The following is a 72089-nucleotide window of genomic DNA, read 5'->3' as shown; positions in this document are numbered from 1 at the left end:
AGACGTTTTTCTTCGATGAGGTTCAACTGATCATATCGAGCTCGAACCCATTCTGCTTCTTCTAACTTTAATTCTATTAAGACTCGCAGGGAGGGGATCTCAACCTCAATAGGTAGCACAGCTTCCATTCCGTAAGCCAGAGAGAAAGGAGTTGCTTCCGTAGATGTTCGAACAGATGTGCGATATGCAAACAAAGCAAATGGAAGCTTCTCGTGCCAATCTTTATATGTTTCAGTCATTTTCCCAATGATCCTCTTAATATTTTTATTGGCTGCTTCAACAGCCCCGTTCATCTTTGGGCGATAGGGCGAGGAGTTATGATGCTTTATTTAGAATCGCCGCACACTTCTTTCATCATCTTATTGTTCGATTCGTGGCATTATCTCAAATGATTCTTTCAGCAAACCATACCGCAAATGATTTCCTTTTTCAAAACACGCAAACCGCAGTCCTCGTCACATTGGCAAACGAAGCGGCTTCTATCCATTTTGTGAAGTAATCGATGACCACAAAAACGAATCGATGTCTATTTGATGCTTTTGGAGAAATTGGCCCTATGACATCCATGCCCCACATAGAAAAAGGCCAAGGAGAAGTCATGACATGAAGGGGTGAAGGGGCTACATGAATTTTATCATTGTAGATTTGACATTTGTGGCATTTTTCGCAAAATTGATGCAGTTATTTTCCATTGTCAGCCAATAATAACCGAGTCTCATGATCTTTCTCGCCATATTGAAACCATTGGCATGCGTTCCACAAATTCCCTCGTGGACCTCTTCAAGTATTTTTTCGCTTCAACATCACCCACACATCTCAAAAGCATCCGATCCTTTCCTCTTTATACAGATATCCCCATCAAGAACAAATCCACGCCATTCTTCCGATTGTTCTTTTGTCGTTCTCATTCGCTTGTTCGGATAGCTTTGATTCTTGATATATTCTAAGATGTCATGGAACCATGGCCGTCCGTCGCCTCTTTCTCAATGCTACAACAAGATGATGGGGACCTCGTATATGTTCATTTTGAGGGCATTATTTTTGCTTCTTTACTTGCTTTGAACATTGAAGCCAAAGTGGCTGTGGCATCACCAGTTGGTTCTCTTCTCGTGGGAAGTAATGAAAAGTTATTTCTTTGAATTCCTTGATCAATCCAACCACTAAATCGCTGTACTTAATCAATTTTGAGTCCCTCACTTCCCACTCTCCACGGATTTGGTAAATCACTATGGCTGAGTCCCCGTACACCTCCAAGATCTCGATGTTTCGTTCGATAGCTGCACGAAGCCCCATGATACAGGCCTCATATTCTGCGATATTATTGGTACAGAAGAAGTTCAGTCTTGCGGTGAACGGATAATGATTCCCGTCTGGTGATACCAGGATTGCTCCAATTCCATGCCCTAGAGCACCATCAAAGCACATCTTCCGTGACTTCTCTTTTGATGACTCGGATTCTATTTCTGTGATGCACATTAAGTCTTCGTCTGGGAAATCGAATCTTAAAGACTCATATTCCCCTGTCGTTGGAGTTGCTAAGAAGTCAGCTATTGCGCTCCCTTTTATCGACTTCTGACTTACATAGGCAATGTCATATTCTGATAGGAGGATCTGCCATCGTGCCATTCTTCCTGAGAGTGCCGGTGATTCCATCATGTATTTTATTGGGTCTAGCTTTGAAATTAGCCATGTCGTGTGATACAACATATATTGTTTGAGTCTCCGAGCTACCCAAACCAGGGCGCAACAATATTTTTCAATGGACGAATACTTTGCGTCATATTCAATGAACTTTTTACTGAGGTAGTAGATCGCCTTTTCTTTCTTCCCTGACTCGTCGTGTTGCCCTAGTACGCAACCCATTGAATTTTCAAACATGGTCAAATACAATATCAATGGTCTCCCCGGAGTTGCCGGTACTAGCACTGGAGGACTAGACAAATATTGCTTTATCTTATCAAAGGCCACCTGACATTCCTCATTCCAATCTCCCGAGTTATGTTTTCGAAGAAGCCGAAAGATTGGGTCGCATTGGTTGGTAAGTTGAGCAATGAATCGGGAGATGTAGTTTAATCTCCCTAAATATCCTCTGACTTCCTTTTGCGTGCGCGGGGGTGGTAACTCTTGAATGGCTTTTATTTTATCTGGATCAACTTCAATGCCTCTCTCACTGACAATGAAGCCAAGCAATTTTCCTGAGGTAGCCCCAAACGTACATTTGGACGGATTGAGCTTTAGCTGGAACTTTCTCAGTCTGTCGAACAACTTCTTCAGGTTCGCTACATGATCTTCTTCCCCTCGAGATTTAGCAATCATATCATCGACGTAGACCTCTATTTCTTTATGCATCATGTCATGGAATAATGTCACCATAGCCCTCTAATATGTTGCCCTAGCATTCTTTAACCCGAATGGCATCACCTTGTAGCAGAACGTTCTCCACATTGTTATGAAGGTAGTTTTCTCCATATCCTCAAGGGCCATCTTGATCTGATTATACCCCGAGACTCTATCCATGAAAGAAAACAATGAATGTTTTGCTGTGTTGTCCACCAACGTATCAATATGTGGTAAGGGAAAATTATCTTTTGGGCTTGCTCGGTTCAGGTCACGGTAATCCACGCACATTCGTACTTTGCCATCTTTCTTTAGTACTGGGACTATGTTAGCCACCCATTCTGGATATTTGGAGGCTTGTAGGAAGCTAACATCAAATTGCTTCTTGACTTCCTCTTTTATTTTCAACAGCATTTCGAGTCTCATTCGTCTTAATTTTTGCTGGATGGGCTTGCATTCTGGTTTTAATGGGAGCTTATAGACCACTAAATCTTCATCTAGCCCTGGCATGTCCTGGTATGACCATGCGAAAACATCTTTGTATTCGTGGAGTAAAGTGATCAAATTATGCCTGGTACTCTCTGAAATAGAAGTCCCAATCTTCACTTCTTGTTTCCTCTCTTGATGCCCAAATTTATTGTTTCCATGATTCTTCGTGAGGCAAAATCTGTTTATCCTCTTGTTCCACCATTCTTAACAATTCAGAGACGAGACGTAATCTTCAAAGATTTTCTTTGGCTTCAAATTCTCCTAAGCAAACACCTTCTCAAAATCAATTTCAAGATTCGTGACGGGCTTATTCATGTCGTCAATATCCGAGCACCTGAAAGTTGAATGGAAAAGGAAGCTATAGAGGGGCATCCAAGTATTGGAAACAACAAACAAAATGTTATGTCATGGCAATGAGGCAAATGTAAGGATAGGCTATGAAATTAGAAAATGATAATGAAATTAGTGATAATGCGAAAAATCGTGACAAAATGCATCTTCATTGATATTCATTTAAATGATAAAGAGCGAATGCAAGCTCTTACAAAAAAATTCTATTATATCTAAGGACATAATAGAAGGTTAATGTTTAGCATTACTCTAAAGACTTATAAACTACAAGAAGCTCCTCGACAGTCCAATTTTTCATCATGAAACCAGGAGGGCAAGGGCGTTTCCTCGAGACATCTTTACTTGCACCAGCCCCTTTGTCAATGACATTTATACTGACATTCTGAAAACCCCTTTCAATTAACCCCAGCATGTTTCGTGAATCATCTTGTCCAAGGTATATCATTCCCGCAGATGTAAATGTTTTTGACAAATGAGGGTATTCTATGGGCTCCCATTCTGGTTCTCGGCCCAAAGTTCTTGCGATCCTTCTTTCTTGATCTTTCTTCCACTGTCTTCTTCTTTGACGCATGTCTAGCTGGAACCCCAAACCGTATCGGGCTTTGTGGTGCACTGGCTTTAAAGCCCTGACTATTCCTTGCAGATATCTCCCTAAACCTCTTCTCGCTCGAGCTCCCTTTCCTACGGTCAATTTGACACCCATTCTAGTATTTCTCGACAGTTTTGGCACCGGAATTCTGTTTCCCTCAACAACAAAAGTGGCATTGACGAATTCAAGGATCGGAAGGAACATTCCAATGCGTCTTTGTTCACTTCTAAGTACGGTGCATCGGCAGAGACAGATGCGACAATGTTTTCTTCTCCCTCGATAGTGACCAAACAACCGTCCATGATAAATTTCACCTTTTGATGGAGGGATGATGGGACTGCTCCAGCAGAATGGATCTAGGGTCTTCCCAAAAGGCAGTTATAAGAGGGTGTAATGTCCATAACTTGGAACTCGACATCATAAATCTAAGGGCCCACTTCCAAAGGGATTTCAATCTTTTCCGTGACTTTGCGCCTCGTCCCGTCGAATGCCCTTACCGTGGAATAACAGGGCCTTAAGTAGGACAAATCCATCAGTATTCTGGAAAGCGTGGCCAATGACATAACATTTAACGCTGACCCATTATCGATGAGCACGTTCGGTATTATGTAGCCCTTGCAGCGAGTCGTGATATACAGCGCTTTCACCGAGCCTCTACCATTTGGCGGTGTCTCATCATCACTAAAAGAGATGAAATTGTCCGCATTCAGATTGTTTACCCACCTATCAAGCTTCTTAACGGATATGTTGTTAGCTACGTAAGCTTGATTTAACACTTTTAGCAAAGCGTTCCGATGTGGCTCTGAATTTAAGAGTAGAGATAAAACTGAGATTCTTGCTGGCCGCTTGCTTAATTGTTCCACCACACTATACTCACTGTGCTTGATAAATTTCAACAATTCCTGAGCTTCTTCCTCGTTCACAGGCTTTTTAGTTTCTTGCACGGGTGGAATTTCTTGCTCGACTTCAACTTCGTGCATCACTGCTTTCCCTTTTTGCTTCGAGTCACTACTTTTCTTTACCGGTTCAATTTCTTTAGAATAGCACCGTCCACTTCGGGTAAAATGACCTACCTCTCCCACATATTCAGTTATGGCCCTGATTCCCAGCATGGTATGCACAACTAGCGTTTGGATCGTACCATTTTGGGTATGGAGGTTTAAGGGGTGCCATGTAATGGGGGGATATTAACTGTTTCTCCAAAAGTTTTGGGTACAATTCCCCATACGACACAGGGATGGGAGTAAACTGCGGTCTCTCGGGATTAGGCCTTGCTGGTCTTGGTTCATTTCTGGGTTGGCTTTGAGCGGGTATAGTGTTTTGTGGGAATGAGGTGATGGGTCTTTGGTTGTTCGTGGTGTAAACGGGATAGGAAGGAGGTGGTGCTTGGTAGTAAGGGTTTTGAGGGGGATAATAAAAATTTGGAGGTGGATAATTTCGAGGTCAGGGTTGGTTCGGATATAGATTAGAGGCATAACGACTTCTCATTCCCACCATGTGGGCTTTTGGTTCTTTCTTCTTCATAGGTGCTGCCCTTTTTGAACCTTCTGAGCCTTCCATTCTACCGCTCTTGACGGCATTCTCTATGAGCTCACCAGATATTACAATATCTGCAAACTCTTTCGTGGTACTTCCCACTAATTTGTCATAAAATGGCTCCTTTAAGGTGTTGATAAAGAGAACGGTTATCTTCGTTTTTGTTAGTGGGGGTTCCACTTGGGCCGAGACGTCTCTCCATCTCTGCGCATACTGTCTGAAGGTTTTTGATGGCTTTTTCTCCATCATTTGCAAGGTCATCCGATCTGGCACCATATCCGACATATGCTTGTACTACTCGCAAAATGCTGACGCCAAGTCCTTCTAGGATCGAATCTTTTCTCTACTGAGTTGGTTGTACCACCGAAGAGCTGACCCTGTTAGACTATCTTGAAAGCAATTTATAAGTAGCTTATCCTCGTTCACATAACCGGTCATTTTTCGACAGAACATGATGAGATGTGCTTTTGGGCACCTTGTCCCATCATACTTTTCAAAATCAGGCGCCTTGAATTTCGGAGGCAAGATTAGATCAGGTACCAAACTGAGTTCTTTGGCACCTAGTGCGGAGAAGACTTCAGTGTCTTCTATTGCTTTGAGTCTTTCCTCTAGATTTCTATATTTTGCATCAAAATTATCCAATTTCAACTTGCCTACCTCTGCTAGGTCTCCAGATCTGGAACTAGTGGATCAGCAGGGCTTGCCCCTGGGTTCGACACGAATATTCCTTGCCCCAGATTAGTGGGTGGAGTAGGTGGCATAGGTCGTTGTTCCAAGACTGTGGGTTCCCCTTGAGTATACCCTCTTTGTGTTGTATATGCGGGTGGTGGAGTGAATCCCGGGGGATAGAATGGATCCTGATCGTGGTGAATTTTTGACTGAGGTTCCATAACATCGGGGTTCTGCACGGGTCCTTTTCCTTTGACCAAAGTTGTCATCATCTCCATCATTTTGGCCATCTGATCTCTTTGCTCGAGTGATTCCTCTCGAGATCTCACCATTAGGTCTCTCGTTTCTTGTTGTGATTTGGCCAGTTGCTCTTGTAATTTCTTTTGAGCCCTTTCCATCCTTTCAATTCTCTCATTGAATTCAGCCTCCATTACTTTAGCTTGTCGGCGCATTTTACGGATGACGTGGTTCCAGTCTTGTGGTATTACAACTGCGAATTATATATTTTATCTTCAGTGACCGAGTATGGGATATGCAATGTATGAATAAATACATGAATGAATGCATGAATGTCAAATGAATGTCAGTCATGAATGAATATGCAAAAATTTGGTGTTAATTTCAAGATAGCCCCTATTTAGGCATTTCCTTAATCAAAGGAGTATTACACAACGTTTCGGTCACTCGTATAATTGACTCCTCCACCCATTTTTGGCGACCAATCTCTAATCAACACCTTCCTAACAAGATGCCTTCGATGCATGATGAAAAATAGAAATACTGCATAAACGACCTTGGTTAGCGCAACACATATAAACAGAGAAAAGCGTGGAAAATCTAACAAATTAAGCTACTTGGTCCATGGACTCGATTCCCTTACTTAGAAAGCACAAATGTAAAAGAAATAGAAGGTAAGATGTGCTTTTCTGTGTACTTATTTGGTGACTACTAAACGAGCGGAGGTTCGGCATGGCTCTAGTTGGATGGCTCGTATGGTTTACTATATGCGGTTTTGGTTCTAGATGGGTACTCGAATTGTGCATCTTGTCATCTACTAAGATTAGTCTGAGCCTCGGTCATGGCCCATCATAGGCTTATGAGATCAATTCGAGGATTACATTTACTTATGCCTATGCGGAGGACAAGTTAACTCATGAAAGCATAAGTCATATGTAACCCAAAGTATTCACTAGCTTGTCATGGAGGAACGAGTTAACTCACGAAGGCGTAGCGTTTACTTTCACTTAACAGAGACGGAGCCCGGGTATAGAGCTCATGTTATGCAACAAAAATGCACGTGCACAGTGTGTGGAGGAGAAACTTGCAAACCTTTTCTCTTTATTTAAAACTAAAAACTAGAATCGTAAAAACTTAGAGCTGAAAAACGGATGATAAACAAGTTAGGAAAATATTTACAACACGATACAAATGATTCTTCGAAATTTAAAATTTTAAGGATCACGACTAAATATGTTTTTGAACAAGGAATTTTTGCAAATTTTAACTACACATGCTTAACTCGACTGGACTCTCAAAAATAGAGGTCCCCAGCGGAGTCGCCAACTGTAGCGACGTAAAAATTTCTGCTTTCGGTCGCTAATTAAGACGATTATTTGAAAATTTAAACCGACTTTTGATTTTATTAGCAAAGGGAGTCGCCACCGATCCTTTTTTATAGGTGTGATCAGACACCTAATAAAATTATTTTAAAACAAACAGAAGGCCAAATTTAGGTCTACGTGAAAGTCCGAGAAAATTTGGGGTTCGGAGTCGATTCTGTGAGGAAGGTATTAGCACCTCGCGACGCCCAAAATTGGTATCTCATAAACATGTGTTGACTTGATTTTCAAAAATACGAGTTCAATATAATATTTAATCGTGATCCGATTAAAAAATGAGAATTTTTGGAGAGAGAGAGAGAGAATGAGTTGTTGAGTTTGAGGGGGAGATAGTTTAGCTATTTCATTTGGTGGTGGTCTTTTGTTGATTGGATGCATTTTTTGGTTATTTGCTAAAGGTTTTTTTATGGTAGTATGATGATCAAATCAGGGGAGAAGACAAAAAAAATTTTAGGAGGTCGAAATTAAAATGTAATTTTTACTGTAATATCCTAAAAATTAGGGATTAGAATTCTTAAAATTATTAAGAAATAAAACTTAGCATTATTGGTTAGAAGTCTATGAGGAAACCTTGTGAACTTAGGTTCAAGTCTTATAAATGTGATTTCACCTCTTTAATTTTTCACACATATAGAACCTAGGTAATATGGTTTATGTATTTATTTCTGTGGGCATTAGCCCAATGGTTGAGGTCTTCCCAATTTTCCCCTCACAAACTTAGGTTCCATCCACCCCACTCTCTCTTATTTTTGATGATTTTTAGACCAATAGGCTATTTGCCCATAAGCCCTCAAACTCTTCCCCAACTCAACTTTTTAAGTCATTTTATAATGAAATTATAATTCCCTATTTGTTATTCTATCAAATTAAAACCCTAACTCTCTCTATTTATACCTTAGCTTTCTCTCAAAATTCTCTACTTTAAAACTCTTCTAATCCTTAAGCTTTGCGGAAAAATACTCTTAAAATTTTTGGAAATTTCGATCAAGTCCTTATCAACTGTTCTTCTCCAAATTGTTGAAATCCAAGTCATTAGATTGTCGAATCTCTATCAAGATCAATAAGTATCTCCTCCCTTGTCAATTAAGACCTTTCAAATCTGGAAGATATCACGTTTTCATAAATCCTTCAATTCGATTATAATCTTTTTAATGTTTTTATCGAAAACCTCCACAAATATTGAAAATTTTTTATTCTTGAATTTTGTCGATTGAAAAGACCTTTGTAGGTGATTGGATCAAACTTAAAAGTGGAATAGTTGCCTCATGTCTCAAAAAGTTAGGTGTGTGTCTATTTACGAAAAATCAAGTCAAAATTTGAAATCACCCAAGTACACACAATCTACCACACGGGTGTGTAGCCTGCCCATGGGGGACACACGGTCCCTCACACGACCATGTCCCATTGATTTCCTTTGTATTCATGCTTTGCACAAGGCCTGGAGACTCACACATGACTTGGATACACAGTCGTGTGGCTCCTGCACCTCATTCCCTTCGCATCACACATGGCTAGAATCTCGCACATGATCGAACGCACAACTGTGTGAATCCATTGCACATAGCCTGGGGCTTCACATACGGCCTGGACACACAACTATGTATCTCCTACTCCTTTAGTCCTTCACATTGCACATAGCCTAGGGCTTCACACACGGGCTGGTCACACTGCCGTGTGGCCCCTAAAACTTAAAAATTCCAGTTTTGCTTTATCTTTTATTATTTTATACAAATAGGTCCCTAAATAGGTTTTTAATGGAATCTAGAGAACTAGAAGATGCATGAACTAGGATTAGAATGATTGAATATATGAATGAAAGAATTTAAAATTTTAATTATTTTTTATTGATTGCTTGATCTATGAATGATTTTATGTTAGAAATGTCGAATGCACGTCTCGTATGCCTAAATGATTGAACTATTGATTGATGGATAAAATCATGAATATCATTATTTTGCAATGAAATAGGATGTTGAAAGTATTAATGATGGAATGAATGAATGTATTAAAGAACGATTGCATTGCATATGCATGTGGGGGGACGATATCAAAGGACAAAGAATGTAACTCATATTGACTACATATACGAATAATTGACTATGTACCCATAGAACGACAGATTCCAACTGCAATCTCATTGTGTTGCACGATCCCTCTGATAACTATTATCTGCTAGCGGTCGTGACTCCGCAGTTAAACAAATGTTCGCTATGTACTCACAGCCTCAACAGATTCCAACAGTGACGATCTTACTGTGTACCTACATTACGGAAGATTCCAATTGCAATGTTAGTGCTACAGGGCGTCTACGATCCCTCTGACAAGTTTTAACTGTGAACGGTTGTGGATCCTCAGCCAAATGGCAACTTTTATCTGCACCCAATAAATGTTTGTCGTATTTAGTCTACAATTTGGTGTGTTTAGAGGAGGGGTTTTGGGGAACTCACTATTTTGGTGTGATTTAGTGCTCGAGGGTAAGATTATCGATTGTTAAACAAAATGTTAAATGATCATGCATGGCACATTGTGCATACTCATGAAAGGTACATATCGAAACGGTTGAACTGTTAAATGTACATATGGTTATTGCGATAGGCATAATGATTTGATAATTGAATTCATTTGATTGATTATGATTGAATGTTGATGTTTGATTGCTTAAGTAGCAAACCCAAATTACCTTATTGAATTGACTGATATGTAAACTTGGTTGCTATTCGTAATGTTTATACTTGAATATTGAATTGGTTTATTGCAGAGGGACTCATACTAAGCTTTTATAGCTCACTCCCCTTATTTTCCATCTTTCCAAATAACCTAAAGAACTAGGACGCGGACTCGGCATGCTGAGGGTCTCGGCTCGTTCTCGCCAATGATTTGTTATTATTACGATTGTCGATTTTATTTTATTAAAAACTGTGGTATGGGACAATTAATTTTAAATACATTAATTAGGATGCACGTTATTAATGGGTATTTAAATAGATGGAATGGTTCACTTTTTTTAGAATGTTGTTAATTTATTAAGTGTTTTACACAGGTTAATTTATTATACAAAGATTATTGATTTATTTTCCGTTGCTAAGTTAATGTTAGTTTTTAATTGATTAATATGAGATATTCACTATTATAAAACAAGTTTAGAATTGAGAATAGATTTGAAAAAGACAGGATCACTTCGATGATTAATGTGATCTCTTCGATTTGGGTTTACCGTTTAGACCGAGTTGGGGTGGTTACATTTACGATAGTAAAAATGTAATTTTTAAAGGATTAAATTAAAATTTTATCATTTTTAGAGGACCAAAGTGTAATTTTATATTTACTAATTTAAAATTTTAAAAGGACAAAATGAAAAATTTTCCATTTTGGACGGGGGTCGAAGCCCCTACCAACCCCCTAGATTTGCCCCTGGATCGATTACATACTTTCTTTCTTCTTCTTGTTCTTGTTCTTTTTATGATATATTTAAAAGTTCCAACTCGATCTATAATATATATTTGGAGAAATTTTTGAATTGATGATTATTAATTATATTATTAAATTGATATTAGAATAATAATTTATTGGTATTATTATGAGATAATAAAATAACATTAATTAAATATTAATTAATATGATAGTATATTAATGTGAAATTAATTCGGTCATATCTTTTAAAAGTTCTACTTAAAAATAATATAATGTATTATTAATTAATAAATTTATAATTCTATAAAATCATTGAAGGTAAATAGATAAATTAAAATGATAAAATGCAAGTTTTTTAATTAAATAAATATAATTTATATATAAATATGATAATAATTAATAGGAATAAATATCAAACATATACATGAACTTTGATGTAACGTGTAAGGCCATACGTGAGCTGTGACTTTGTGCGATTTTATATATGAAATTTTAATTTAATTCAATTTTAATAAATCACTAACAACATTATCGAATTAGCATAATTTATATTAATATGTCACATGCACAAACAATTATATTAATCTAATATAAAAATAAATGTATGAATTCATTTATTTAAAAGTGTACAATTAAATCAAAACTAAAGTTTCATGTATACGCATGAACCATGTTTCATGTTTCACGTATACTTTCCTAACCTTTAAATAGAAGGATAATACGCTCCAACGCACTTGAATTCACGTCATTCTATAGTAACAATAATATTAATACCAATCGAACTAACTCAAATTACTTAAATAATTAAATTTAAAATTTATTATATAAAGATATAGATTATAAATGATTTAAATTTATTAATTTGACCTTCATCCCTTTTCTTTCGATGCATTCAAAGTCGAGAGAGAAGAGACAACTTCACATACTTAGTTTATTCTACATAATGCTTCACAATAAAGTTTAATGCTTTACAACAACAACAAAGAAATTGCCACACTAGCCGTTCTTATTTGTTTTATTCGTTGTAATTCACCATGAAATAATGTACTATCAACTATTTTCCTGCTATTTTTCATGTTGGAAACACTGTGTTGGAAAAGTATGGATGATGAGTTCATGAGCTTTCACATTTTCAACCAACATAAAAATCTAATGGAAGAGTCACACTATCTATTAAAGGTGTTTTTGTTTTATTGAAAATATTTTCTACATTTTTTGTGTTTGTCTTGTAAAATTTAATTTAGTGAACTTACTACTGAATAAAAAATAAAAACGACTTTCCTCTTTTTTTTTTTTTAAGGAATAAGTCATTTTTCAAAAACAATTTTTTATAAGTAACTCAATTTATATTCAGGGGCGAAGCCAGAATAATTTTTTAGGGGGGTCTAGATGAAATTTTAATTTTTATAGTTTATATATTTATTATTTTAACTGATTAAATCAAATTTTTATAATTTGAGGGATCAAAGTGTAATTTTACTTTTACTAATTTAAAATTTAAAAATTTTAAAGGGCCTAAATAGCATTTTTCCATTTTAGAGGGGCCGAGCCTGCCAAATTTCTTTAGATTCGCCTCTATTTATATTATTATATTAATAATAAAATCTTATTTTAAATTTTAAAAATATTTAAAACATTAACTATTAATCTAAAATATTATAATTTTTAATATTATTGAATATGCATATTTATTTTAATCATTTAATAAATTTTAATATAATTATCTAATAGTAAATTTATATTTTAATAATAACTTTTAACATTAATAGTATTTTTAAAATTTAAGTAATATTCTTAATAATTTATTGAAAAACTATATTGTTATTTTTATCATAAGTATATTACAATTTATTAATATTTTATAATTTAAAATATAAATATTTTAATAATATAAATATGAATATTTATTTAAATTCTTCATAATTTCATATATCACTTCCAACTAATTAGATATTAATTATTATTAAGTACGTATAAGATATTATTTATTATAAAATATTATCTTCCTATAAAAAAATTTGATTGACAAAAGAAAAATGCTTCTATAATATTTTCTAATAAATATAATTTATGTTGTATTTGTTTTATTGAAATTAAGTTTAAAACTTATTTTTAAAAATTTTGAACAATGAGAAAATAGTTTACAAAAATCATTCAAACACTAAAAAATCAATTTTTTAAAAATTAATCTACTTTCTAAAAATATTTTTTTCAAAAAGCTATTTTATAAAATAAAGATAACTTAAAATATGTTGCATATTTTAAGTTGCTTTTAAATTTAAAATTGTTGATGGTGAAAGTGCCATAGGTGGCATACATGCTAATGGCCAAAGGAAATTCCAATCCTCAACCAATAACCTTTTTATCATTTTTAAAAATCATCCCAACATAAATTAAATTATTATAGGTTATCGTATCTGTTCTTTTTATTACAATGCTTAAGATTACTCATAATCTTTAACTCATAAATAGATTTTAATCTTAACACACTCTAATTCGCGTCCTCTTATATTGACAACACAATACATATACTAAATCGGTCTAATTCTAAATATATTTTGATTATCAATTCAATCACGTTAAAATAACAATTTTAGATTAATTAATTGATTAAGCTTATAAATTAAAGCCAACATTTGATTTATTGACGATGGACAGTTAAGTTGAGTGGGTTGGGATCAAATCATAGTATGTGTGCGGCAGTTATTTACCCAACGACTAACTCTAATCCTTACTTGATGCCACAACACAAGAAAACAAAACAAAGAAGCAACCTTTTAGTACTTTATGACTTAATCCTTGTATTTCACTCCTCATCTCTTCTTTCTCTTCCATGCCACACTAACCCCCCTTTCTGTTTTCTCTTTTGAGGGTTTGAAGAAACTGCTAAAGAGATCATCCATTAATGGAGATTTCAAGTTCAACAACAAGATCATTTCAAGAACACATCAACTTCCCATCGTCTCCTTTAAACTCCCCACTCCACAACAACAATGGGGCTGCTCAAATTCACACCCCACCATTAACGCCACACCCCACCAGATCTGAAACCAACCCTTACCCAACAACCTTTGTCCAAGCTGACACAACAACTTTCAAACAAGTTGTCCAAATGCTCACTGGTTCCTCAGAAACTGCTAAACAAGCTTCCTCAAAAGCCCCATCACCACCCCAACAACAACAAGATCCACCACCACCATTGCTTTCAAAATCATCTTTCCCTATACCTCCCATCAAAACAAACTCTCCCAGAAAACAAAGTTTCAAACTTTATGAGAGGAGAAACAGTAACCTCAAGAACAGCCTCATGATGATCAACACCTTTGTGCCTTCCAGGAGTGCAGAGATGCTGTCCCCAAGCTTGCTTGACTTCCCAAAGCTAACACTTAGCCCAGTTACACCATTAAATGAAGATCCTTTCAACAAGTCTTCACCTTCTTTAGGGAATTCATCAGAAGAAGAGAAAGCTATAGCTGAGAAAGGCTTTTATTTGCACCCATCACCTATGTCGACTCCTAGAGACACCGAGCCTCAGCTTTTGCCATTGTTTCCACTCACATCACCAAGAGTTTCAGGTCCTTCTTAATGAATTGCTTTTTGTAATTTTTGAGTGATTTGTGACGATGGGTTTTGGCTAAAATTGAAGAAGAAAAAACAGAAGGTAAAACATCTTTCTTCAGTTGTATGATCTGATCTATGGTAAACCAAGTTTCTTGGATTATATCAATTTCCCTTTATTTTTTTGTGGTTTGTGATGATATTTCTTTTCCTTTGCATGCCATATTTTGATTGTCCTAACATTTCTGCTAAAAGGGTTTCAGATAAGTACCTGTTTGAGTCTAATAAATATCTTTTTTTACTTTTAAGTCCCTAAAATTAGTACAGCCATTAAAGTTTTTCTTTGATAGCAGCCCTTAAAGTAGTTGTAAGAATGTTGATTTCTTTCTTTGATAATTGAATTAATTTGGACAGCAAAACAGAAAGGAAAGACTTTTCAATATTTTAAGAAAAAAGTGAGGAAGTGTTGTTCACCTTTCACCATGAGGACTTTTGGCCGCATTTAATAATTTATCCTCATAGGTTTTAAGAATGATATTTCCATTTGAGTCCAATTTACTGAAAATTTTTGCTACATTTTCACACCCAGAAATTTTGGGCAGTTTTCTTTTGTTTAATTATGCTCTCCATCCCTCTATTCTTTACACTTTCCCTATTTTTGTTTCACATTTAAAATTTATTTTGGAATATAGGGATTTAGCCTCTCTACCCTATTGATTTAATTGATAATATCCTCAAAAGAAAATCTATTAAATTGGATTAAGTGAAAGCCATTCAGAGTAAAAATTAAAAAAATTCAATCAAAGAAAATTAAATTGAATTATAAAAAATAATAATTAAACCCTTTTATTAATGAATACCATCTGGCGTGACAGTTAACGTATACTAATGTAATTGATAAAAGCAACGTGACAGTTAACGTATACTAATGTAATTGATAAAAGCAACGAAAAGCTAGCAAGTGGCATGTCAAGTGGATAAATATATTGATTTGCATGACACGTTAATATATATTTAAAATTTTAAATTTTTAAAAATTAATTAAAATTTATTGAAAATACATATTTAAAATGTACATGGATAAAATGATGTTTAAATATATTTAAATTTGAACAATTATTTATCTAGATTTGTTTTATATAGTTTTTGAATAGAAGGACTAAAATTAATATATCTAGGGATTAAACTTATGTTTAATGGATTTATAAATAAAATTTTATCACTACACAAATAATAATTCTTAAATAAACTTTAAAAAATAACTTTTAACATAAAATATTTTCTCTTACCGGAGTTCATTTAATATTGTTAATATTTATCTATTTTAAATTTTTTTACTCACAAGTAGAGTTGCATAGCCTAACAAAACTTTAGGCCTCATTGATAAGTTCGGGCCCATAAAATAAGCCTAAATTTTTTTCTTAGCCCAACTCAGATGAATATATTAAAATTTAGGTTCAGCCCACCTGTATTGTTTTTTATATAAAAAATTTAAAAATATAATATACAAAATATACTAAAAATATTAAAATAAATATTTCCCAACAAATTAAAAATAAATTTAAAAAGTCTTCATACTTGAATAACATAAAGATAAGTGTAATTTAACAAGCAAATAATTTTAAAATAGTAGCAAAATTAACAATAAGACAAGTATTATACACATCCAAATCTTATCAACAAAATAATAGTAACTTAATAGTGAAATGATAGCAAAACAGTGGGAAAATAACAACAAAACATGGAAAAACAACAACAAACCCAAGGCTCGACCCATTTGCTAAACGGGTTTCATTTTTTGTCTAATCCCATTTTCAGACCTATATTTTTACTCAAACTCCCTAATTTTTCAAGCAGTCCATAGACAACTCTACTAACAAGTTAAAATTTTTTTTATTTTAATTTCATACATATTACATATTAGTTATAATTATTAGTTTCAAACCTTGCTCGATTGTTATTTTTAATATTTTATAAAAAATTGTTAATATTAATTAAAAATAATATTTAAAAATAAAAAAAAAATATTTCGCTCCCCCACCCCTATGTCTTCTCCCCCTCTCCGCTCCCTCCCCCAACACCGCTCTCCCTCTCCATTTACCGAATTTTTTTTGGTAATACAAACAGTATAATATTTATTGTTCTTGGGTAAAAGGTCCAACTTTAACATCAATGTAACTAAACTTACTGCAAACTGGTTTATGGCTGGTAAAAGAGAGAAACTAGTTAAATATAAATGAATTTTTATGAGAATTTAGAGTAAACATTATACGACCGACACCTCGGAAGTCCTGCAGAGGATCAATAAGTCAATAGCCACCGTTTAAAATGGAGAGGAAGAGGGTCGGAGTGGGCGGGTGGAGGGACGGTGGGGGAGGAAGGAGGAGATAGGAGTGGAGGAGGGAAATGTTCTTTTATTTTTTTAATATTATTTTTAATTAATATTAATACTAATATTTTTAATTAACCATTATTTTTATTTTTCCCACTTTTTTTATAAAACAAAATTAAATATTAAAAATAACAGCTGGCCGGTGATTGTTAAGTTCTGATTGGGCGAAATTGTTTTTGACCAATGATGTTAGGTGGTGGAGTGAAATAGTTAACAGCAACATTGTTTGAGTACACAAATTCAAAAAAAAGAAGAAATTATCTATTTGATAATTTTTAATTATTATTTTTAAATTTCTTTCTAATTATTAATCCTTTTTATATTTTTATTCCTTATAAAATTATTATTTTAATAAAAAGTTACAATTATTAATATCTTTTACAATGTTTAATCATTTTAGAATATACTTTAACGTATTTAGAATGAATTTAGACAAATGTATGTCTATATTAAAATGAATTTGGACGTTTAATTAGTCTATATACGTTTTAGGCATGCATTTTAGTAATTTTAAATATTTTTAGTTTTTAAATATAAATGATTTGGCATGCCATGTCAGTATATTTATCCATGAGTCATGTCACATGTCCACTTATTGTTGCTACTATTAGTCATGTAAGTGTCAGTTAATTGTCAAATTTATCACACAGCATATGCGTGTGGGAATCACGTATTTAGAACTAGATTTATATTTAAAATAATATACAATAAATAATAAAATATATTATTTGAAACTAATTAATAATAACATATGAAATATATATGATATTAAAATAAAAATATTAGATTAAATTGTAAGTAAAACAAAATTTAAACACATGAATACATCGAAGTTAAGATATGTATAAAAATATCAAAATAAAAATTTGGTTCAACGGTAAATTTAAGGTTTTACTAACTCAATTAGCATGTGTTCAAATCTCATAATATGCATATTTTATTGGTTTTTTAAATAAAAATATCAAAATATCAAATAATTTAATTTATTTTAAATACAAAAGACATTAAATTGGTTTTCCTAACTGAATTGAGTCTTGAATGATTTTTTGGACTTATAAAAAGTAGAATTTGCGCTTGTGGAAATTATCGAGTAATTGAAAATCAAAAGGAAGACCCTAAATTTTGTGAACAATGCAGAGCTGGATTTATTGATTCTCAGGTACGAAGATATCAAATAGGATATATAAGCCTGGCATGTCCAGTAACTAATGTATGGTATTTGAAACGTCTTCCTAGTTATATCACCAATCTTTTAGACAAAATTTGTGATTTGATTAAAATTATTATTTTATAGATTAAGAATGAAAAACTATTATCCCATTCAATCGAATTGACATATTCCCAATTTGACATGTCTATGATTGAGTCAGTAAAAATAAATAACTAAAATGTAAGTGACTGAAGTCGGCAAAAATGTAAGTAACTGAAGTCGGCAAAGCTTTACATTTATAAACCAAAGTGGAAAAAAAAAACCGTTTCTTCTTTAATAAAAATTTGCTTTTAGGTATCATTGGTAGGCAAGGTTGGTGAGGAACAGTGAAGATAAAGAAATAAATGACCCACATGTATTGAACTTCCATGCATTTTCTTCTATATTTCTTTTTGTTTTTTTTTTCGTGTCTTTTTGTTGTCTTTAAATACTTCAGTTTATCAAGAGGGTTTTATTATTATTATTATAAAAAGGGAACATAGAAAGTAGGCTAAAGTGGAAATGTAAGACTTTTGGTGTGATTATGATTGAAAATGAAGTTCAAAAAAGAACAAAAAAAGGGGGCAGAGAAAATGTGAAGGTGTTTAAAAGAAGTACATTGTCATTGGTCTGAATTCCCAACAGTTTTTGCAGCAGACAAAGAGCTGCCAACCAGTTCCATCTTTTGTTCTACCAGTTTGAGATGCAAATGGGGGATAGTTGTTGGTTACCTGTTTTGTTCCACTTGGTTCACAAAAGCTAGGCTTCTTATTTAAGTTTTACAATTTTGAAGTTTGGGTAATTTTGATTTGATTCATAGTAAGATACTTGAAGTACTTAGATAATTTTAAGTTTGAAATATTTGGTTTTATTATTCAAGTTTGATACTCTAATATGTATTATTTCATATTTTTGTTCGAGATATATAATTAAGAAAATAAGATAAAAAATTAAATAGAAGATCTAATAGAATGATTTGAGGTGATTATTTAATTGATCTACATTATCGAATTAAGAGATGTTCTTTTGGAGTGAGAGATTTAATCTATTTGTTTAAGTGAGTAGCTATTTATTGAGGTGATCATCTTTGAACGACTTCGTAATAATATCAAGTGATCAAGTTTACATTTTACTCCTATTTACTTAAAAAATAAGTAAATTAATTCTTGTACATTAGATCAAATAGTAGATTTGTCTTTTTCTTAACAGTTCATTCATTTCTACTGTTAAAAATTGATATATGTACGTCGACATGAGGTACGCGTGGTACATCAATTTTAACTATCTGATGATTTTGTTAACCACGTCAGTTTTTAATAATAGAAATAAACGAAAATTTGAAATTAATTAACATATAAAAGTTATTGTAGTTATACTATACACATCTCTCTATGTGTGTGCATATATATATATATATATATATATATATAGTAAGTGCATGCATGCGATTCAACTACCTCATTAGTCGTTAACAGACAACCATTTATTGCTTTATATTTTCAAAGTTGAAACTGAATGCTTGTGGAAACGTATGCCATTCAAAGCCGTATTAGATGTTAGTTGACCTATTTAATGTTTTGAAATTACTCTCTTTCTCATTTTTCTTACTATTTAATATATTTCCTAAAAAATACAAATATATGAATTAAATGTCTCATACAATATAAAAGCCATCAAGGTCATAAACCCAACCCAGTTCATACAGGAGTCCAGAAAGGCTAGTAACACTTACCACTATATTAAGAGAAAAACAAGCCACCATTACTTGAATCAGGCTTCTTTGTCGATAATTGGGAGCCAGAATAGACTTCTGCAAGTTTCGTCGGCATACTCAGCCATCAAGGTGACCAGAACCTTGATGCGTGAAGTCTCTGTTTAGATCGTTGCCACCATGGTAGTGGAAGCATCTTTGAACTTGAAACGACAATTGTAGTGGAATCTCAACCAAAACTGAGTTACAAAACTCGATAAACTAAGTCACTAAAGACAGATAAAATCAAGTCACCACAGTACTCGAAGACCACAAGTCAACAACATGATGTGCTGTAAAAAATGCCCAACTCATGGAAACAATCTTATTATTCTTAACGAAACAAGCCTCTTCAAACCAAAAAGTTGGTCGATGGCTGGTGAAGTAAGTATAGATAGGGGTGGTGAGTCGGTGTGGAAACTGACTACCATACGACCATGCTGTCAGCCGCCATAGGCCTCTAAAAAACTCGAGAGCTTTCTCCCTCTTTAATCGTTGTGGAGATCTGAACGCTCAAGATTCTCACCCAGATGGGGAGGTCATATGGTGGTGGTCCCATGCCAATCAACCGATGGAGACTTGAGATAGGAGAGGGTCTCCTTCTTGGCTTAGATGTGGATCTGGGCGGTACAGGTTGTTGGGTCCAAATTGATATTTGAAAGAAAAATCAAGTAGTGCTAAGACTAGTTCCAATTACTTTAGGCACAAGAAATGTAAAGTGCAAAAAAGTAAACAAGAAAAGATATTTATCCAATTCAATTTCCCTACATTTGCAAGGCCTTGTTTAAAGAGAATATTCACTATCTACCACTCTACCCTCTGTACCTATGGAGTAGAGTGCTTGATAGCTAGAACCCATGCCCAACCGACCTCTCTCCATAAATACCTCCTCTATGCACCAAAAGCAAAGGATATGAGAACTCTCTCCCAACTTTTATATACAACCTAAACACTAAAAGATGCATGAGCCTTGTAGGAAGAAAGCCCAAAGTAGCTTGGTCCATTTTCTTCTTAAGACAAAGGGAGAATGCTTTGCCAACAATAAGTAAAGAAGAGACAAATAAGACACATGAAGAAACCAAGGCACATAGAGGAAACATACGCTACGTCGAATCTCCTCAAATGTTCTTACTAGAACAAAACGCATAACAACGTCTTGGAAAGTGGTTTGACGGGAGAATAAGATAACTACAAGCAAAGCCAACATTCTAGGCATGCCAAGGTGAGTTCCTCCAGTCAATGGGAGGCAATGAATGTATCTCTAGATGATTTCCTTCATTTAAACATGGTGGCTTCTAGGGTCTCCTTACTGTTGGGAAATCAATGTAGTAATATCACAATGTACTTGTAATTTTTCAAACAAATTACTCTAATAAAAACTTCATCATTATCATTAATATCTCTTGTATCATGTCCTCAATGGTTTTTGCATGCAAAGCAAAATGAAAGAAAATACTAGCTCGTTGATCATCTAACATTTAAATAATACGAAGTTGTATTATGTGGTCATAATGCAAGAAGACAATTTGTATTAGTAGATAATCTAAAATGACTCGTAGATTAATCAAATTTGAGCAAGATGGTTAAGAGATTCTTATTCCATCTATCAAATCCAATTAGAGAGATACCTTGTCTTAGGTATCGGAGTGTATGTCTATCAGAAGATAAAGTCCCAGTTGTGACTATCTAGGGTTGACAATACATTGGATAAGATCTAAGTAGAATAAATCGTAAATTCATTTATGATTTTATTCACTTTTATCTCAATCTTGAATAAGCGACGAATTATGTCTATGTGATTTGTATATTTTGATGTATTAAAATCCTAGACTCAATTGGTAATAGAATCGAAAGTTGGTACATTGGGCATATGACTTTTGCATGACAAAGCTTCACTTACAATAGTAGACTTCATAGCGTAATAAAGGAAAAATGATATCTTCTCATTGGCATTACATGATACATGGAAAAGTAACGTGGTCTTGAGTCATTTGTCTTAAGATGAGTGATTTAACTATTATGTATCAGTAATTGACTTTTTCTTGGAGGAATATGTAATTGTTACCATGAGATAAATCAGATTATATTGGGAGCACAAATTTTATTCCAAAGATATTAAGGATGTTCTATGAGGGTAACACACATATGATAAGATCATTGGATGAGCACTTGATAAGTAGCTTTTGTAATGGTATATAATGAAGAGAACTCAGTCATGGTACTTTCGTGGAATGTCTCCATGACTAAAGAATATTGTAATTAAAATACGAAGAGTCAAAATTTAATTATAAATTATTTGAGCCCTAATTATATATGTCAAATCGGTCCCTCTGCTAGCTTGATATAACCTAGATGGTTTGCCTTTGAATCGATAATAGGAAAAGTGAAAACGATGAGTTAGAGAAATATATTGCATGTATTACTATCCGCAATGAATGTGTTTTCTTACAATATACAAAAGAGAATTTAGAAATTAAAATTAATTCCTTCAAATTATTAGTAATTATAATTAAATAATTGCAATTCAAAAGTGAAAACCAAATTAATTAGTCATTAAACTAAACAAGTTAATTAAAATTAATTAGTGATATGATTTATCAATCTCAGTTTTTTTTTGTTGAATTGAAATGTTTAATTATCTAATTAATAAAAATATAAACTAATAATAATTGTATAAAACTTTAAAATGAATATATATATATATATTTGTAAAAGCTAAAAATAAATATCATAATTGTTTAAATAGGATTGGACCATTTGATTAGATGGATAAAACCTAGAATTGACCAATATTCTGATCAAGAAAATGATTAAATCAATTGATTCATGAACTGTTTTAAACCATAATTGAATTTAAATTACGAATTGATTAAAAAGAAAATTAGTTTTACTAATTTTTTTGCCTAAATTTCTTGGCCTTAAACCCAAGCCTATTTTCTAAATCAACCGGCCAACACTGAATCCAACTCAAATAGAAAATGAGAAAAGAAAAACTAAATTAAAGTTAATTAAAGTCTTAAAATTTTAATTGAATTTATAATGTAAAAATGATGTTTGTGTCATTATGATTATTTAAGTGTGTTTAATAAATTTTCTAAATATATTTTCTTTTCTAAATTTTCTTATTTTTCATATTTTTAATTTTTAAAATTCCTCTTAATTTTTTAGCAATAATTTTATTATTCAATATTACGTAGTTAGACAATCGAATCAATTATTTTTGACTTAACCAGTTGTATTTATCAAATCAATTTAAAATTTACAAATATGACTCTAAGTGTCCACAACATTAATTGCGGTAAATAAAATAGTCAAAAATATTAGAAAGTACTGATCTAATCTTTTGAGAAAGGAAGAAAGATAAAAGAGATTTAACCATAAAGGTTAAAAATCATGTAAACCCATGATTTGTTAGTAGATAAATATTTCACTTTACAAAGATATTTATCACCTTGTTTCAAATTTTAATTTTTTTCAAAATTATTTGTGTTATTGTTTATATTTGAGATATAAATATTAACATATACTCATGTTAAACCGCATTTATATTCCAATCCAAGTAAAAGTAAAAATACATGCCCTTTGATTGAATTGATTATTTTCAGAGCTTTATTATTAAATTTTGAGTGATTATTATTAAAAAATAGTAGCTAATATTGAATAATTTCCTTTGACAATTTTGAAAAATTAGTTATCTAAATACCCTAAACAATAAGTTGATCATATGTTTAAAAGAAAATAAAATTTTTATTGTGAAGCAAATTTAGCACATGCAAAGCTCAACCACAAATACGATCACTAAAACATTATAAATTAATAAAAGAATAGTGTAATTAATCTAAAAAAAATGAAATAATAGTAACTATCTCTAAACCTCAATTAAATCAATCAACATTCCTAAAAGCCACCCCAAAAGCTACCGGGTCGCACACCCAATAAGATACTGGCAACTAATAGCAAAAGGCTTGAAGAAGTTGCATTGCCAAATGACCTGGAAGGTGTTGAAGCTGACAACAACACATTGGCAGAAGCGCCTATTGGTGATTGAGAACCAGCTGGAGAAGGTGAAGTGGCTGGTGGCTGAGCTAGTGGAGTTGAAGTTGTGGCTGGTGTTGTTGCCGAAGAAGCTCCATGAGAATGGGACGGAGTTGAAGCTTTGGGTGATGTTGAAGATGGTGTTTGGGGTCTTGGAGATAATCCTAGTGATGGTGATTCTGCTTTGGGAGGATATCCAATAGGGAGATGTGCCCTTGAAGTGGGTGATGGTGCTGTTTCAGGTTTTGGAGATGATACTTGAGGAGGATTTGCAACAGGGAGATGAGGCATGGGAGAGTGTGTTGCTGGTAATGGAAATGATTCTTTAGGAGATTGGACAACAACGGATGAAGCTATGGGAGCCAAAGCTGGCCCCGGAGATGATGCTTTGGGCGGTTTTCCAACAGGGCCATGAATGTAATGCTCGGAAGAGTGTGCTGGCTCTGGAGATGATGCTTTGGGCATTACTGCTACAGGGCCATGATGCTCTGGAGAGAAATTTGGCTCTAGATTTGAGGTTTCAGGTGGTTGTACGACAGGGCCATGATGCTTGGGTGAGTATGCTAATCCAAGAGATGATGCTTTGGGTGGTTTTGGAACATGATCATTGAGCTTGGAAGAGTGAGCTGGCACTGGGGATGGGGCTTTGGCAGGCTCTGCAACAGGGTCATGATGCTCGGGAGAGTATGCTGGCTCTGCAGATAATGCTTTGGGAGGTTCTTCAACGGAAATATGATGCTCAGGACAGTGTGCTGGTCCTAGAGATGATGCTTTAAGTGGTTCTAGAAGAGGTCCATCGTGCTTGAGAGAATTTTTTGTCTCTGGAATTGATATTTCTGGTGGTTTTACAACAGAGCCATGATGCTTGGGTGAGTGTGCTGGCCCCTGAGATGAGGTTTTGGCTGGTTCTGCAACAGGGCCATGATGCTCGGGAGAGTGGGCTGGCCCAAGAGATGATACTTTCAGAGGTTCTAGAACAGGTCCATAGTGCTTGGGAGAATTTTTTGTCTCTAGATTCGATGTTTCTGGGGCCTCTACAATGGAGCCATGATACTTGGGTAAGTGTGCTGGCCATGGAGATGAGGCTTTGGCTGGTTCTGCAACAGGGCCATGGTGCTTGGGAGAGGGGGCTGGCTCTGGTGATGACGCTTTGGGAGGTTCTGCAATAGTGCCATGATGATCGGGAGACTGTGCTTGCTCTGGACATGAGGCTTCGGGAGGTTCCACAACAGGGCTATGATGTTTGGGTGAGTATGCTGGCCCCGGAGATGATGCTTTGAGAGATTCTAGAACGGGGCCATGATGCTTGAGAGAGTGTTCTGGCTCTAGAATTGATGTTTGAGGGAGTTCAGAAACAGGGCCATGATGCTTGGGTGAGTATGCTGGTCCTGGAGATGATGCTTCAGGAATTTCTCCAACAGGGTGATCATTCTTGGGAGAGTGTGCAGGCACCAGAGATGAGGCTTTAGGTGATTCTGCAACATGGCTATGATGTTTGAGTGAGTATGCTGGCCCCGGAGATGATGCCTTGAGATATTCTGGAACAGGGCCGTGATGATTGAGAGAGTGTTCTGGCTCTAGAATTGATGTTTCAGGGGGTTCAAAAACAGGGCCATGATGCCTGGGTGAGTATGCTGGTCCCGGAGATGATACTTCAGGAGTTTCTCTAACAGGGTGATGATTCTTGGGAGAGTGTGCGGGCACCAGAGATGAGGCTTCAGGTGATTCTGCAACATGGCTATGATGCTCGGGAGAGTGCGCTGGCTCTGGAGATGATGCTTCATGATTCTTGGGAGAGTGCACAGGCACCAGAGATAAGGCTTTAGGTGGTTCTGCAATATGGCCAGGATGCTCGGGAGAGTGACCTAGCTCGGGAGGTGATGCAATGGGAGGTTCTACAACAGTGGTATGATGCTTGGGAGAGTATGCTGGCCCTGGAGACGATGCTTTAAGAGATTCTAGAACAGGACCATGACTCCTCAAATGGTGTTTCAGCTCTAGAATTGATGTTTCAAGAGGTTCAAAAAGAGGGCCATGATGCTCAGGTGACTGCGCTGGCCACAAAAATGATGCTTCGGGAGCTTCTACAGCCAGACCATGAGGTGAGATCAGAGGCTCTGGTTTTGGTGGATGAGCAAATGGGGCTCTATTTCTCTCAGCCATAACAACAGTAATCAATTTCTGACCCTTTTGACAATGACCATCTTTCCCACTGATGAAAAAGAAGGCACCCGATTGAGGAAACCGAAACTCAGAACTCCCACTAATCATTTTCTTTAAAGGATTTTCCATGTTGCACTTGAAGAAATCATATTTGTGTACTAACAAAACCGAGTCTAATCCTTTCTCATACTTGAAAACTGCCCAACAAACAATTGAATCATAAGAACGATCATGAAAAAGAAAACGTAAAAGGCCAAAATGAATGATTCAAAGCAATGAGAACAGTTACCAAGAGTGTCATTAACATGGAACTTTTGTCTACTAGCCCAATCATTGTACATCTCCTTCGGCTTCAAAACCCATCCATCACTGCCACCAACATGAAAGTTTTTGTGAGCATAAGAGAAAGATATAAGACAAGCAAACAAAACCAAGAAAAAACAGAGAGATTTCTGAGATTTCATATTGATATGAACAGATAATGGTTTTAGAATATAATTTTTATATATAGGTAAAAGAAAGGGGTTCAAAGATAGTTCTGAAAAACCAAAATTCTATAGTTTTGCAGTTAAAGATTATCAAAGATTGGGAAAAGTCGAAGATAAATTGATAATTATCCTTTGAATAAAGAAAGATAAAAATTGGGTTCAACTTCAAATGTTTCCTATAAAAATTGGGTTCAACTTCAAATGTTTCCTACTTTGTTCCACTACTGCATATGAATCAAACAAGGATGGTTCAGGCAAAAAACCAAACATCTGGAGAACAGATTCAAGAAATTCAAACCATTGATAAAATTCAATGCCGAGTTCAAGGAGAAAGATATTTAATGGCTCCTCATTAGAAATCCCATCAATGTAAAGCTTGATATTATCATAAGTAACAATGGGTACATTCTCTTTCAAGAGTTGAACGTCAGTTTGGCCATGGAGGAATCGACTTAGCTTCATGCTCCTCATTTGTTGCCATTAATTAACAATAATTTCAAGGCTATGGTCTGGATGCTAAATTCACCTCTCGGGGCTTCGAGAAAAACCGTCTTCCACTTTGAGCAAAGGAAGATTAAATGCTCAAATATAAATGGAGTAATATCAAAATAGTCTCTAAAAGTTTATCAAAATTTCAATATAGTCTATCCACTTTAAAATTTATCAAAATTTTGATATGGTCCCTTCTTTTATAAATTTTATTTTAAAATAGTATGTTATTTACTAAACTCTAAAAATTAAATTAAAATTATTATAAGAATTTAAAAATTAAAAAATTGAAATTCAATTACTTCTAAAATATGGGAATTTAAAATTACTAATTAAAGAAATTGTATTTACACATTTATATTGGAACTTATATGTTACTTTTAAACTTACATAATGGTTTTCATATTGGTATTTTTACTAATAATAAAAAATACAAAAACATAATTTTAAATTGGATGGACTATATTGAAAATTTTATATACATTCAAGGGCCATTTAGTAAAATCATAAATGATGAAAAATGATGTTATATCATAAATGGCCCTTGAATGCATATCAAATTTTCAATATAGCCCATCCAATTCTTTAATTTTCAATATAGGGCAAAGCAATGAAAGCATAGAAACAAGCGGTTCTTTGGTGGTTGCGCTGTCTATGCTTTGGGCGTAAAATGGAAAATATCACAAATGGCCCCTCAAAATTTTATTAAAATTTCAAAAGATAAAATTTTTAAAAGAAGAAATTAAAAAATTCAAAGCCATATTTACTTGTAGTTCCCACCAAAATCTTAGATTGAAATGTATTAATATTTAATTGAAACTGGGGGAAAAGACAATTGAAAAAGAAACTAAAATTTGTAATCATGAAATTTTGATAAATATGGGGACTATTAATGATATTTTACCATTATATTTTATAATAAAAACTTATTTTATTTCTAAATTTATCAGAAAAGATATTACAGAAGGTTGAAGAGAGCAGCAAAGAGGGGGCAGATTGAATTCTGAAAAGAAGAATGTTCAAAAATTTGAGCAATTGCGACATACATTCCTTTCTGGCAAGCCTTCCTCTTATTCATCCTCCCTCCCCAAATCAAGTTGCAAAACTAATGAAAGGAAATGTGCTTCATACCCATTCAACCCACTCTTAACCTTATCAACCAAGTAACCAGTTGTTTCCTTTCTAACCCTCCCATCAATAAGTGGCATCCCAAGGTAGATACTAATAACCCTCAGTCTTTGTCCCCTTAGAGTTTTTAATTCCACATCTCCTTCTGTAAGTGACAGTATATTCCTCTTCTTCATCTACTTATTATTGATTATTTTCTTTTAATTTTATTAACATTTTAGTGCCTTTAATATATTTGAAATTTTTGCAGGTTTAGGCTTTGGGGATTCCGAATTATCTTCGACGGTAACCTTAAATCTTCAGCTATGCTAAATAAATCTGAACCCTGTTTTTTATGTTTCTTTTCCTTTCTTTGAAGTTGTTTTGCTTTATTGATTTTTGTATTAAAAATTCCACTGGTTTATTACTAATACTAAAATTTTCCGGGGTTTATTGTCATCCACTCCTGCGGTGGTCTTCCAAACATTCCAACCGTCAAATTAAATGACCACTCTATTCCATCCGCTCCCTATCAAATTCCCTCTCAACTCGCCAACTTCCACTCACTCCACTACCTCCAAATCCCTTATCCTTTGCAAGAAACGCAATAACGACACCGCGTTTGAGGAACATAAATCCGGGTTCGTCGACTACGACAAGGGCCAGCACGAGGTTTCCACTCGGGTGAGTGGACTCAGGAAGGCCCATATCCCTAAACGGTACCGTTTGCGTGTAGAAGGCGACCGCTTCCAGAAGGACTGGACCATATCTGAGGTGGTCGACCGAGTGCTGGAGCTCAATCATTGGGAAAATGTCGAACCGGTACTGAACCGGTGGGTTGGCCGTTTTGCTAGGAAAAATTTCCCCTTCCTCATTAAGGTATGCTGCGTTCTTATGCTTCTATAAAGCTATAAAATACATAGCTGTTACTCTTTGCATTTTTTTTTCTTAAAAAAATTCCAAGCATAAATGCACATGTTGAATAAGTAAATGTTAAAATTTTCAAATAATGAAAAATGCTTCCCCGCCTCACATTTCTTCATTTACTCGTTTTTAATAAGAAAAAAGAAAAGGCAGATACGAAAGTAAGAGCCAAACAAAGCCTAAGAATAATTAGTGATTAGCGGTTGAAATTGTGCCCGTTGAGTGATTTTGATGCTGGATTTGCAGGAACTGACACAAAGGGGTGCAATTGAACATAGTATAAAAGTATTTGAGTGGATGAAAAAGCAGAAGAACTACTGTGCACGAACTGATATCTACAATATGATGATAAGATTACATGGTAGACATAAACGGACAGATCAGGCTAGGGGGTTGTTCTTTGAAATGCAAAAGTGGAGGTAATGCTTTCTGTTTGTTTGATGTTATATGGAATTTAGTGTGTCATTTCCAACTGACATAAACTACGTTTAACCGTATGCAAAACTTTACTCGTGTGGATCTCACGATGTTTATAAAATGGTTAGAAGTCAAGAATAAATTTGCTGTTTGTAGACAAGTACATGTCTGTCTAACAAAAGTGTAGCTTTTTGGAGTCTTCTTATGCTGGGCAAGAAGTAGCCTTTTGTAGTTTTTCTATCAAGATCTTTGAAGTCATTATCCTAGTTTAATTATTTCTAATAGAGCTACAGCTACAGACTGCATCAATACAATTGCTCAATTGGCATGAGATCTCAATTAATTATAAACTTTTATAGAATATTCTGAACTCATACATTTTGGTGGGGAGCCTTCATACTAATGACCAAGGAACTATAAGTGATAGAACCTGGAAAAGTTCTGAGCCCCATGTTAATTATATCCTAAATAATGACTATTTGGCTGTAGAACTATGATACGGCCATGATTGATTATCCTTAAGTAACTTTAGGGCACTGTGGATTGCTAGAATATTTCATCATGTTGTTTAAAGCTTTACAAGTATATGGCTGTCTGAATCAGAAATTGATCAGTAAAGTTGTAAATTGTAATAAAATCCCCAAATATCAGAAACTGAAATCCCTAAAAATCAGTCTATGGAGTTTAAAAAGGTGTATAAAGAGTTTAATGTTCTACTGTCGTTTAGCCCAAATGTTAAAGATCAGCAGACTTAACGGGGACAAATGACAATTATGAGTTTCCTCGTTGACCTTCCTTCGATGTTTGAGACGACCAAATCACATATTCTTTCTGGATCTAAAATTTCATCTCTTCAAGATACTTTTACGAGAATGTTGTGTATTGAAAACACTCATTCAGCTCAGACTAATAATAGTGCTCTTCTTAGAAAACAGAAAACTATCCTTGTACTATAACAACAAGGCTGCCATCAACATAGCTCAAAATCCATTTAAACATGATGGAACAAAATACATTAAGATTGATCATCACTTTATCAAACAGAAATTGACTATAGGTGCTTTTAGTTCATGTGACATTTGACAGGCAATTAGTTGACATACTTCTTAATCATGAGAAATATTTTCTTTACCTAAATACCAAAAAAAAAAAAAAAAACCTAGTAATTCATTAGCTCCTTAACAAAGTTACTGTGGTAATTAGGGAAATTATCTCACTATCAATAGAATTTCGAATATGCAAAAACAATTGAGCATCTTCTCTCAGCCACACTTGTCTAGTATCATCAGTAGGAGGTTCGTTATTCAAGTGATCATCTTTATCAATGCTTTGTCTGTAAATTCTAACCATCTTGCTCCAATCTAGATAATTGGTCTCATTTAGTTTGTGCTCTGTAATTTTCAACATTATCAAAATCATCTCGCTTGTAAGGACTTTAGGTTTTATTGCCATCCTTTAAATCCAAGTAACAATGGATAAAACAAGTAAAGAAAATTTAAAGAACCAAATTTCAAGCAAAATATCCCAAAATAACCCAAGGAAAGCCACCAACTTCAAACCGAAGAGGGGAATCATCTGAATTTCCTAAAACTTATTAGCTACAAAATGCCCAAACAATCGCATAAATCCAAACCGATACAAATTCCCTAAAACCCAGCTCTGATCAGGCACCCAAAGGCTGCGTTATGGTCAAACAGACTAGTCGGCACCGGAGGAAGAATTCGGTGAAAAGAAGGCCTCCCAGGCTTCCCCATGCACCGCCATGTGACAAAGGTTTGCTCAGCTTTGGATGGTGCGTGAGCTTCACACACTTGCTTTCCAGTTGTCAGAAGTTGCAAATCTGCTGATGGCACTCCTTTTGCTGGCAGTGCACACTATAAAATCACTTTAAAAGTGACTCATTAAAATACCCCAAAAAACAATGAAACACAAACCAAAAAAGAAAAAATTGAGCTGAAAGGCACTGATTCCATGTAACCAAAGTAGGAATCGAGAAGGGTGTAAGAAGAAAATTATGAGAAGAGCATCTCATTTATACAAGTTACTATAGTCAACTTAAGGAAATTGTTATGATCCTATTAGAATCTTTAGATTTATTGTACATAATTCTAGGGATTAATTAGCATTAAATTAGGTATCTTTCCTTCTTTGCATATCTAGGAACTAGTATAAATATGTTATGTAGCATAATGTATAGGCACAAGAAATTATTTTAGAATACCCCTTTCTCTCAACTCTCTACCTTTCTTCTTCTTTTTCACAGCTCTTTACAGCCTAAACAGTGACTGCAAGGCTGTTTTCTTTCTCTTCTTTCTTCCTCTTTTTCTCTCTCACTCGATTTCACAGAAATAAATCAAAGTAAATAAAACCCATACACAGTAATATCAGATTTAGCCTAAATAATATCTTATTTACAACAAAGATTATAATGTAATTTACATGAAATGACATAAATAGTGTAATACAAGCAGGTGACAGATTGACATGCATGGCTGACACTAAAATGATATGTGCATATATTGTTAGCTTTGGAGTTTTATAACTTTCCAAGCAATAGGCTTCTTGTATCCTCAAATGTTATAAATATTAACTTTTGAAGATTTTGACGGTTTCTCATTCAAAAATCTTATTTAACTTTGTGGTGACATAATAATTCCATAATATCTCTGCTGTAGGTGCAAGCCTGATGTTGAGACATACAATGCTCTTATCCATGCACATGGTCAAGTTGGTCAATGGCGATGGGCTATGAATATCATGGAAGACATGCTCAGTGCAGCTGTGTGTATTTGTATTTTTGTTCCCTAATGACTCTTTGTGGGTATAACTTGAGTGAGCTTCTTTTTGTTATTTTCACATTTAAATGATACTGCATATAAAATATATGTTCACAATACTACATGGTGCGTTCATTTTCTTGCAATGGTTTCTGTTATTATTGTTAAGGTCAAACAAGACCCACAAAGTGCTTCTATTATTATCTAGTTGTCACTATAATTATTGTTATGGTTGATACAAATTTGGTGTCTGCAGGCTGTACTATTCATATAATCTTCCCCTGGTTGATTGAGCAGATTGCTTTGCATGATTTTTATTGGTCACATGCTTCAAGTCCCACTTTTAAGTTTGTAAATTCATTCAGAGTTGCACATAGTGAGATAAATTATATGATTTAGAATTATGGAAGTTTAGATGGGATTTAAGAGTTTTGTCAGGGGTTTCCCCTTCAAACTAGACTAAGCAATCAAAATTGATGTGCCATAAAGGGTGCTTCTTTCTTTTCCAGTTCTCTGATAAATATTTGGAGGAAAATAGATAGAGGAAGAAACCAAATAAAACTTTCATACATGCAGTGTACATGATAACATAACGGTTGCTAAATAAATCCAATCGAAGTTAGCACATATATTTTTTTTATATAGATAGATAGCATCAATGCTTTGATGTTTTCTTGTTTTATAAAAAATAAATCAACCTAGCTTTTTCTATTAAGCAACTGTTCTTTCCCTAATTTCTTTTTCCATCTCTTCAGAAATTTTATGTCTTTTCAACAAGAGATGTTTGTAACCTTAATGTATATGGGCAGATCCCTCCAAGTCGATCAACTTATAACAACTTGATAAACGCTTGTGGATCTAGTGGAAACTGGAGAGAAGCTCTGAAGGTTTGCAAGAAAATGACGGAAAATGGAGTTGGACCAGATCTGGTGACACATAACATTGTATTGTCAGCATATAAGAGTGGGGCCCAGTATTCAAAAGCTTTATCTTATTTTGAATTGATGAAAGGGACACATATTCGTCCTGATACAACTACACTGAATATTGTGATAAATTGCCTAGTGAAGCTCGGACAATATGGAAAAGCTATGGATATATTTAATTCCATGAGAGATGAGAGAGCAGATTCCCGACCTGACATCGTTACATTCACTAGCATCATTCACCTATATTCTGTTTGCGGACAGATAGAAAACTGTAAGGCTGTGTTCAATGCAATGCTTGCAGAAGGTATACAACCCAATATTGTTTCATATAACACACTAATGGCTGCATATGCTTCACATGGAATGAGTAAAGAGGCAGTTGCTGTTTTTGACCAGATAAAACAAAATGGATTTCGTCCAGATGTTGTTTCTTATACTTCTTTACTTAATGCTTATGGAAGATCGCAGCTACCTGAAAAAGCTAGAGAAATTTTTGATATGATGAAGAGAAACAATTGTAAACCTAATCTTGTAAGTTATAATGCATTGATTGATGCCTATGGATCCAATGGTTTATTAGCTGAGGCTGTAGAAGTCTTGCGTCAAATGGAGCAAGATGGGATTAAGCCAAACATTGTCTCAATTTGCACCCTTTTAGCTGCCTGTGGGCGCTGTCGGCAGAAAGTGAATATTGATGCTATACTCTCAGCAGCTGAGCTGCGATGTATCAAACTGAATACAGTTGCCTACAATTCAGCAATTGGAAGCTATATGAATTTCGGAGAGTTTGAGAAGGCGATAGCTTTGTACAAATCCATGAGGAAAAGGAAAGTCTTAGCAGATTCTGTTACTTATACAGTATTAATAAGTGGTTCCTATAAACTGTCCAGATATAGTGAGGCACTTGGGTTTCTTGATGACATGGTTGGTTTAAAAATTCCCTTAACGAAGGAGGTGTACTCATCTCTTATTTGTGTCTACAGTAAACAGGCAGGTGCTTCTGCACGGTGTGCTTCTTAATTGCTGATATACAACTTGAGGGAAATGTTTTCGTATTTATTTTATTCTTCCTTTTAACACCCATTTCAGGGCCAAGTTGCTGAAGCTGAATCAATGTTCAACATGATGAAGGTTTCTGGTTGTTGTCCTGATGTTGTTGCATATACTGCGATGCTGCATGCTTATAGTTCTGCAGGTAAGTTGCACGATACACTTCTGAACTAACTCACTGTGGAGACCAATTCTGGATACATGTACAAGCTATATGGGGAAGTGATCTTTTTGTCGAAGAAATTTTATTATCATAGCTGATCTTTTCTTAAAATGTTTTTTTTATTCTATACCCGGAAGTTTACTGATTAACTTCATGGTATGGTGTGAGCTTAGTTCTGTGTTTTTTATTGGTTGAACTTGTCTAAAGAACATTTTCCACTTTGTCTTGGGCATTTATTTAAAGCTGCATCAGAACTGGCTATTTCTCATGCTAATATGTTCAATTTGTTTGAAAGTATGTCTTCTTTAGCTGGAAAAACTACTACTTTGGGAACTAAAAACTTGGTGCTTATTAACTACAGAAAATTGGGCAAAAGCTTCTGCAATCTTCCTAGAGATGGAAGAAAATGGTATCCAACCAGACTCTATAGCATGTTCTGCTCTACTGCGAGCTTTTAACAAGGGAGGACAACCATCCAAAGTTCTTGTTTTGGCAAAGTATATGAGAGAGAAAGCAATTCCTTTAAATGATGCTGTTTTCTTTGAAATGGTATCAGCTTGTAGCATGTAAGTTTCATGTCTTTATTTTCTGAAAAGAAATCATGTTTCATTAGCTTTTTCCCCTTTTGTCAAAAATATTGCTTATTGTTTATTATTTTTTAGAGTGCTTGATACCTGATGCAGATCTTTCCATTTTACTTTTATATCAGAGGAAAATTAACTTTTGAAAGAGTTCCATTTTACTTTTATGGCAGAGGAAAATTAACTTTTTCCAGAATTTGAGGATAATGAATCTAATTTAACCAATTCTATTGACACCCAATTGTATCCTTTTCGCATTTTTAAGGGAAGAACATGTATAGAAGAAATTAATTTTGGTGGGGCCACATCCAACATTGCTTGCCTGTACACTATTTCACGATATATCCTACATGACAAAATAGATCCTTTTTTCATTGAACATTTAGTATGCTTTATCTGCTTACTAGAAACTAACATTGGGGGATTCAAATGAAGTTTACAAGATTGGAAGACTACAATTGACCTGATCGAACTAATGGAGCCTTGGTTCCCTTTGGTTTCCATTGGGCTTTTGAATCAGCTTCTTCATCTGCTTGGGAAGAGTGGAAAGACTGAATCCATGATGAAGGTACTTGATTTCCTTAATGTTTATACATGCAATAGAAGTCCTTGCTGTTGCTTTGTCTTTCAAAAACTCCAAAGTTCTCAAGTTCTATCTTACCACTAAGGTTAAAGGTTGGTTCGGTGTTTGATTATTCTTATTCTCCACTTCCTATTTTTTTTTTCTTTCTTTGGAAAACATGCAGCTGTTTTACAAGATAATAGCATCAGGTGTTCCAGTCAGTTTCAACACCTACTCAATCTTGTTGAAAAATCTGTTGGCAGCTGAAAATTGGCGGAAATATATCGAGGTTATACTCTGTATTATCTGTTAACCATTTTAGCGTCTATCTTCAATCCACACACCATAGAGTTTCTTAGATAAATGATGTAAATGGTGTTGGATTCATCTGTTTTTCTAGTTTTAACATCTGGCATGATGGCTAATTGTTTGAAATCTGAATGGCCTTTGAATTAGGAGACGCAGGTCCTCAAACATCTTACTTTTCCGCAATGGCATTATGGTACAAAATGCGTTATAAGACTCAAATCTCCTTGACAAATCTCTGTGCAGGTTCTTCAGTGGATGGAGGATTCCGGAATTCAACCTTCGAAAGGGATGTTTGTTGATATTGTCTCCTTTTCACAGAAAAGATGTGGGGTTGAATATGCAGATAAAATAAAAGAAAAAGTAGGTAAGCTGAAGTTATTTCTGCCATGATAAATATTACTTTAGTGTTATTTTATTTTATTTAAGGAGAAAATATAGTTTTATTATTTATTTCACCTTTTATAATATGGTTTTAAACTTAAAAGAGACTATCACATGTTTCTTCATTAAACCAAGTAAAGGCTTACTAAAAACAAAAACTAATAGATGAGACAAATTTCCTTTTTCAATCTAAAGGTTCAATTATTCTATGTTAATAAATTTGTTTCAAGCATACTCGTCGTTATAACTTTGTTTAGAAAATTATGTTTTAGGAATCGGTTCTAAAAATTTATCGAAATAAAATATGTAAAAATAATTTATTTTAGTTTTGAAGAAACTTAGAAAAAGATTGTTCTTCATTCTGCTAATTAGTTTACACCTATAAAGAGAGGAATTAACACAAACAAGGAAAACAATCCTTAAAAAACAGAAACTCCCTAAGAATCAGTGACTGAGATTAGTTTCTATTTACAAGGGAACTCCTAGTAATAAGGTAAGTTTTCTGTCCTTAATCTTAGGAATTCCAACAAGTTTTTATATAATTGTTGGTTTAATTATTGGAATAAGATATGTAAAAATTATTTTCTAGCTATATATGTTTGATTACTACTAAATTTATCTGCCACGTTGGGCGGTAGCTATTGGCAAATTAGCCTTCAATTCTTTGAGTTCACTAAACTTGTAGTGATTGCAACGATTGATTCATCTATTGATAAATCGAGTTGTAATACCACAACTTTGAGTGTAATGGTGCACTCATCTCACGGTAGATGGAATGTGTGAGTTTCATGTCTCTCTCTCTAGCAAAGCATTGAAAAATGGAAGCTTCAATTCACATCCACGAAACATATGAGACGAATGCAAGAATTTTCTCTATAATACGTGGTGCTTTGACACTTAAATTGTGTATATGTATCTGAATTATAGTCTTTGTCCTATTTATATTAATACAAGCACACTCAAAATATTATATATTTATTTCAAAAAATTAATAATGATATTAACAAAATAAAAATATACCAAGATTTTTTAATTTTTTAAATAGCATATATGGATAATTTTGCCCCTAAATAGAGAGAACATATATTCTGTCCCTGAAGAAAACCCATTTTACAAAAATGGGGTATGTCCAATGGAAAAAATCGTTGAGGAATAAAAGAACAACAACAGATATGATGGATTCATTGAAATAGAAAAAGAGATCAATCATACAGTGAAACTAAAGAGAAAAATAATAGGGAAAACAACAACAACGATAACGATAGTTTACAATCTAGGAAGGAGTAGTAGGAGGGGTCAGTCCATTATTTTAGTGGATAAAAACACAATGAAACGCAAAACAATAAATGACCATTCCACTCCTGCGGTGGTCTTCCAAACATTCCAACCGTCAAAACCTCCGTATCAAATTAAATGACCACTCTGTCCCATCTGCTCCCTATCAAATTCCCTCTCAACTCGCCAACTTCCACTCACTCCACTACCTCCAAATCCCTTATCCTTTGCAAGAAACGCAATAGCGACACTGCGTTTGAGGAACATAAATCCGGGTTCGTCGACTACGACAAGGTTTCCACTCAGGTGAGTGGACTTAGGAAGGCCCATATCCCTAAACGGTATCGTTTGCGTGTAGAAGGCGACCGCTTCCAGAAGGACTGGACCATATCTGCGGTGGTCGACCGAGTTATGGAGCTCAGTCATTGGGAAAATGTCGAACCGGTACTGAACCGGTGGGTTGGCCGTTCTGCTAGGAAAAATTTCCCCTTCCTCATTAAGGTATGCCGCGTTCTTATGCTTCTATAAAGCTATAAAATACATAGCTGTTACTCTTTGCAATTTTTAATATGTAATTCACGTATAATACAAATTACAGAACAATAAAGGAAAAAAAATTATATTATAAACTCGAAAAATGATTGAGATTAATTTTATTTCTCAAGCTCATTTTTAAAGTTAATATTTATGTTAAAACTTTCTCAAATATTAAGTGGATCTTTGAGCATAATATGATAATTTGAGTTAAGCTACCGATGAACTGAAATATTATTATTAAAAAGTCATTTTTAAAAAAATTAACTATAATAGAAAGTAGAATAAAATTATCGCTGACTACATTATATATAGTGTTAATGTTTCATTTTATTACTAGTATAATAAAATAAGGAAAAAATTTAATTAATACATGTATTAAAATAATTAGACATAAAATAAAAAATAATTAATACAAATTTAAACTTGAAATTAAAATGATGAGTAAAAAATTATTATAAAAATAAAATATTTTCAAAAAATAAAAAAAATAACGTATAACACAAATCACAGAACAATAAAGGTTTTTTTATATTTTGAGGAGGAATTCAAATTGAGGAAAATTCATGTATTTGTTGTAAAATAAAATATTAATATATGTTTTATAAGTTAAGTAATATCTAAAAGTATCCAACAATGTTAATTTTAGATTTTGTTAACCAAAAACAACATTTTATCTGGTTAATTAGTTTGTGATGCTAATTATACGTTTCTTTAACCGTAAAGATGACTTTTGAAATTTACAAGTCTCTTCGCAAGTGGTTTTTTTTTTATAAATTATATTTATGTTAAAGCATAATTAAATATTTTTAAGAATATTTTTATATTGAAAATAAAATAAATAAACAAATGAAATAATAATTATAGAGGAGCTAAAGGAGTAATTTGTCCCTTTACTAGGGTTCCAGTCCATCCACTGGAGCTTTATTGGTGAAACCATGGAGATTGAAATACGTGGTAGCTCATAGTTTAAATATAATTTTTGGAAAACAGTTAGCGAACATTTTTTTAAAACAATAAATTATTTATGTTAGAAAGAACAATAAGTTAGGTGCAATGATAATGTATATTATATTTTAAAAAGTAATATTGGTTTGAATTTTGGAATAGGACAACCCCAAATCCTAAATATAAACCGTAGAACGAATGATAAAAATTATTTAATTTACAATTATTTTTTAGTTATATCTCTCCTATATTTTTATAAATTTTAAATTATTTATTAATATAATATATAAAAATATCATATTGCATCAAAGAAGGTTAAATTTATTATTATGTCTTATATTTTAAATTTAAAAAAATCATTTAATGTATAGGTTTCTTAATAAAAGATTAAAATATAATCTATATCATACTACAAAGATATACGGGAAGTAAGTGATACCGCATAAGTGACGCACTCAGGTGGTGTATAGTTTAACTTTTGGAGAACTCATTTGATTGACTCTAACAAGTTCTCAATTGAAGAAGGGTTGACACCTTTCACCCCCTTTAAATTCAGTTTGCTCCATAACTTCGTAACTCTTTTATCAGGGCTCATCAGGCTGTAGCTATTGGTGCAGCTCGCGAAGCAGCTCCCGCTATCCTCTGAAGTACCTCCGCTATTGTACGAAGTAAATCTTCATCACCTCGACCCTCTCGATGAGGTCTATTGGCTTTATTTCCTCGAGCACCAACTTTATCAACACCGTGTGCCTCGATCTCAACCTGATTTTCACCCTCAAAGGAGTGATCACTGCTATTGATTCCATCTTCAACAACATTTCTTGATTCTTCAGACATTTCATCTATAAAACAGAGGAATTCATAATCAGCATCCAAACCTCGACTTTGACTCGACTCGACCTTGGCATGTACCTTTAGACTCAATTTTAAGATTGATTTAGTTAAGAGAATTGACTATACCTATAGTTCTGATACCACTAAATATAACACCCCATACTTGATCCGATCGACGAGTCCGAGTTATAGGATGTCACATTCATTGCTAGTGTCGTATACGAGTCATATACGAGTTCATATACGAGTCATTGACTATACCTTGGATATTACATGTGTATAACACGATATATAATCATTTTCGGGTCATATACGAGTTCAGGAAAACTTATTTACTATCCTAGGGTTGAATTTGGACTAATCTTTAAGGTATTCAAAACATTTTAGGCTAGTGTTGTGGCATCAAGGTTGTGGTGTCGTGACCCCTAAAACAGTGAGCTAGCTTTCCAACATGAGGGCCAAATTGTAAAGTTTTTAAAATTTCATGAAGTTGACGTCGCAACATCAAACAGAGGACATCACGAGGATGATGGCTGGCGTCTCGACATTCCTCAACAATATACCAAAATTGTAATTCCTCTTAATTTCAACCTAACTTATAACAACAATTAGTAAGTCTTAAGTCCCCAAAAGACCATTTCACACGCATGACAAGTTTAATATAGAACTTCAAATCAACAAAACCTTTTTCATGCATGAACCATTATCATTTTCTTTTGTCCACAACTCAAATACATGAATTTGACCATTTTCAACTTAGAACTAAGTAATACTAGGTATATACCATATGACAAAATTAAAAAAGCTATACAAACTTTATTGAGTCGATGGCTATAGTCTAGATGCTGAATTCACCTCTGGGCCTTTGAGAATTACCTATACCTACAGTAACCGTCTTCCACTTTGGGCAAAGGAAGATTAAATGCTCAAATATAAATGGAGTAATATCAAAATAGTCTCTAAAAGTTTATCAAAATTTCAATATAGTCTATCCACTTTAAAATTTATCAAAATTTTGATATGGTCCCTCCTTTTATAAATTTTATTTTAAAATAGTATGTTATTTTCTAAACTAAAAATTAAATTAAAATTATTATAAGAATTTAAAAATTAAAAAAATTGAAATTCAGTTACTTCTAAAATATGGGAATTTAAAATTTACTAATTAAAGAAATTGTATTTATACTTTTATATTGGAATTTATATGTTACTTTTAAACTTACAAAATGGTTTTCATATTGGTATTTTTACTAATAATAAAAATTACAAAAAAACTTTTAAATTGGATGGACTATATTGAAAATTTTTATACATTCAAGGGCCATTTAGTAAAATCATAAATGATGAAAAATGACGTTATATAAAAAATGACCCTTGAATGCATATCAAAATTTCAATATAGCCCATCCAATTCTTTAATTTTCAATATAGGGCAAAGCAATGAAAGCATAGAAACAAGCGGTTCTTCGGGTGGTTGCGCTTTCTATGCTTTGGGCTTAAAATGGAAAATATCACAAATGGTCCCTCAAAATTTTATTAAAATTTCAAAAGATAATTTTTTGAAAGAAGAAATTAAAAAATTCAACGCTATATTTACTTGTAGTTCCCACCAAAGTCTTAGATTGAAATATATTAATATTGAATTGAAACTGGGGGAAAAGGCAATTGAAAAAGAAACTAAAATTTGTAATCATGAAATTTTGATAAAATATGGGGACTATTAATGATATTTTACCATTCATATTTTATAATAAAAACTTATTTTATTTCTAAATTTATCAGAAAAGATATTACAGAAGGTTGAAGAGAGCAGCAAAGAGGGGGCAGATTGAATTCTGAAAAGAAGAATGTTCAAAATTTTGAGCAATTGGGACATACATTCCTTTCTGGCAAGCCTTCCTCTTATTCATCCTCCCTCCCCAAACCAAGTTGCAAAACTACTGAAAGGAAATGTGCTTCATACCCATTCAACCCACTCTTAACCTTATCAACCAAATAACCAAATGTTTCCTTTCTAACCCTCCCATCAATAAGTGGCATCCCAAGGTAGATACCAAGATTTTCAACTCTTTGGAATCCAAACAAACTGTAAACATCATTTGCCACTCTCTCTATAGAATTATTAGAGAACAAGATGTTAGTTTTTTGAGAATTTACTTTATATATTTTTTTAATCTAAAATGTTGGATGGTAATTAATCTTTTTAATATGTTTAGGTTTTCTAATTTTAATTATATATATATAATTTACAATGTTGCATTTGCTGTTAACCTTGTGAGAAAACTTGTGGGGAGATCTCATTAAGAATGAAGTGCAATTTTAATGATGAGCAATTTCTTTAAAACACTATCATTATTTTTATTAAATACATTTATTTAATCATAAATAAAAAGATAAACTTTATATTTAAATTATTATGCTTCCTTAATCAAAAAAAGTAAAAAGAAAAGAATTATATTTTTTAGTTTTAAATAGTAAAATTTAGTTATTTATATAATAAGTAATTTTATATTTATATATAATATTTTTAAATAATAAATTTATATAATCTGATCTAATATATTTATATTAATTAAATGAAATTTGAATCATGAAGAATTTAATTTACAATATACTAATTTTATATATAGATTGTATAAATTAAAAATAATTACAATAATTAAAATACATTATTCAGAAACTGATTTTATCAATTATATTACTTCATTTTATTAGCATTATATTTGAATTATCAAGTAATTGATATATTTTAATTATGGATATTAGTTATTATTTTGAATAATGTTTTTGTATTAAGTAAATTTATTTTTTTCATTGAATATGATAGTGCTTTAATTAAAATTTAAATTTTTTTATTATGATTGAATTATTAAATAATATATTTTAATTATGTTTAAAAATTGAATAATGAATTAAAATTAATAAAATATTATTTAAAAATTAATTAATAATTAAATGCGTAAAATTATTTTTACATAAATAAAACATAAAATATTAATAATTTAAAAATATGTAAATCTACTATTTTGAATAATCTACCAACCGGCTAGGTCGGCTGAGTTAGGTGACCATTTTCAAGCTAGAGGCTTGAGCCGGCGGATTTAATATTTTAGCATCTTAGAACTAATATTAGTTACTATGTTCTTTAATGACCTTGCAAATAGGGTGTAACCAATGTATTTTGGATTGGATTGGATTAGTCGATTAGATCAGTTAAATTCAAAATTAATTGAGATATTGGTTTACCGATTTATGAATCAATCAATTTTTTAAAATCAAGATTGATTGATACAATGTATAAATTTGAGGGTTAAAGTTGCTATTATGTCAATTTTAAAAGCTGTCAAGTTATCTTTCCATTAGTGTTTAACGGCTAGTGACCAAAAAAGAAAAAGTCGAATAGTTAGGTAACCATTTTGTAACTTTTCATGGTTAAGTAACTACTAGTGTAGTTTACCCTTTGAAATAAAAACATATTATTTCTGTAAAAAAATAAATAGTATTTTTTAAGTCATAATTATCAATTTTTATTTGTAATTTACTTAATTGAGATGATGTTTTAACTTGTCACAACAAATTAATTCAAAATAGTTATATTAGTATAGATAATAAAATGGTTGACCTTGAAAACTACATTCAACATAAAATAAATCTTTAGTAAAGTGTAATTTAACTGGAGTTGTTTAAGAGAAACAATTAATATTTCGTATCTATATTATTATTTAAATATTTGATTGAATTAATGTAATCATCAATTAAATTTTAATTAATTGGAAATTGAAAAACTCGTTTTAGTTTTTGAAAATATTTTCATTATCTATTTTATTTCTAAAAAATGATTTTTATTTTCTACATTTTTACAAAAATGTAAAACAATTTTTTTTTTGTGAAACAAAATAAAAGCAAACAAAAGAAATTCAGCTGGTCCTTCAAGCAGAGATCTCCCAAAAGGCGCAATCATGTTCTCTTATCACGAACCATATTAACCAAACTATCTACAAACTTGTTCTCATCTCGAAGGATGTTGAATGCTCCAATGAAGGACTTTTGATAAGAGCTGATGGATTATCCTAATCTGGCGTTAACAGCTTCACAACTATCCGTTTGAATTAAGATATACATGAAACCCCGATCTAGTGACATATTCAACACATCCAAGATGCCCCATAGTTCACGCTCCAACACACTACAACCCAGATATCTGTAGAAACCGAAAATCCATTCACCATTGCAGTCTCGTACCAAGCCTCCAGCTGCTGCAAAATCATCCTCAATTTTGATTGACCCATCTATGGTCAAATGCACCTAATTATGTGCCAATTACGAACTAGTAGAGGAACTATGTGTCCTTTGTGAAGGCAGCCTCAAAACGGACGCATACTGTCTTACCCAACTATAAGAGACCTTGATGATTTCCTCCATGCTCCAAGTGATATCCTAAAAACAAAACTATTACGATTTTTTCATATACACTAAGAAATCATCCTAAAAAGACAAGACCAATCAATCCCATTCGAACTAAAAGATAACATTGTTTGGAGGTTCTCTGTCATCCATTTGAGAAAGGATCTGAAGTAAAAAGAAACTTGTTTTTCAATAGGAATAAGCTTGTTCCAAATATCCTTAGCCATAGGACAATCTCTAAGGACATGCAGTAACTCTTCTAGGTCATGCCCACAAATTTTACAAGTGTTGTCACTTCCTATTCCTCGCATTACCCTTTCCATATTCGTGAGTAATCGACATTTTAGAATGAGCCAAATGAATAATCTAACCCGTTGAGGTCCTTGAAACTTCCAAGGAAACTGCCCAAACAAATTCTTTCAAAATCTAATCTTCCTCCTGAAGTTTACCATAATCGTTTTTCAATTAGAAAGAACCTGTCGAAGAACTCCCCCATATGACCCTATCCGGGCCAGTAGATGGATGATGAGGTGGAATTCCTACAAGCCTAGCAATGATATCCTCAATGCACCAAAAGGGAAAGAAGTCAAGATTCCAAGAACTATCACCCGTAACCATGTCCTTAAGAGAATAGTCCATGTCAAAAGTTTGAAACATATGGGATCTGCTTGATCAGAAAGCCAATATTTGGAATCCAAAGATGTTTCCAGCAATTAATATCTTCCTCGTTACCAACTGACCAAATCAATTAATAAGAGGCCATACTTTGACGAGAGAACGCCATAAAAAGTAGCCATGCCAGCTCGAAAGGGATTCTGGTAAACGACTTTGCACTCTGTATTTTGATCTGAAAACCTGAACCCAAAGAGCATTGGAATTTGTTACGATATTAAAACCAATCTTCATCATAAAAGAAGTATTATGGTCCCTCAAATGTCTCAGCCCAAGACCGCCATAATCCCTAGGTTGACACACCAAATCCTAGCTCACCAAAGCTATCTTTTTAACCTCATTATAGGATCCCCATATGAATTGTCTAACTATTTTTTCAATTTCATCACACAGACCTTTAGGGATCATCATAGACTGCTTGAAATAGCTTAGGATTGCAAGCAACACAGACCGGGCCAAAGTGACCCTATTGGCTAAAGAGAGTTTTCTAGCATGCCAACTTGAAAGCTTATTGCTCACCCTATTAGCGACGAATCGTAGGGTATTGTTTGTTACCTTGTTGTGAAAGAGAGACACTCCTAAATAAGTCCCCCAGTTTTGTACTTCCTGATAGCTGAAAATGTTACTTAAACATCTCCCTGAGGTACCGCCCACACCTTTTGAAATGAAAATGTTGGTTTTCTACATATTAATCTTGTGATATGAGAAATCAAAAAAATTATCCAGGATGTATTTAATGATCTACGCTTTGTGCTTATCCACATAGCCAAAGAGAATCAGGTTGTTTGCGAAAAAAAGATGAGACAATGGTAGGCCTGTGCATGATAGACATATAGGTGACCAATCACCAGAATCAATGACTGAATGGATAGTATGGCCCAACCACTCCATACACAGAATAAATAGATAAGGGGATAGAGGGTAGCCCTACCGAACACCCCTCGTTGGCATCAATTTTTTAGTTAGATCTCAATTCCAAAGAATCTGCAAAAAAGAACTAAAAATAAAAGACATAATAAAATTACGAAGGAAGTTGGGGATACTTGCAGCCTAGAGTGAGGCGTCTATAAAATCCCATCACACATAGACTTACGCTTTCTCTAGATTAATTTTGATAGACATTCATCTATTGTTCTTTTATTTACTTCTCATAGAGTGAACAGCCTCTTGAGTAATAATGATATTGTCTGTGATATTTTTACCCGCTACAAACCCAACCTTCTTAGGAGCGATGTTCTTCGGAAAGATAACTTTAAAGCGATTTGCTATGACCTTCATAACTAATTTATAAAGGACGAAGCAAAGGATGATAAAGTGGTACTGAGAAAAAAGTATCCGAGTTTTGAATCTTGGGGATAATTATAATGAGTGTATTGCTTAAACCCAGATCAATCTACTCACCTAAAAGGACCTTTTTGACCCACTCGCAAACCGAAACACCAACATGTTCCCGCTAACTCTGATAGAACAAGGCATGGAGCCCATCACTGATTGGAGCCTTTAAAAGTGCCATACCAAAAAATGTAACCTTGATTTTCTCATCAGAAATTGGTTTACTTAAGAGTTGAACTTCATCCTCATTAAGACATGGGAAAGAGCTTAAAGTTAGGCCTCTCATAGGGCCTGGGTGTTCACCATATAACTTAATGTAGAATTTGACGGTCTCTCATTTCAATTTCTCCTCATCAAAGATCCATTCGCCAACCTCATCCTTTAAAGTGCCAATTCGATTCTGCTTTTTTCTTTGCAAGATACATGTATGAAAACATTTTGTGTTACGATCTCCTAGAGACAACCAGTCACATCTCGCCTTTTGACACCATAAGAGCTCCTTATGGAACAAGACATTCTCTAACTCTTCTCTGACCTCTATTTCAACCTGGCTAGGATAAACAAAATTTGCACCATCCAATGCTTTCTGTACATCATTAAGCTTTCTAATCAACTGTCTTTTGTGAAAAAAATGTGCCTATACACTTCCTTATTCCAATGTCGAACTTGATTTATAAAGTTTTAGTGGGTCTTCGAAATGCTTTTAGGGACATTCTAATTTTGTTTGACAAAATCTAAAAAACTTGGATGCTCAACCTAGCCAGCAAGAAAACGAAAAGGACGTCCCCTAGAAGAGAGAATTTTAGGCTAGAGAGATAAGCACAAAGGTTTGTGATCTTATTTGAGTCTCGACAAATGAGACACCATGTTGTAAGGGAAAACAACGCTCCAAGCATGATTGCAGATGACCCTATCCAATCTCTTGAACACCCCACCTCTTTGTTAAGTAAACTATGGCCCTCGAAAACCTAAATCATGTAATTGATTAGAATCCATAAAGTCACTGAAAAGAGAACATCGTTTTCCCAAAGTCCACCCCTTTTCTTTTTATTAGAAGCAATGATGGTATTAAAATCTCCGATTGCCAACCACGGGGTCCCATCCATCGGAATAATGCTTCCTAAAGCTCCTTAGAGAAGTATTCATTTATGACTATTAGGATTGCCATAGAATATGATGATCAGAAAGAGTCACCCATGAATACTATATAAAACTCTTATTAAAATAAATTAAGGGTGATTTTTGAGGACCTCAACATAAACTGTATCTCTCCAACCAATCTAAATTCCACCCGAAAAATCCACTACTTCTACTTGATGGGAATATTGAAAACCAATTTTAGTGATAATTGAGTCTGCTTTGTCACCACCGACCCTTGTTTCCAACAACCCAACCAAATTTGGTTTGTGTTCTCTGTTCTACTCACAAAACAAATGTGGGAACTTGGAACTGGCCCACCCCTAACAATTCCAATAAAAGATATTAAAATTCATAAAAAATAATGAGAAGAGAACCAACCCCTATTAAGCCACAGAAGGGCCTACACCATTATCTTGGCTTCTCAGTCGACGTGCAGTCTTATCGACCTCAAGTACAACTTCGAAGCTAATGAGCCTTGCCATGAAGACATGGAGTCAAATAAAGAAACGCGAGCACTAGCAATTGATTTAAATTGGCCTCCATGACCATATATGGTTTTATTGAGGGCCTTCCGCAAATATCCATTGCCACTTTCCCTACCCCCCGCCCCACACTTTGCCCATTGTGACTCAAATTAGATTTCACAATTTTAATCTGTCCCTTACTGGCGAAATTCTTTAATGATTTTTGATCCAAATTCTCTTTAAAGGTCACTACTATATGTCGATTAGCATCAAGTAATTTAGAATTTAAATCCACTATTGATTCAAAAGGACCCTTGAAGGTGGGGTTAAAATGTACAAAATTACCCGCATTTTTTTTATTTTTGTAGCACTAGTTTAAGCGTTAATGTGATGTGATTTATGAAATTGAGACTCTATTTAATGATAGAATTTAAGTTAATTTGATACTAAGCATGTGCAATTGAATATGTGTATTTTTGTTTCCGTAATCTATTTCTATATGCTTGTCTGCAAATAGTGTGCATTTTGCATTTGCATATAAATTTTGGGATTTTGGTTGTAAAGATAAGGGAGTCTGTTTGGGCAGTTTAACTGCAATACTTCTGTACAGCGGTACGTCTGCAAGAGACATATGTCAGCTGAGCTGCATATTGTTATCAGAGTGACTTAGTTCCACCATTTGTGGTGTGTAAGGTGGATGGACCTAACATGGTCCTATGTGGTGTGCAGGGTGGTCAAAGTAGTGTTCAGATGGTTGAGTGGGTTTTGACTTATGCATACATTCTGCATTAGAATACATGATTGTTTGTCTGAACGTTGGGGTACTTATGAAATGAATTGTATCCGCTAATAAGCTTAATCTTATGAGATAAAAAAAATGGGTGTATTTGGAATATTGTGTTTGCGTTTTGTAAGACTAATGGGAAGTTTTCGTATATTTGATCGTTTGTTTGAATTTTTCTTAGTTGCCTGTATATTGGTTTGGTTCTTCTTCACTTGCTACTCACTATTAGTTTCAGACTCACACTGAGCTCACGTGGCTCACCTTGTAGTTTTTTTCCTTTTAGGTACTCTCGTGTTCTGGAGCTGGACTCAGCATACCGGAGGTCTTGGGATGATAAGTTTTGACCTAAGCTAATAAATTTTTTCTTCAATTCTTAATTTATTAAACTGTTTTGGTCTGTAAGTAATTATGGGAGCTGTGGTATAAATTTTACGTTGGATTTTCGTAAGTGTTATTTGAACTGAGTTTTAGAAACTGTGATTTTTATTTTTGAATTTTTTAGCATCACTTATTACAGTTTTGAACCATAAATTGTTAAACGATTTAGTTCGGTTTTAGCAAACTGTATTCAAAACAAGTTTAAATAATTCTTCTGCAAATTGCTTTTAGATCACTTCGGTGGTCAATGTGACCTCCGAGATCCGATCAAAACTTCTGGGTTGAGTGTTGGGGTGTTACAAAACATTTTTGGTGTGAATTTTTATATAATAGAAACAAGATAAATAAATAAAAACATTTGTATAGATTTGAATCAAGTTACCGGATTTGATATTAAAAAAAGTATCAGAGTGTTTAAATGGATTTGAATTAGAGGTGCTCATGAGCCGAGATGGGTCGGATTCAGGTCGGGCTCAACTAAAAATTTGGGCCCATTCATTGGGCTCGGGTTGGGCCCAAAAAATGGGCCTAAAATTTTGCCCAAGCCCGACCCAAATAAAAATGTTAAAACCGGGCCCGACACGGCCCATACTGCCCGTATTAAATTTTTATATTATTTTATATAATTTTAAATATATATAATACATCAAAATACTAAAAAATCAAAATAAATATTTTCCAACAAATTAAAAATAAAATTTAAAAATATGTAGACTTAAATAGCACTAAGATAGATGCAGACTTAACAAGTAAATACACCTAAAATAATGACAAAATTAATAATAAAATAAGTTTTATACAATATCCAAACAATAACAACAAAATAGTAGTAACATAATAGTAATATGGTAGCAAAATAGGGAGAAAACAACAATAAAATAACATTCAAAAATAAAAACAAAAATAGCAGATTTTTTTTGTCATTTAGTGAATTCGGGCCGGGCTCGGGCCAAAAATACCTTACCCGAGGCCCGGTCCGTTTTTTAAACGTGCCTTATTTTTTTTCTAAGCTCATTTTTCGGGCCTATATTTTTACTCAAACCCTCCCACATTTCGGGCGGACCTTTGGGCTGGCCCGGGTAGCCCGACCCATGAATAGGCCTAATTTGAATCGAAATCAATTCTTTTAAAGTTAAAAACTACTATTTTCATCATTTTCAATTTTACAAAGCATTTATAGTGAAAAATAAAAATTATTATATTTTAATTTCTGCATATTTTCATCTTCCAAAAATAAATTTTAAAAATTCTAACCAAACACTTTTTACAAAGTAGGTTATATTATTGGAGGATGTTTTTATCTGTTTATATTTTGATATAAATTTAATAAAAATTCACATTATGAGATTTGAACTTTAATATCATACTTCTTAAACTTTCAACTTTATTATTTCAACTAAAGTATTTGATTCTTTTATAATATTTTAATAAATATAAATTTTTACATAATTTCTTTTACTCATATTGTAGATGCACTATAGTCTAATTTTATTTAAAATATATATTTTAAAAAGAAATTACCTTGTATTTGTATAAAAGTGATATAATTAATTTTAACTTAAGAAAATAAAATAATTCATTAAGAGTAGTGGATAATTATTACTTTTATTTAATTTCTTCTTGGAAAAAAATGCTATTTTCTCTTTAAAAGATGTTCAATTTTTATAAAGTAAAAGGCCCTACCATTTTAAGTAAAAATGTGGGTAAGGGAATGTGAATAATCGAGGAGTTTGTTGATTGGGTTTAAATATGATATTAATATATTTTATATTTGTTCGAGTTAGACCCATATTTCAAATAAGCCTAACTTTTTTTGCTATTTTTAGGCCTAATATTTTTATCCAAATTTCGAACAGACCTTTGGAACTTAGGCAAGTAACTTAGCTTATGATCAGGCCTAGTAAATAACATTTTAAAATAAATTATTAATTATTATTTTAAGTGAAACAAATATTATTATATTTATTAATATAAATTTATTTAATTTTAATTAATTTTAAATTGAAGTAACGTCATTTTTATGAAATTGAATTAGCGTTAATTGATTGGTAACGTTAACTCATGCTTAAATGCAAAATATACTTTTAAAATAATTAAAATTATTTAAGGTACTAATTGAAAATATATCATAACCCTCCGAATCATGTATTACTTTAAACTAAACTTCTTAAATATAGTTTTTCGTTAAAGCCTTTGATAGGTTGTTAAGTGGTGACACGGCAACTGATGTAGCGACTGAAGTAAAATATTGATAATCTAACCTTTGAAATGGAAAAATTTGAAAGTTATAAAAATAGAAAAATACTAAAAAGTTATTATAAATAATTAAAATATTATAAAAATTATTAAAATTATGAACGATTATAGAAAATTATAGAAAAATTTAAAATTATTAAAATTTATTAAAGTTATTAGAACTTAATAAATGTTATAAAAATTAGAAAAATATTAAAGTATTATAATTTTTTAGAAAATTATAAGAAATATAAAAATTATGAATTTTTTTAAAATTTTAAAACTATAATATATATAATTTTAGAAAATTTGTTTAAAAATTATAAATATTTTTAAAAATAAAAATTACTACTATTTTTATTTCCTTTTTAGGCACTACCTACATCACAATTTATTCTTATAAACTTTTCTCCGAGTCAAAACAATTAAAAATTGATTAAATCATTATAAAATAATTAAAAACAATTAAGGCATCACGTCAACTACTATGTTATCAATTTTCAATTCAAACGTCATGTCAATTAGACCTGTTAATGGGTCGAGCTACCTATTCAAGTTCAAAGGTTCATTCGAAATTTGAGAGAGTTTAGGCAAAAATATTAGGCTCGAAAAATTGGCTTAGGTAAAAAAAAAATTAGGCCATTTAAAATATGGGTCGGGCTCGATCTTGAACATTCAAGGCTCGAGCCCAACCCGAGCTGGCCCATTTTAAAGTTTATAATACTTTATATTATGTTATTTTTATATATTATGTAATTTAGAACATATTAAAAATAAACTTATACTAAATATATAATACTACTCTAATATGAATATTAAAATAATGTTAAGATAACTATATAAAACTTTCAATAAATAAAAGATATATAAAATTTTATTAAATATTAAAATAATATAATCTAATATTTTTAAAAAAAATTAAAATAATAAAAGACGGGTCTAAAATGAGTTGAGTTAATCTTTTGCAAATATGGACGAATTTGGGTAAAATTTTAAGACCATATTTCGGACCTGGCCGAGCTTGAGCAAACATAAATTATACTAATTAATATCATGCTTAGACTCGGCCTAACCCGACTCATTAGCACCTCTAATGTTAGCCATCACACTATAATCTAATAGTCTTTTAGGAAAAAAAACTATATTTTGTAAGCTTAATTTAGTGCAATTCATAATTCAAAGAATTCAATTGAGTGTTGTTTTCAATTAGAAGCTTATTTATTTTAATTATTTTATGAGGATATTTTTTTATATACAGCATAAGTTTATTTTACTATTATTTAAATGTTAAAAAGTGAGTTAATATCACTCATTAATTAGATTGTGAAATTATCAAAAACCCGTTTATAAAATTTGAAACTAATACAATAATCTTCAATTATATCGATTTTTTATAAATATATTTATTTTATTTTTCACTCAAATAATGTGTCCTAATATAATAATGTTAGATGAATAAATTAATTGTTCTCTACTGTACATATCGTGCCATCACCTAACTTTGATAATTGCTTATCTTCAATTTATTGACGACCTAACAAATAGCAATCCAAATTCTTGGCTAAATTATACCCTAAAAGGACGCATTTTTATTTTGTTTATTCTATTTCATAAACTTATTTCATAAACTTTAATATATCAATATTTTCTGATTGAGTCTTGCCGTAACCATTTTTTTTGGTGAAATGGTAGTCGACTTGGATTTTTGAAAATGAAAAAAAACGAATAGAGGAGTTGCCACCAATCTTTTTGATGAGGTGTGATCGGATCACTTTTAATTAATCATTTTAATAAAAGTGAAGATTTACTAAAATGATAATTTTTGGTCTCGAAAATCGAGAAAATGAGTTAAAAGTCGGTTACATACGAGGAAGGATTAGCACCCTCGTCGCCCAAAATTGGTACCTAGTTGATTAATTAGTGTCTTAGTGTCGAAAAATAAAAAACTTGAAAGACTTTGAAATACAATCCTTCTTTGTAAAACAATAAAATGTTAAAGACATTCTCGTCTCGAGGCAACGATACGTCATATCCAGTGAGTTAGGATACGGCATCTCGAACTTTTGAGAATGAGCTCGCCTTTTATTTAAAATCGATGTATTTTAACCTCTTTTAAAAAGATATTCGGCCAGTTAGGGCGGACGAGGAAAATCGAAACCCAGTAAGTTAGGGCACGTTTCCTCGAATTTTCGAACCCCGAACATTGCCTTTATTTGGAAAAGATCTTATTTCGAGATATCAAAATGTCATACCCGGTAAGTTAGGGCACCACACCTCGAAGCTCCGAAAATAAGCATTTTTGACTCATGTTGTGATTTAAAAGAATATTTTGCATTTAGATTGAATGAGAAAAGTCGAGGCCCAGTAAGTTAGGGCACGATTATCTCGAATTTTTAGAGCGAGCTTGCCTTTTGTATAAAATTTACGTCTTTTAATTTGTTAAAAGGGTATTCGGTTATTTAGAGTAAACAGGAAAAAGCGAAACCCAGTAAGTTAGGGTACGTTTTTTGAGTTCTCAAACACCGAATATTGCCTTTGTTTTAAAACAAATTCATATTTCTAGGTGACGAAATATCATACCCGGTAAGTTAGGGCACAACACTTCGTATTTCCGAGAGTGAGCATTTTCAAAATTCGTATAGCAATTTAAAAGAGCATTTCATTATTTAAGTTAAATGAGAAAAATCGAAACCCAGTAAGTTAGGGCACGATTATCTCAAATTACCAAATACGGAATATCACTTTTATGAAAGAATTATTTTAAAGTATTGAGTAAAAACATAATGTGATTCATAGTAATATATATAAAAACAGATCATGATATTAATAATAACGGTTAATAATGAATGACAATAACAAGCAATTATAAAAAGATGACATAAGAGCAAGGTTAGTAATACGTAAATATAGACTAATGCATGAGGGAAGTGAAATGGTCGAATACGCAAGCAAATAGATAAATAAATAAATAATGGCAAAATGAAATGACAATTATGGCGATGATAACGATATAAAAGTATATACATAATAAAAAATATGTATAATATGTTAAAAGTATAGACAGGATATAAATATATATATATATATATATATATATACATATAAAATGTACGTAAAATAATATTAAGATATATGCGTAATAGGGAATATAATGTATATATATATATTTAAAGAAAACATATGTGACATGCAAATACATAAAACAATAATATTAAGCTATTAATAATGCTATATAACATATGTATATATATACGTATATAATGAAAATACGTACTACTATAAAAATATAGAAATGCAAAAAAGGGGAAGTATAATAAAATGTTAAACTAAAGTAATAATATATAAAAATACTATATATATAAATATGTATATGTATGTATATTTGCATAAAAGATACACTAATATATAATGATAATAGTAATAATAATATTTTAAAATGCAAAAAGTAATAGGATATAATAGAAATATTAAAGTAAAGTAATTAATATAGTGCTATATAAAAATGTATATACATACATATGTAACAAAACATACATTAATATATATATTAATATGAATAATAAAAATAATGATAATATGTTAATAAATATAATAGTAATAATAATAATAATAATAATAATAGTAAATATAATAATAAATAATGTTACAAGTAAAAATATAAAAATCAAATTAAATCTAAAAAGGGGACCAAATCCGAAACAAAAATAAAGTTTTGGGGCCAATTCAAAAGGAAATATAAAAAGGGGACCCATTTGAATACGCGCGCAACTTCAGAGGGCCAAAAAGGCAATTTCCCCTAACCCTTAAAACGTATCACTTAAGGGTGGACCAAATCGCAAAACGCGACAAACTTCTGGGTTAATTTAAAATAAATAAAAACTTGATTGCAAAATGTGTAAAAAGCGGAAGGACCGCGCGCGCAATTAGACCCTTATACAAAAACACGCGGATCTTGAGACGAGTCGGGTTGGCCGGATTGGGTCATGCTCAAAACGACGTCGTTTTGGGGTTAATAAGCGACCCCAAAAGCAGCGTCGTTTGGGGACTATAAAAGGTGAGTTCCTTAAAAAATTCATTTGTGCTGGTGAGAAAAAAAAAAGGAGAGAAAGAGAGAGGGCGATTCCTGGCCAGGGGACCGGTCATCGGTCGGTCGCCGGATCGCCGTGCGCCGCGGTCGCCGGCCACCGTGCACGATGGCCGGAGTTTAGAAAAGGTAATTTTTTTATTATTTTTTTACTGTTTTTAATATATATGTACACATACATGTAAACAAAGAAAAAAAAGAGTAAAGAAAAAGAAAAGAAAAAAAGAAAACCGATTCGAAACTTAGAGGATTTTAGAAAACCTTTTGATTTCTGGTTATGATCTCCTCCTTGAATTTCGTTTTCTGCTCTTGATATATTGCTGATATTTGTTCTTTGCTTTGTATTTTTTGATAATAATGTTGTTTTTATTTTCTTTTCCAAAAAACCATCCGTACAATAGTTTCGGGGGTGGCCTTTTATAGGCATTTCCCTTACAACTTGCTCTGCTTTCTATCTTGTCTCGTTTATTGTTTGCAGGTACCAGTGGTGAAGCGAGTCCACTTGCGGCGTCGGTGGTGGGGAGCGGTCTTTGAGCGGCTAGGGTTTATTTCTTTTTCGTATGTTAAGGTATTTAGTGGGCTTTTAGGGTTTAATTTATTTGGGCCAAAATTGAGCTTCTACAGCTGCCCCTCTTTGCTTGTTGTCGTGTAACGAGAACAGAGCAAAGACTTAAGAAAGACCAATTTTGCCCTATCTCACTGTGTCTGGACTTGTTTAGCGCTCATTTTCTCCAGGTAGCTTTATTCCACTCTTGTTGCTTCGCTTCACTTCACTGCTTTACTGCAGCTTCAAGAAGGTAAGGTTTGTTTTGATCTGCTCCATTGCAACTCCATGGAGATAAGACACGTAACTTCCATTAATTCCACTGAAACTTCAATGAGACTTGCTGTAGCTTCGCTTAATCCACTGAAACTTCAAGGAGATCTGCTGTGGCTTTTAGCTGCTCCAACGCCATTTCAGGGAGAAGATATTTGATTTTTAACCTGTTACCCTACTGCTTAGGGGGTTAAGGCTTGTCATCATTGATCTGTTTCCCTACTGCTTAGGGGTTTAAGATCTGTAAATTTAGCCCGTTACCCTACTGCTTAGGGGTTTAAGATCTGAAAATTTAGCCTGTTACCCTACTGCTTAAGGGTTTAAGGCTCATCACCTTTGATCTGTTTCCTTACTGCTTAGGAGGTTAAGATCTGTAAATTTAGCCTGTTACCCTACTGCTTAGGGGTTTAAGACTCGTCATCTTCAATCTGTTTCCCTATTGCTTAGGGGGTTAAGATCTGTAAATCTTCAATCTGCTTCACTGCAACTTCAGGAAGACAAGATTCGCTGGATTCGATCTGCTCCACTGCAACTTCAGGGAGACAAGATCTGTAATTTTCAGCCTATTACCCTACTACTTAGGGGGTTAAGGTCTGTAAATTTGGCTTGTTACCCTACTGCTTAGGGGGTTAAAGCTCATTATCTTCGATCCGTTTCCATACTGCTTAGGGGGTTAAGATCTGTAAATCTTCAATCTGCTTCACTGCAACTTCAGGAAGACAAGACTCGCTGGATTCGATCTGTTCCACTGCAACTTCAGGGAGACAAGATCTATAATTTTCAACCTATTACCCTACTACTTAGGGGGTTAAGGTCTGTAAATTTGGCTTGTTACCCTACTGCTTAGGGGGTTAAAGCTCATTATCTTCGATCCGTTTCCCTACTGCTTAGGGTGATAAGATCTATGAACTTCAGCTTGTTACCCTACTACTTAGGGGGTTAAAGTTCGTTGCCTTCGATTTATTCCCCTACTGCTTATGGGGTAAGATCTATGAATTCACTGATTCTAGAGACATGACCTGTAGAATCAGTTCCATGTATTTATGCTTATGTCAAAGAATTAGGATGTTATGATCAAATATTCCTAATTAGATGCACTTATGAATGATCTATGAATGTATGAGTGCAGCATGTTGTGAGCGTGAATCCCTGTTTAGGTTGCCATTGCTCTTTGTTCATCAAGGTTCCTTCACTGAAATGGTACCCTGTCTTCTTGTTCAGCTCAAATTTTGAATAGAAAACCCGAAGAGGTAGCTTCAATTTAAACTCTTTCTTCTCAGATGCTTCCAATCTTTGAGTTTGGTTAGTTCTAAAAAATAGTTCTGTTTTAGGTTCCTGTACTGTTTAGAATCTTTCAAAGTAATATGCAGAACTCTTTTTGTGAAAACGGCTTTAGTCCATTAATAATCATTTCAATATAAAATGCTTGAAAAAGATCACAACAATGATAAAACTGAAATTTATCAGAAACAAAATTTGAAGGGAATAGATTAATCACAGTCAACAAACATTGCTGGAATTCAAAATGAATAAAAGGGAATAGGTGCTTCAGATATCGCAGCGTGAGTTTCTCTGTACTGACTTCTTGAGGACTCCCTTTTTGCCCAATATGTGTTCAAGGGATCTAGAGTACTCTTGCAGATGCCCCAAGATATAGCATCTCTCCTCCTTGTTAATTTAGGTACCATAAGACCATCGCATGCCCCACCTTTGATCAAAATTTGAATCGCCCTTTACGGGTTTTCAATTCAAGAGCTCTTTGCGAGTTTTCACCCTGGCCTCTCCTTTTTTTTTAGGCGAAGTATTTCTTAACCGAATCCGAATTCACGGGATTGGATAAGGTTCTGCCATCCATTTCAGCCAATATCAATGCTCCGCCAGAAAAGGCTTTCTTCACCACATAAGGCCCTTCCCAATTCGGCATCCATTTTCCTCTGAAGTCTTTTTGTATGGGCAGGATCTTTTTCAGTACCAAGTCTCCCTCGCGGAACTCTCTGGGACGAACCTTTTTGTTGTAAGCTCGCATCATTCGCTTTTGGTACATCTGACCATGGCGAATGGCCCGTAGCCTCTTTTCTTCAATCAAATTCAATTGATCGTATCGGGACTGGATCCATTCTGCTTCATCCAACTTTACTTTTGACAAAACTCTGAGGGAAGGATCTCAACCTCGATAGGTAAAACTGCCTCCATTCCATAGACTAATGAGAAAGGCGTTGCCCCAGTAGAAGTTCTGATGGACGTTCGATAAGCATAGAGGGCGAATGGTAGCTTCTCATGCCAATCTTTATAAGTTTCTGTCATCTTTCCTACAATCTTCTTGATGTTCTTATTGGCTGCTCGACTGCACCGTTCATCTTCGGGCGATACGGTGACGAGTTGTGGTGTCTGATCTTAAACTGACTGCAGACATCCGCTATCGTGTTATTGTTCAAATTCAATGCGTTGTCAGATATGATCCTTTCTGGCATTCCATATCGACAGATGACTTCCTTTTTCAAGAACTTGCTAACTGCTGATTTAGTGACATTGGCATATGAAGCGGCCTCCACCCATTTAGTGAAATAATCGATGACCACAAAGATGAAACGATGCCCATTTGAAGCTTTTGGCGAAATTGGCCCAATCACATCCATGCCCCACATCGAGAAAGGCCATGGCGAAGTCATGACATGCAGAGGTGAGAGAGGTACATTAATCTTGTCTCTATAGATCTGGCACTTATGACATCTTTTGGCGTAGTTAATACAGTCTCCTTCCATGGTGGACCAATAATAACCGAACCTCATAATTTGCCTGGCCATTGTAAAACCATTAGCGTATGTCTCGCAGACACCCTCGTGGACTTCTTCCAAGATTTTCTTAGCCTCAATGGCGTCTACACATCTTAATAGTACCTGATCCTTCCTTCTTTTGTATAGGATCTCCCCGTCTAAGACATAGTCGCTGGCCAGTCTTCTCAACATTCTTTTGTCGTTCTCAGTAGCTTGGTCGGGGTACTCGCGATTCTTCACATATCGTAGGATATCGTGGTACCAAGGGCGATCATTATTTTCCTCTTCTTCTTCGAGGTTGTAACAATGAGCCGGGGCCTCGTAAATGCTCATTTGGATTAGTTTCACATCCTCTGGTTGGTTCACCTTAATCATAGAAGCTAAAGTTGCTAGGGCGTCAGCCATCTGATTTTCTTCTCGTGGGAGGTAGTAGAAGACAATATCATCAAACTCTTTAATTAACTCAAGGATCAATCTCCGGTAATTGATCAATTTGGGGTCTCTTGTCTCCCATTCTCCTTTGAGTTGATAAATTACTAGGGCAGAATCTCCATATACCTCTAACACCTTGATTTTACGTTCCATGGCCGCACGTATTCCCATGATGCATGCTTCATATTCTGCCATATTGTTCGTGCAGTCAAAATTCAATTTACTAGTGAATGGATAATGATCTCCGTTCGGGGACACCAAAACTGCACCGATTCCGTTACCCACGGCATTTGATGCTCCGTCAAAGTTTAGCTTCCAAAGGTGACCTTCTTGAGGGTCTTCTTCAGTGGTTGCTATGCAGATTAGATCTTCATTTGGGAAATCAAAGTTCAGAGGCTCGTAGTCCTCTAGGGCTCTGCTGGCTAAGAAATCTGCTATTGCACTCCCTTTTACGGCCTTCTGGTTCACATAGACTATATCGAATTCAGAAAGTAGAATTTGCCATCGGGCCATTCTCCCGTTCAAGGCAGTCGACTCCATTAAGTATTTCAGAGGATCCATTTTAGAGATCAGCCAAGTTGTATGGTACAACATGTATTGTCTCAGTCTTTGGGTTGTCCAGATCAAGGCACAGCACAACTCTTCAATGAACGAGTATCTCATCTCACACTCAGTAAACTTCTTACTGAGGTAATATATCGCTTTTTCTTTCTTTCCCGATTCATCGTGCTGGCCAAGCACGCATCCCATAGAATTTTCAAATACCGTCAAATACAGTATCAGTGGCTTATCTGGATTGGGTGGTGTCAACACTGGGGCATTAGACAAATATTGGTTAACTTTATCGAAAGTCTTCTGGCATTCCTCGTCCCAACCACCAGGGTTGTGTTTCTTAAGGAGACAGAATATGGGGTCACATTTTTCGGTTAGTTGTGAAATAAACCGAGCGATGTAATTTAGTCTTCCTAGGAATCCTCGAACTTCCTTCTGAGTACGTGGTGGAAGTAACTCTTGTATGGCTTTGACTTTATCTGGGTCAATCTCAATCCCTTTTCCACTGACCACGAATCCTAGCAGTTTTCCAGACCTGGCTCCGATGGTACATTTTGCGAGGTTGAGTTTCAACTAGAATTTTCTCAACCTCAAAAATAATTTCCTCAAGACTTGCACATGCTCTTCTTCAGTCCGAGATTTGGCGATCATGTCATCGACATAGACTTCAATTTCTTTATGCATCATATCATGAAATAGGGTTACCATGGCTCTCTGATATGTTGCTCCCGCATTTTTCAATCCGAACGGCATTACTTTATAGCAAAAGGTCCCCACATGGTCACAAATGTGGTTTTATTCATGTCTTGAATGCATCTTGATCGATTGTACCAGAAACCATCCATGAAGGAGAAGAGTGAGTAACTGCCGTGTTGTCCACTAAGGTGTCGATATGAGGCAACGGAAATTATCTTTCGGGTGGCCTTGTTTAAGTCTCGTAGTCTACACACATCCGTACCTTTCCATCTTTTTAGGGACAGGGACGATGTTGGCTACCCATTCCGAGTACTTAACTACTTGTAAGAAACCAGCATCAAATTGCCTCTTGACTTCCTCTTTTATCTTCAACAGAACATCGGGCCGCATCCTTCGAAGCTTTTGCTGAACTGGCTTGCATTCTTCTTTGATGGGGAGCCTGTGTACCACAATGTCAGTACTTAGCCAGGCATATCCTGGTATGACCATGCAAAGACATCCTTGAACTCTTGGAGTAACTCAATAAGGTCCCGCTTTGTCTCTGTGGTGATGTAAGTTCCGATCTTTACTTCTTTCTTTTCCAGTTCATCTCCCAAGTTCACGACTTCTACGGTCTCTTTGTGGGGTAAGATCTATTTCTCCTCGTGTTCCACCATCCTTAACAAATCAGGGGATAAGTTACAATCTCTGTCATCCTCAAAGTCTTGGGATCCCTCTAGACACATATCCCGCTCAAAAGGAGACTCTGAATTAGTAGCAACGTCACTCGCATCATTGATATCTGGAGACCTGTTGTAGGTGTCAAGGAAGATGCAAAGAACAAGAGAATCTAAGAATAATGATATGTGTGGTATGATCATGAATGAAAGAATAAAAGAATATTTGCACGAAATAAGTCAAAAAGATGCATTTCATTGAAATAACAATTTCGAACATAAGCCTATTTCACAAAATGACACTTGTTACTCCTAGGCCTAGAGCAATAAGTGTGTTTTGGACATTACTCTGAGTTAGTTCTAAAGACCACAGGAATCTCTTCCGCAGTCCAATTATTCAGAACACTTCCTGGCTCATAGGGGCGAATGCCTGACAAATTCTCTACCCCCGTCCCTTCTTCATATGTAGCATTAATGTCCAAACTCTCCATCATTCCTTCCAATATTTCCTTTCCCGACGTCTTCCGCTCGGAGTGAATGACCCCTCCAGACACAAAAGTCTTCGATATATGGGGGAAGATCATTGGTTCCCATTCGATTTCTCCCCCGTTCAATCGCGCTCTCCTTCTTTCTTGCCTCTTCTCAAGTTCCTTCTTTCTTTGTTTCATGTCCGGCTTAAACCCTAACCCAAAACGATCTTGTTTGTCCTTCATCATTGGTACATTAATCCTTCCCTGGAGGTATCTCCCGAGTCCTCTTTCGGGTAGAGCCCCTTTTCCAATAGTTAGCCGTAGTCATATTCTTGTAATCTCAGATAACCTGGGCATTGGAATCTTATTTCCTTCGATGATGAACGTCGTGTTCACAAACTCCAAAGATCGAAAAGAGTACTCGATCACTTCATCATTTGTCTCCAGATATGGGGCATCACTGGTTATTGTCGCGATGATGTCTTCTTCAGCATTGGTCGTTACTAACTGACCTTCAGTCACTAATTTCAACTTTTGGTGCAGCGACGAAGGGACTGCCCCCGCTGAGTGTATCCATGGCCTCTCCAATAGGCAATTATACGAAGGCTTAATGTCCATGACCAAGAAATCTACCTCGTATGTACTCGGCCCGATTAAGAGGGGTACTTCAATTCTCCCCATTACCTTCCTTTTCGTGCCATCAAATGCTCTCACTACACTTTGGCATGTCTTTATATGGGATCTATCTACTGGCAACCTACTCAGCGTAGATAGGGGTAGGACATTCAGTGCAGACCCATTGTCAATCAATACCCTCAGTAACGTGTACCCTTTACAGCGAGCCGTGATGTGCAAAGCTTTAGTTGATCCTCAGCCCCCTGGTGGTACCTCATCGTCATTGAAGAATATGAAGTTGTCGGCACTTATATTGTTGACTAAGCGGTCCAGTTTGTTTACAGAGATATCGTTAGCAACATAAGTTTCATTCATCACCTTCATCAACGCGCTGCGATGGGTTTCGGAGCTTAAGAGTAAGGCCAGTACCGATATACGAGCTTACTGTTTGTGCAACTGTTTTACGACACTATATTCGCTGTGCTTTAGAAATTTTAAGAATTCCTTAGCTTCTTTTTTAATCACTGATTCATTAACAGTTGGTTCAGGCCCCGCCAGCTTCTCTTTCTTTTGCTCAATTGCTAATGATTTTTCTTTAACCTGCTCAGCTTTTGTATTTGGGGTATAATGCCTTCCGCTGCGCGTATAAAAACCTTCATCTTGAACTTCCTCTGATGCATTAATCGGGGTCTCCTCTCCCGGGAATGTCACATTGCAGCTATAGTTCCACGGTACCCTTTTGCTATCTATAAGGAAAAGCAACGGGCTTTCGGATCACGACATTTGGCGTAACTCGTGCCCCGGCTTCATTCATTCTCGGACGTGATATGATAACCACTGGGTGGTTGACTTTGTGAACATCCTTCATCGACCCCTCTTCAAAGGCACACACATCTGTTCCTTCTGGGTTCCTAACATACTCGAAGAATTCCAGCTCCTTATTATCCATTAACCCTTGTACTAGAGCCCTGAATTCGCTACATTTCTGAATCTCATGGTTCTCTTGATTATGGAACTCGCAATAACTTTTTGCTCCTTGGTATCTGTCCCCTGAATTCTGTGTTACCAACCATTTTTCCACCATTTTCTTCCATACTTCTTTTAGTGAAGTATTCACTTCTGCAACATTCATCTTAATTTCCTTCCCTGAACTCTCGATTATGGCATTTATACCCTTATCCCCATGATTAGGTAACAGGTCTTCTGCACTAGGTGTATCATCAAATTTCACGATGCCCATGTTGATGAGTCTTTCAACCAGCTTCTTGAAAGTGGTGCAGTTTTCTATTGAGTGCCCTGTGGCTCCTGCATGGTATTCGCATTGGGCGTTTGTATCATACCATTTGGGGAATGGGGGTTGCATTGGCTTTAGATAGAAGGGTGACACTACATGGGCATCGAATAAGCTCTGGTACAATTCCTTGTAGGACATCGGGATAGGAGTAAACTGGACTCTTTCCGTGTTAGGCCTTGGGTTAAAGTCTCGTCTTGCGAAGCCCTGATGGCTGGTAGTCACCACCTTTGGTTGGCTCATAGTGACTGGCTTATTATACATACTCGTGTTGTTTACATCATTCTCTTTCCTTCTCAGGGTTGATCTCTTAGCACTTTCCCTTGCTTCAATCCTTCCACATCTTATCGCGTTCTCTATCATTTCTCCTGACATTACTATGTCTGAGAAGCTTTTAGTAGCGCTCCCTAGCATGTGGTTAATGAACGGAGCCTTCAGCGTATTGATAAAGAGCATAGTCGTTTCTTTCTCCAAAAGAGGTGGTTGAACTTGCGTTGCTACCTCTCCCCATCTTTGGGCGTATTGCCTGAAACTCTCATTTTGTTTCTTCTCCATGTTCTGTAACATGACTCTATCAGGAGCCATGTCTGTCACGTGACTGTACTGCTTTATGAAAGCCTGTGCTAAATCCCTCTATGAACTAATCTGGTTACGACTTAGTTGGTTGTACCACCTAGAAGCGACCCCAACCAGACTTTCCTAGAAGCAGTGGATCAATAGTTGGTCATTATTGACATAGCCTGCCATTCGTCTGCAGAACATAGTGATGTGAGCTTCGGAACAGCTAGTCCGGTTGTATTTCTCAAATTCCGGAGTTTTGAACTTGGGAGGGAGTACCAGGTCTGGAACCAAACTTAATTCCTTAGCATCGATTCCACCACGATAGTCGGTGTTTTCCATTTCTTTAAATTTTTCTTCCAACCATCTACATCTTTCTTTAAGCTCTCTCGGGAGTTCTACCCTTGTCTTTTCTGCTTCTATCACTTCATCGAGATTGAGGACCACAGGGTTGGTTAGATTGTCCCCCGGATTAGAGCCCGAACCAGTCTGATAATTCATCTGTGCCAAGACACCGGCTTGAAATAGTTGAGGCCTGATTGTGACTGATGGCCTTCTTGGGTACACATCAGGTTGTGTTTGAATGTCCGCTGAGACAAACTCCGGAGGGTAGACGGGATCTTCGTTGTCATCTCCAGCATTGCTCATGGGGTTTTTTCCCTTTTTCTAATCCACCAGCCAATAGACGCGTTAATTGATCCATCATACTCCTTTGGGACTCCAGCATTTGGTCCCTTACATATTGCTGGATTTTGGCCAGTTGTTCTTGCATAAGTGCTTGTAATTGATCCTGCATCTCTTTTTGCATTTGTTCCAATCTCTCTAACCTTTGATCCATTGCTCTTATTTTTCCTCTTGTCTGTAACGATGTTCGAGGTAAGCATCACGATTTTTAGGGTTTTCTGTGAGTTTTAGTGCGTGCGATGCAATGCCGATGCATGAATGTAATGAATGCAAAAAAGCGTTGATTCCAATTCGATTTCATTAGAGTAGCTTTTCTAGAAAACAAGTTTCTTTACATAAAATAGATTACATATAAGGCTTGGCCCTGATGCTTAAGGCCTTGACCTGTCTAAGAAGCCGAGCTAGCTTTTGGCCTCGGTCCAATTCTAACTCGTATTTTAAACTCAGCTCATCGGCTTGTACTGCTAATATTTGCAAGTAGTCAGCCACTTCTCATACTTGAATCAAAGCTTCGCCCATGATGTAGTCCCTGCTCCTGACTTGGTCTTGAGATTGATGAAGTTGCTCCTTCCATCGCTCGTTATTTACCTCGAGGAGTTCTATCTGAAGTTCACGATTTTGCAGCGCTGTTTTGAGTTCTTCTATATTCTTTCTTAATTCTTGATTACATTACGACTAGCTTTCAACTCGATTGCGAGTTACGTGAGCGATCTTGATACAATGACCTCTCTAACTCGATGCAGGATCTTTAACCCTTCTTTCTCATTCGACTTTCTACCAAACTTCTTTTGAGCTCCTTCTCGAGCTTGAGCATCGCGAAATTTTTCCTTCCAACGGTTGGCTTTGCTTTGTTCTTCTTTAACTTTATGTCTCCATTGTTCGGATGTTTTTCCTAACCCAGTGGTTCTCATTGATCTGCTGACTTCTTATAGTCCGTTTCAAAGCTGTCTAAGTCATCTTGACCTTGTTTTTCCCTTTTCGAGTCTTTCGACTTCTCGTTTACGGGCATCGACGTCTAACCCTAACTGCATCTTTTCTTCTTCCAAATGCTCGATCCTTTTTCTAGCTCGGACTTTTCTCTCGAAATCTTGCACGATGATTTCCAGCTCGGATGGGATTACTTTCAAGTGCTCTTCTATCGTGAGGATTCCTTGATCTGATGTAGGGATGTTGTCGTTAATCCTCTGATTCCACCATCGGTCGTACTCAGGAGTAGTAATGGTATTGACAGCAAACTTCTTCATTTCTGAGTGCGGTTCCGGGCACTTGATATCTCGCGAACTTTCTTTTGTAATTATTCCTATGAACACGAACTTCGCCTTGGGCTAACCCGTATGTTGGTGGTGTAAAGCTATGCGGATCTGTATTGTCGTAATGCAAGCAGAGGAGCATATCCGACGGCCCCCCATACTCCTAACAAGGGAACCCAATCGAAATCTCCGCATCGGTATAATATTTCATCAGGAACCATCCACGGGGCTCTCCATTCAATATTTTCTTCTTGCAGATTTTGGAGAACCGTCATCCAATTTTCTTCTGTCACATCATCTCGCCTCGGTGTAGCTACTAACTCTTTCAGCAGAGAGTAATTTTTAGAGAAGATTCGATACGAGATCTTTTCCACTTTCCAAAAATGGCTGTGGAACCAGGATAGCAAGAGCTGTACACATCCAATAAATCTCCCTTCACCCGCTCTTCTACAAGCATTTAATGATCTGAAAGTTTCAGCCAAGATTGCGGGTACAGGGGTGGTTCCTTTACCAAGCTTTGTCAAAAGGTCGATATGACCTCGTCTATATGCCCCAAAGCCTTGGGGAAGATGACCAGTCTATAAATGCTCAAGGCGAAGACATCTACCCTTTTCTTCACGTCGGGGTGCGCTAAGATTAGATCCCTCAGGTTCCTCCAAGGAATGCATTTACCATCTCCTTTTTGTTTGATCGAGTTGTCACCCTTTGTTCGCTCATTCTGTGATGTTCATTAATTTTTTGAAAATCTTTGGGGACGTTAGCAGTGCGGTATAAATTCGTCTACACGAATCTTTGGGCAATGGAGCAAGGTCGTGTATTCTTCTATAGTAGGTACCAAATCTACCTTCCCGAAAGTGAAGCAAGCGTAGCGAATTCAATATTGGGCAAGGGCTCAAAGCAGTGCTTATCTACCTTGACGTCGAGCAGATAAGATAAATCACCGTAATGACAATAGAATAGCTGTATGACCTCATCATCCCACTGACCCCAAATTTCTTTCACCTCTTGGAGATTATTCTGAGTTACGCTGATCCGAGTAAAATTCCATAATTCTGACACGTACCCCTCGGTAAGACTGTCACCTTTCTCTTGTTGTGTTGTCTCAGCCCATATCCGGACAGCCGTGTTGTCTTCTACTTTATCAAAAAACCCATTTTCCATGATAAGTTATCTATTTAGGAACCGAATGCGAATCAACACCTTTTATGATGAAAATGCCATGCAAATACAATAAAAGTGAAACAAAGCAAGTCAGTAATTTATACGTAGTTCAAAGCAAACAAAGAATAATAAATATAGCACTTGCTCAGGTAACCACTAGGGTTTCGGAGTGGCTCTACCTAGGGTGGGTTCTTGAGGCTCGCTACATGGGGTTTGATTCTAGAATAAGGGTACCTGAACCAGCAGATTCCTCGATCTTCACCCATTATAGGCTCATATAGACTGAGTTCAGTTCAGGGGAATACATTTCCCTATGGCTGCACGGAGATGAAAATCTCACGAAGACATAGGTACGGATGTATCCCGAAAGCAATCCACTATCCTGCACGGAGGTGAAAACCTCACGAAGGAATAGTTTCGCGCTCCCACTTAAGAGGGTGTGACCACAGTGGTCATGCAATGCAATATGCAACACTATTTAAAGAATCGGACCAACGTAGCAGGTATTATATAAACCACAAAAATAGCTGATGAAATGCAATGAAAGGATCGTATTTCAAAACCAAATTTTCAATTTTCGGTAAAAAGACAAAAGTTAATCAACTTGTGGCTTGACTCTCTTATTTGTCCCCAGCGGAGTCGCCAAGCTGTCGTAACCATTTTTTTTGGTGAAACGGTAGTCGACTTGGATTTTTGAAAATGAAAAAAAACGAATAGAGGAGTCGCCACCAATCTTTTTGATGAGGTGTGATCGGATCACCTTTAATTAATCATTTTAATAAAAGTGAAGATTTACTAAAATGATAATTTTTTGGTCTATGAAAATCAGAAAATGAGTTCGGGAGTCGGTTACGCACGAGGAAGGATTAGCACCCTCAATACGCCCCAAATTGGTACCTAGTTGATTAATTAGTGTCTTAGTGTCGAAAAATAAAAAAACTTGAAAGACTTTGAAATACAATCCTTCTTTGTAAAACAATAAAATGTTAAAGACATTCTCGTATCAAGGCAACGATACGTCATATCCAGTGAGTTAGGATACGGCATCTCGAACTTTTGAGAATGAGCTCGCCTTTTATTTAAAATCAATGTATTTTAACCTCTTTTAAAAGGATATTCGGTCAGTTAGAGGCGGACGAGGAAAATCGAAACCCAGTAAGTTAGGGCACGTTTCCTCGAATTTCCGAACCTCGAACATTGCCTTTATTTGCAAAAGATCTTATTTCGAGATATCAAAATGTCATACCCGGTAAGTTAGGGCACCACACCTCGAAGCTCCGAAAATAAGCATTTTTAGACTCATGTTGTGATTTAAAATAATATTTTGCATTTAGATTGAATGAGAAAAGTCGAGGCCCAGTAAGTTAGGGCACGATTATCTCGAATTTTTAGAGCGAGCTTGCCTTTTGTATAAAATTTACGTCTTTTAATTTGTTAAAAGGGTATTCGGTTATTTAGAGTAAACGGTAAAAATCGAAACCCAATAAGTTAGGGTACGTTTTTTGAGTTCTCAAACACCGAATATTGCCTTTGTTTTAAAAAAAATTCATATTTCTAGGTGACGAAATATCATATCCGGTAAGTTAGGGCACAACACTTCGTATTTCCGAGAGTGAGCATTTTCAAAATTCGTATAGCAATTTAAAAGAGTATTTCGTTATTTAAGTTAAATGAGAAAAATCGAAACCCAGTAAGTTAAGGCACGATTATCTCAAATTACCAAATACGAAATATCACTTTTATGAAAGAATTATTTTAAAGTATTGAGTAAAAACATAATGTGATTCATAGTAATATATATAAAAACAGATCATGATATTAATAATAACGGGTAATAATGAATGACAATAACAAGCAATTATAAAAAGATGACATAAGAGCAAGGTTAGTAATACGTAAATATAGACTAATGCATGAGGGAAGTGAAATGGTCGAATCATAAAGCAAATAGATAAATAAATAAATAATGGCAAAATGAAATGACAATTATGGTGATGATAACGATATAAAAGTATATACATAATAAAAATATGTATAATACGTTAAAAGTATAGACAGGATATAAAAAAATATATATATATATACATATAAAATGTACGTAAAATAATATTAAGATATATGCGTAATAGGGAATATAAGGTATATATATATATTTAAAGAAAACATATGTGACATGCAAATACATAAAAACAATAATATTAAGCTATTAATAATGCTATATAACATATGTATATATATACATATATAATGAAAATACGTACCACTATAAAAATATAGAAATGCAAAAAGGGGAAGTATAATAAAATGTTAAACTAAAGTAATAATATATAAAAATACTATATATATAAATATGTATATGTATGTATATTTGCATAAAAGATACACTAATATATAATGATAATAGTAATAATAATATTTTAAAATGCAAAAAGTAATAGGATACAATAGAAATATTAAAGTAAAGTAATTAATATAGTGCTATATAAAAATGTATATACATACATATGTAACAAAACATACATTAATATATATATTAATATGAATAATAAAAATAATGATAATATGTTAATAAATATAATAATAATAATAATAATAATAATAATAATAATAATAATAGTAAATATAATAATAAATAATGTTACAAGTAAAAATATAAAATCAAATTAAATCTAAAAGGGACCAAATCCAAACAAAAATAAAGTTTTGGGGCCAATTCGAAGGAAATATAAAAAGGGGACCCATTTGAATACGCGCGCAACTTCAGAGGGCCAAAAGGGCAATTTCCCCGAACCCTTAAAACGTATCACTGAAGGGAGGACCAAATCGCAAAACGCGACAAACTTCTGGGTTAATTTAAAATAAATAAAAACTTGATTGCAAAATGTGTAAAAAGCGGAAGGACCGCGCGCGCAATTGGACTCTTATACAAAAACACGCGGATCCTGAGACGAGTCGGGTTGGCCGGATTGGGTCATGCTCAAAACGACGTCGTTTTGGGGTTAATAGGCAGCCCCCAAAACGACGTCGTTTTGGGGGACTATAAAAGGCTGAGTTCCTTAAAAAAAATTCATTTGTGCTGGTGAGAAGAAAAAAAAAAGGGAGAGAAAGGAGAGAGGGACGATTCCCGGCCAGGGGACCGGTCACCGGTCGGTCGCCGGATCGCCGTGCGCCGCCGTCGTCGGCCACCGTGCACCGTGGCCAGAGTTTCGAAAAGGTAATTTTTTTATTTTTTTTTACTGTTTTTAATATATATGTACACATACATGTAAACAAAGAAAAAAAAGAGTAAAGAAAAAGAAAAGAAAAAAAGAAAACCGATTCGAAACTTAGAGGATTTTAGAAAACCTTTTGATTTCTGGTTATGATCTCTTCCTTCAGTTTCGTTTTCTGCTCTTGATATATTGTTGATATCTGTTCTTTGCTTTGTATTTTTTGATAATAATGTTGTTTTTATTTTCTTTTCCAAAAAACCATCCGTACAATAGTTTCGGGGGTGGCCTTTTATAGGCATTTCCCTTGCAACTTGCTCTGCTTTCTATCTTGTCTCGTTTATTGTTTGCAGGTACCAGTGGTGGAGCAGAGTCCACTTGCAGGCGTCGGTGGTGAGGAGCAGGTGCTGAACGGCTAAGGTTTATTTCTTTTTTCTGTATGTTAAGGTATTTAGTGGGCTTTTAGGGTTTAATTTATTTGGGCCAAAATTGGGCTTCTACAAGTCTTAACTCGATTGATATGGGTATTTAAAATGAGACACCATGTTGTAAGGGAAAATAACACTCCAAGCATGATTACAGATGACCCTATCCAATCTCTCGAACACCCCACCTCTTTGTCAAGTAAACTATGGCCCTCGAAAACCCAAATCATGTAATTGATTAGAATCCATAAAGTTGCCGAAAAGAGAACATTGTTTTCCCAAAGTCCATCCCCTTTCTTTTCATTAGAAGCATTGATGATATTAAAATCTTCGATTGCCAACCACAGGGTCCCATCCATAGGAATAATGCTTCCTAAAGCTCTCTAGAGAAGTATTCATTTATGACTATCAGGATTGCCATAGAATATGATGATCAAAAAGAGTCACCATGAATACTATATGAAACTCTAATTAAAATAAATTGAGGGTGATTTTTGACGACCTCAACATAAACTGTATCTCTCCACCAATCCAAATGCCACCCGAAAAACCCATTGCTTCTACTTGGTAGGAATATTGAAAACCAAGTTTAGTGATAACTGAGTCTGCTTTGTTACCATCGATCCTTGTTTCCAACAACCCAACCAAATTTGGTTTGTGTTCTCTGTTCTACTCACGAAACAAACGTGGGAACTTGGAGCTGGTACACCCCTGACAATTTCAATAAAAGATATTAAAATTAATAAAAATAATGAGAGGAGAAGAGAACCAACCCCTACTAAGCCACAGAAGGGCCCATACTGCCATCTTGGCTTCTTAGTTGACGTGCAATCTTATCGGCCTCAAGTACAACTTCGAAGCTAATGAGCCTTGCCATGGAAGACATGGAATCAAATAAAGAAACGCGAGCACTAGTAATTGATTTAAATTGGCCTCCACGACCATATATGGTTTTATTGAGGGCCTTCCGCAAACACCGATTGCTACTTTCCCCACCCTCCCACATTTTACCCTTTGGGACTCAAATTAGATTTCACAATTTTAATCTGTCCCTCACTGGCGAAATTCTTTGATGAATTTTGATCCAAATTCTCTTTAAAGGTCACTACTATATGTCAATTAGCATCAAGTAATTTAGAATTTAAATCCA

The 72089-nt window shown here is 34.6% G+C and overlaps 4 protein-coding genes across 7 annotated transcripts; 3 read left to right on the top strand and 1 right to left on the bottom strand.

Moving 5' to 3' along the window:
* Positions 1-13656: 13656 nt before the first annotated feature.
* Positions 13657-14722, top strand: LOC108458144 (VQ motif-containing protein 4-like). Its single transcript, XM_017757425.2, has one exon. The coding sequence runs from the start codon at positions 13907-13909 to the stop codon at positions 14585-14587; it is 681 nt and encodes a 226-aa protein (XP_017612914.1). The 5' UTR covers positions 13657-13906; the 3' UTR covers positions 14588-14722.
* An 8895-nt stretch (positions 14723-23617) lies between these two features.
* On the bottom strand, positions 23618-27194 carry LOC108458797 (proline-rich extensin-like protein EPR1). Its single transcript, XM_017758193.2, has 3 exons — positions 26875-27194; positions 26378-26457; positions 23618-26285 (listed from the first exon to the last, which is right to left on the bottom strand). Exons 1-3 carry the CDS (start codon positions 27045-27047, stop codon positions 23788-23790), a joined length of 2751 nt encoding a protein of 916 aa, XP_017613682.1. The 5' UTR covers positions 27048-27194; the 3' UTR covers positions 23618-23787.
* Positions 27195-28018: 824 nt separating this feature from the next.
* On the top strand, positions 28019-36368 carry LOC108460522 (pentatricopeptide repeat-containing protein At2g41720). 4 transcript variants are annotated; one of them, XR_008283089.1, is made up of 10 exons: positions 28019-28340; positions 28444-29051; positions 29343-29515; positions 32189-32294; positions 33100-34209; positions 34309-34414; positions 34794-34998; positions 35534-35581; positions 35760-35864; positions 36128-36157. XR_008283089.1 is itself a non-coding variant. In XM_017760038.2 (10 exons), the coding sequence occupies exons 2-10, from the start codon at positions 28677-28679 to the stop codon at positions 36272-36274; spliced, it is 2460 nt and encodes an 819-aa protein (XP_017615527.1). In that variant the 5' UTR covers positions 28019-28279; positions 28444-28676; the 3' UTR covers positions 36275-36368. The 4 variants fall into 4 exon arrangements, 3 of the variants coding, with proteins under 3 accessions (XP_017615527.1, XP_017615526.1, XP_017615528.1); XM_017760038.2 differs by having other exon boundaries at positions 28019-28279; positions 35449-35581; positions 36128-36368; XM_017760037.2 differs by having other exon boundaries at positions 35449-35581; positions 36128-36368.
* Positions 36369-36504: 136 nt separating this feature from the next.
* Positions 36505-40158, top strand: LOC108459964 (pentatricopeptide repeat-containing protein At2g41720-like). The gene is made up of 2 exons (XM_017759359.2): positions 36505-38041; positions 39611-40158. The coding sequence occupies exons 1-2, from the start codon at positions 37679-37681 to the stop codon at positions 39692-39694; spliced, it is 447 nt and encodes a 148-aa protein (XP_017614848.1). The 5' UTR covers positions 36505-37678; the 3' UTR covers positions 39695-40158.
* Positions 40159-72089: the final 31931 nt, after the last annotated feature.

Source organism: Gossypium arboreum, chromosome 5 (genome assembly GCF_025698485.1).
Source record: "Gossypium arboreum isolate Shixiya-1 chromosome 5, ASM2569848v2, whole genome shotgun sequence".
NCBI classification, from domain to species: Eukaryota; Viridiplantae; Streptophyta; class Magnoliopsida; order Malvales; family Malvaceae; genus Gossypium; species Gossypium arboreum.
This window is presented reverse-complemented; position numbering and strand designations above follow the sequence as displayed.

What these genes read in the sequence shown, in the direction of transcription:
- LOC108459964 (XM_017759359.2), top strand. Translation starts at nt 37,679, where the DNA reads ATGACCACTCTGTCCCATCTGCTCCCTATCAAATTCCCTCTCAACTCG. An exon ending in ATTTCCCCTTCCTCATTAAG is followed by an intron (nt 38,042 to 39,610) that starts GTATGCCGCGTT and finishes CTCTTTTATCAG; the next exon opens with GGCTCATCAGGCTGTAGCTA.
- LOC108458144 (XM_017757425.2), top strand. Translation starts at nt 13,907, where the DNA reads ATGGAGATTTCAAGTTCAACAACAAGATCATTTCAAGAACACATCAAC.
- LOC108460522 (XM_017760038.2), top strand. Translation starts at nt 28,677, where the DNA reads ATGACCACTCTATTCCATCCGCTCCCTATCAAATTCCCTCTCAACTCG. An exon ending in TTTGAAATGCAAAAGTGGAG is followed by an intron (nt 29,516 to 32,188) that starts GTAATGCTTTCT and finishes TCTCTGCTGTAG; the next exon opens with GTGCAAGCCTGATGTTGAGA. An exon ending in ATTGGCGGAAATATATCGAG is followed by an intron (nt 35,865 to 36,127) that starts GTTATACTCTGT and finishes ATCTCTGTGCAG; the next exon opens with GTTCTTCAGTGGATGGAGGA.
- LOC108458797 (XM_017758193.2), bottom strand. Translation starts at nt 27,047, where the DNA reads ATGAGGAGCATGAAGCTAAGTCGATTCCTCCATGGCCAAACTGACGTT. An exon ending in GGCATTGAATTTTATCAATG is followed by an intron (nt 26,458 to 26,874) that starts GTTTGAATTTCT and finishes TGTTGGTGGCAG; the next exon opens with TGATGGATGGGTTTTGAAGC. An exon ending in CCATGTTAATGACACTCTTG is followed by an intron (nt 26,286 to 26,377) that starts GTAACTGTTCTC and finishes TTTGTTGGGCAG; the next exon opens with TTTTCAAGTATGAGAAAGGA.